The sequence below is a fragment of the Galendromus occidentalis genome, unplaced genomic scaffold (genome assembly GCF_000255335.2).
Source record: "Galendromus occidentalis unplaced genomic scaffold, Mocc_1.1 scf7180000076694, whole genome shotgun sequence".
NCBI lineage: Eukaryota > Metazoa > Arthropoda > Arachnida > Mesostigmata > Phytoseiidae > Galendromus > Galendromus occidentalis.
The window spans coordinates 48,433-115,146 of record NW_003804683.1 but is presented as its reverse complement, the minus strand read 5'-3'; the positions used below and the strand labels follow the sequence as shown (position 1 = coordinate 115,146).

General features: G+C 51.3%; 10 protein-coding genes across 11 annotated transcripts in view; 5 read left to right on the top strand and 5 right to left on the bottom strand.

The window, feature by feature from the left end:
- Gclc (glutamate--cysteine ligase) overlaps position 1 on the top strand; it is a 6,802-nt gene extending 6,801 nt beyond the window's left edge. Inside the window, exon 8 of the mRNA XM_003739984.2 lies at position 1. This exon is cut by the window's left edge and continues 769 nt beyond it. The gene's annotated coding sequence lies outside the window, so the exon portion shown is untranslated.
- Positions 2–3,500: 3,499 nt separating this feature from the next.
- Positions 3,501–4,826, top strand: LOC114828003 (uncharacterized). The gene is made up of 4 exons (XM_029110526.1): positions 3,501–3,704; positions 4,101–4,142; positions 4,468–4,584; positions 4,779–4,826. Exons 1-4 carry the CDS (start codon positions 3,501–3,503, stop codon positions 4,824–4,826), a joined length of 411 nt encoding a protein of 136 aa, XP_028966359.1.
- A 3,394-nt stretch (positions 4,827–8,220) lies between these two features.
- LOC100906340 (adult-specific rigid cuticular protein 15.7-like) lies at positions 8,221–9,328 on the top strand. The gene is made up of 4 exons (XM_003740005.1): positions 8,221–8,226; positions 8,448–8,537; positions 8,694–8,894; positions 9,050–9,328. The coding sequence occupies exons 1-4, from the start codon at positions 8,221–8,223 to the stop codon at positions 9,326–9,328; spliced, it is 576 nt and encodes a 191-aa protein (XP_003740053.1).
- An 868-nt stretch (positions 9,329–10,196) lies between these two features.
- LOC100906194 (rab-like protein 6) lies at positions 10,197–13,797 on the top strand. Its single transcript, XM_018638176.1, has 10 exons — positions 10,197–10,315; positions 11,014–11,202; positions 11,324–11,478; positions 11,790–11,924; positions 12,061–12,197; positions 12,292–12,433; positions 12,560–12,725; positions 12,806–13,288; positions 13,383–13,552; positions 13,645–13,797. The coding sequence occupies exons 2-10, from the start codon at positions 11,055–11,057 to the stop codon at positions 13,795–13,797; spliced, it is 1,689 nt and encodes a 562-aa protein (XP_018493692.1). The 5' UTR covers positions 10,197–10,315; positions 11,014–11,054.
- A 1,029-nt stretch (positions 13,798–14,826) lies between these two features.
- On the bottom strand, positions 14,827–17,792 carry LOC108863701 (putative aminopeptidase W07G4.4). Of its 2 annotated transcripts, none has more exons than XM_018638188.1 (2): positions 17,736–17,792; positions 14,827–16,724 (listed from the first exon to the last, which is right to left on the bottom strand). In XM_018638188.1, the coding sequence occupies exon 2, from the start codon at positions 16,715–16,717 to the stop codon at positions 15,152–15,154; it is 1,566 nt and encodes a 521-aa protein (XP_018493704.1). In that variant the 5' UTR covers positions 16,718–16,724; positions 17,736–17,792; the 3' UTR covers positions 14,827–15,151. The 2 variants fall into 2 exon arrangements, with proteins under 2 accessions (XP_018493704.1, XP_018493705.1); XM_018638189.1 differs by lacking the exon at positions 17,736–17,792 and adding an exon at positions 17,061–17,092.
- A 395-nt stretch (positions 17,793–18,187) lies between these two features.
- On the bottom strand, positions 18,188–20,238 carry LOC100903066 (putative aminopeptidase W07G4.4). The gene is made up of 2 exons (XM_003739983.2): positions 19,997–20,238; positions 18,188–19,850 (listed from the first exon to the last, which is right to left on the bottom strand). The coding sequence occupies exons 1-2, from the start codon at positions 20,209–20,211 to the stop codon at positions 18,284–18,286; spliced, it is 1,782 nt and encodes a 593-aa protein (XP_003740031.1). The 5' UTR covers positions 20,212–20,238; the 3' UTR covers positions 18,188–18,283.
- Positions 20,239–21,531: 1,293 nt separating this feature from the next.
- On the bottom strand, positions 21,532–24,170 carry LOC100906049 (UPF3 regulator of nonsense mediated mRNA decay). The gene is made up of 9 exons (XM_003740003.1): positions 24,069–24,170; positions 23,846–23,952; positions 23,529–23,734; positions 23,026–23,315; positions 22,797–22,841; positions 22,439–22,608; positions 22,019–22,324; positions 21,734–21,914; positions 21,532–21,618 (listed from the first exon to the last, which is right to left on the bottom strand). Exons 1-9 carry the CDS (start codon positions 24,168–24,170, stop codon positions 21,532–21,534), a joined length of 1,494 nt encoding a protein of 497 aa, XP_003740051.1.
- A 12,767-nt stretch (positions 24,171–36,937) lies between these two features.
- On the bottom strand, positions 36,938–42,886 carry LOC100902772 (glycerol kinase). The gene is made up of 10 exons (XM_018638187.1): positions 42,720–42,886; positions 40,846–41,004; positions 40,428–40,501; positions 40,131–40,315; positions 39,294–39,783; positions 39,121–39,163; positions 38,746–38,808; positions 38,147–38,479; positions 37,754–38,025; positions 36,938–37,630 (listed from the first exon to the last, which is right to left on the bottom strand). The coding sequence occupies exons 2-10, from the start codon at positions 40,951–40,953 to the stop codon at positions 37,435–37,437; spliced, it is 1,764 nt and encodes a 587-aa protein (XP_018493703.1). The 5' UTR covers positions 40,954–41,004; positions 42,720–42,886; the 3' UTR covers positions 36,938–37,434.
- A 1,170-nt stretch (positions 42,887–44,056) lies between these two features.
- Positions 44,057–47,369, top strand: LOC100902627 (ATPase WRNIP1). Its single transcript, XM_003739980.2, has 10 exons — positions 44,057–44,447; positions 44,560–44,774; positions 45,081–45,272; positions 45,371–45,470; positions 45,708–45,824; positions 45,943–46,125; positions 46,276–46,409; positions 46,532–46,633; positions 46,770–46,903; positions 47,015–47,369. Exons 2-10 carry the CDS (start codon positions 44,571–44,573, stop codon positions 47,136–47,138), a joined length of 1,290 nt encoding a protein of 429 aa, XP_003740028.1. The 5' UTR covers positions 44,057–44,447; positions 44,560–44,570; the 3' UTR covers positions 47,139–47,369.
- Positions 47,370–49,384: 2,015 nt separating this feature from the next.
- On the bottom strand, positions 49,385–51,746 carry LOC100905759 (cyclic AMP-responsive element-binding protein 3-like protein 2). Its single transcript, XM_003740001.3, has 6 exons — positions 51,638–51,746; positions 51,384–51,506; positions 51,078–51,242; positions 50,314–50,500; positions 49,777–50,159; positions 49,385–49,585 (listed from the first exon to the last, which is right to left on the bottom strand). The coding sequence occupies exons 1-6, from the start codon at positions 51,726–51,728 to the stop codon at positions 49,572–49,574; spliced, it is 963 nt and encodes a 320-aa protein (XP_003740049.2). The 5' UTR covers positions 51,729–51,746; the 3' UTR covers positions 49,385–49,571.
- Between the last annotated feature and the right edge of the window lie 14,968 nt (positions 51,747–66,714).

Genomic DNA, 66,714 nt, shown 5'->3' with positions numbered 1-66,714 from the left:
TGAATTCTCAAACCAAGCGCCGGCAAGATTACCGTGACATTGTACTTCCTGACGAGTCTGCTGTCCTCTGATTTTTTTCTCCCGAGTTTATCCTTCTGCGCTCCATCCCGCCTAGCCGGGATGGCTGAACATTCATCTATTAGATCCTAGTGGATTGGTAGGAATTCGAGTTAATTCCTTTAGAGAGCGATTGACTTTCGACTACGGTAGGCGAGCCCAATTGATGATATTCCCCACTGATCCGGAGAACGAATCGATTTGCTTTGCTGCGGTCATGGCTCCAAATTCTTTCTGATGCCGTCGAACACAAGAACTATCTAAAGGTGCTTGTTAACGCGCTGACAGAAGAAGACGAAGGAGAAAACCGAAAAAGAGAGGGGCCCCGCGCCTTATAAGTCCAACCCTGCGGAAGAATTCGAGCAATAAGACTCAGGATCGAAGTGACTCGCAGTTCCGATGCTCGTGGCTGGCTACATCGGCTCACTGACGGAACGCACATCAATGAATCTCGACCAAGTCGTGGGCTGTGATCGACTAATGTAGTCCTTACAGCTCGAGGTAGACAGCGTCATGGCCCCACTTTACGAGTCGTGCGGGAAGTCTTCGAGAATCGCTCGGTCCGCAAACAAGCTACGCACGAAGGGAAAGACTGAAAAGAAAGAGGCGATTCTCCCTAGGTTTTCGAAATTTGTTCAGCTGCCAAGGCTCACCATTCGGGACTGATATCCGAGTGTGTCGTTCCCGTTTCGTTCTCGGAGTTTTCTTCGCGAGGCCGACCCAGCTCGGCAAGCGCAATGATCGGTGATCGCGATCGACGGGCAATGTCATAATTCCCTCCCCATATCGGGGAGCCAGTTGGAAACTCTCTTAGGCCAACCCCTCAGAATGATGATTTGGAGCGGGTATCCGCTCCAGGTCGATTGAGGGCTATTTGTGTGCATGGTTTCTGCACCTGATTCCGCTTATCCTCTCCTTTGTCAAGTTTCACGAAAACGAAAGACGAGAAGCTCTCCAGGTCCACACGTGTGGACCTTCAAGCAAGCGTTTCCATTCATGAACTTCACTTCGGGAAACTCACTCGAAGAAGCGACGGCGCTCTAGCGGAAGATGGCCCTTTACGGAATCGAGTTCCTCAATCGTATATGATGAGATGATCTGCTCGGTCGGCTTTAGCGCTATATCGGGGTAAAGAGCCTATCCTCGATGTAGGCCTCAAGCGAAATTCAGTTTCAAACCCTTGCCCCATCGTACGGCGAATGGGGGAAATTCTAGGACATGCCGACGACTCTCGTCCGAATCGTCTCTGAATTTCTGAGCTGCTCAGCGACCGGATTCAATCGTACGATCTTCGAGGATCTCTCAGTCTTCGAGGAACTGTATTGGACCCTCATTCCAAGACCCTGGAATATGTCATATCACCCGTATTGTATGCCTGTCAGAACAGCATACTCCCCGCTTGTTTTGTGTCGCTTCTGCTGAACTCGATTCAAAGATTTTACCAAGCGAGCTCGAGCGCATCTCTGAGAGCGTCGAAATATTCGGTCCGACTCTCTTTTTGCCCGCTCGAGGATCCTTTTTCTCGTCTTTTGTGCTTCCCTATTGTTTGCCCTCAGAATTCAGACGCGTCGCTGAAGATTAGAGATCGTTTTTCTCGCTCCAGTTTAGCCGTTGTCCGATGCTCTTTTCGCGTCATTGGAAGCTGTTCACTCGAGCGTTCTTCGAGGAAGGCTTGCGCCCCACAGCGTCTCATTCAGACCACGCCACCGACCACTATTCCTCCGATTGCAAAGCAGGTTGCGGAGAGGAGCCGCGGATTGAATTCTGGGTCCGTATACGGTTATGAATATTGTCTTATTCGGACTCCGCCGGGGACGATAAATGACAGCTAGGTCCTCAGAATTCGGGCTCCCGCGGGGAACATTCTCGATCAGAAAACCTCAACTTCGTCGCGCCGAACGCTTCGTCACTTCAACGTACAATACATGCGCTGGCTAAGGCCAAGCGAAGTGAGTGCTTAGGACACCCCTGTGAAAACCCAGCTCGGGTGGTCTCGCCAAGCCGTGAGCTCGTGTTTGATTTCGGTGGAGCGAGGGGCTCTTTAGTCCGCGAAACTGTCAAAACTGAGCTTAGAAAAAAGGATCGCCGAACTCAAACAGAATAGATTCCTCTCTATGCAAGCATCAACAATCGCTCGATTGCTACAACGCTCCAGCTCCGAGATTCCCTTGAACGTTTGATGGATGGCTAGATGACGTTTCGAGCAGCGATCGACATAATTTTGTAATCTATGCAGGGGCTCCATTACTTCATTCCGTCGTAGAGAATATGATGCAAGAGTTCTGCTCTGATTTTGCTTCCGATATGGACGCTGTCCGAGAACAAAATCGAGAGGTGACGGATTGGTTGGTTGGACGTATAGATACATTCATACCGATGACTTCCTAGAAACTCTGAGCGGAGATTGGGGAGAGCTGTCCACCGACGTGAATAACGGATCGTGCATCTCTGCTCAAGTTGAAAATTTCGAAATTTCCGGTCTTCGTTCAGCATAGACGTTTTCCCGAGATTTGAGCTCCATTAGGGGCGTGTGAGATGTGTGAGAAGATCTCAATGCAGTGGATTCATCCGCACTCGGAGATGTATTTCTGTATCCGAACTCGTGTCCGAAACGTATCCACATACAGGAGCGTATAGGTATGCGTTCGGCGCGGCATTCGACTCGCTCGGAGCCCGAGCTGACATCGCTATTCTTTTCGAAGGAGGGCGAGGGATCTCGGCGACGAGCCTCCGTTCCGCGTCTCTTCTCGGTTGCAGAATTCGCGTGTCGAATACACCGACCCACAACAAAATAACACGCGGCGCTGTGTACTTTGCTCTCCGCATGGAGGTTCTCAGGTCTTTTGTTACGATTCTGACTCTGCTCTCCATTGTAGTCGACCCTCGCTCTACCCCTCCACCGGAATGCCATTCGTGAATATTCTTCTAGGATATTCCCCGAGCCCGTGACTTCGCGATGAAGGCGACTTCCCCGAGACGCTCAATAGAGAGGCGAGAGCGCTTGAGTTTCATTGACATGCAATGGCATTCGAAGTTTCGACACTTGCCGAAAGTCTCCGCTCTGGGGACCATTGTATGTAGACCCAAATTCGCGGGGGCTACGCCGATGGTCCGGAGCCCTGGCCGCAATCGCTAATAAGTTTCCAGGACTTCGGGTCATCATTGAGTAATGCTCCGAAATTCGGCCTCACCCTGGAGATTTCGGCATCGCGAAAGGGCAAATCAACCCTTTCCCTATATGGAAAAATGACGCTTCTTTCATCGCGAGCGACCCTGACTGATCCGATCGGGACGATGGAATATATTCCGGATTCGCGTGCGGTTCGCTCGTGACACACCCAGACACGGACTCTCACAGAAGCGCGACACACAGACCCACTCTCCGTGGGAAACGTTCCGCGAAACGGAACAGCATTCTCGAAATTGAGCTTCTGGAATCGGACATGGGTGGCTTCGTGATTCGTTACGTTTTGTTGTCGGTGTCGATAGTTGCCGAAGTCGTGAGTGGCACAGGTGAAATTCATTCCAACGAAGGCGGGAAATTCGCGGAGTTTAAAAATCAGACTGAATACGCCGAAATGGAATTGCGGAGAGATCTCACCTTGACGGCAGCAGATGAGGTCCATCTGTCGAACATCGCTCTTCAGGTACTGCTGGAAACTTTTTTCAACACAACGATGATTCCAAGTATGATTTTATTTATTCCTCCTCTGAGCGCTCAGAGACAGAGCAGAAGCCGACACCTCATCGGAAAGCCTCCAAAAACGCACAAGAATTATGAGGTCCACAATTTCGAATCCGAAGCACTTGCGATACATTTCCGCGAGGGTCCCGCACAGGCAGGAATTCATTCCGAAGGCTTATTCGGGAATTCCATGAAAACGGCGATGGAGTCGGCTTCCTCCACGGAACGTTCTCCGGATTTGTGTAGTTCCAATGTATTCGACCCTTCCGCGCTCATAGAAGTGCTTGGCGACCGGAAACAGGGAGGCTCGTCCGCTGAACAGTTCGTATTTCTCTGAGCGGATCAATATCCATTCCAGATAAAAGATGGCCACATATTCAACGTAACATTCCAAGTTAAAGTGAGTTCAGTGCGCGGTTCCCTCATACTCTTGTGTCTGAATTCAATCCTGCTCATATCAAGCGCCTCCAACAATGTTTGGACACCTGGGCTGTCCACGCCACTCGGGATCGGCGAACGCGCACTGAGATTCGACCGTCAGACTTCGATGCCGAGCAGTCTCAGCCCAGTTCAGCCAACAGAGAGATCTGATCGGCTTAAGGGCCGGTAAACACAGATATGGTGGATCGTTGATTGCGCGGAGCCGCACTGCGCGAGGAGGATGAACACCCCCCCTCTCGAATGGAGAGCCATGCAGAGATCTAAATATCTTATCGAATTTTCAGAGGAATCTGGTGTGCTCGATCGTTGTTCACGAACGAGACGACGATAGACCGATGGAAGTTTTGAAATCGAACGACAAGCTTTCCAACTGCATAGAGCAGCCGGCATCAACCACCGAAGTCAGTACTTAATAAAATCACCCTGGTTCAATTGAACACTCTCCAGTACAACACTCCTACATCAGCTGTTCATTCCACAGCTTCTGATCATGATTTACTTCCTTTAGTTCCCTAAGGTTCACTCAGTCTTAGATTTCTCGTCCCCGAACTGATTCGAATCGCTAATCGATTAGATCAAATTACGTGAATTGCAGGCAGACCAGAGCATGGAAATCGATTCTCTAAATCCAAGCCTCGTCTGATAATGATTCTCCAAGCGTGTCCCACGCGAGCGATACCTTCCAAAAAAGTACCAACTGTACAAGATCCTTGCGGACTCGCGTTAGGAGTCACAAAAAGTCTATGACAGGGAACCCACCCGCCGGGCTTCAGCGACCTCTCTCATTCAGCACCGGGAGCTGTTTCGCCGAGGCTTTGCTCCGATCAATGAACATCCAGAGTAGCTGAAATTCCCATGATTCAGAAGTCTTGCGCCACCGGCCTTCATGATACCCGTGCAGTCATAAAACATGCCGCGTCCGATGCACCTGCCTGCCACGATGCTGTTCGGGAATGCGCCCGTGTCCTGTCCCAACCAATTTGTTACCCTTATCGAAAGGAATTGCCGATCCCGATAAAATTGTCTCCATCGGGAAAAGTGTCGACCCAGACAGCGTAATGGATGTAGGTAATTTCCAGAAACGAAGCCCTAACTTATGGGGATCAGGGCTCCTTACCGAGCTGAGAAAGAATAAAGGAGCAAGTTCTAGACCGAAGCGCGTCCGTGGTTTCATTCAAACAGGATATAGTTTATATTAATATTATCGTGATCGCTGGCGATGACATGAGCCTGCCACTGCGTCTCGCCTGATGAGCTGTGAAGTGTTGCAGAGAACCCTAATGCGGACGTCCATTCTCAGCACGCCGGCAAATTAGTTTTCACCTCGCGTCCATCGCGCCGCTCCGACGTTTCCGGAGGAGAAAAGGACCGAGCTGGTTCCGGCTCGCATTCATTAAATGACGTTCGTGATGATCTGCTCATGACGATACTGAGCTCACGCTATGATCCGCAACCCGAAAGTCGCATCTGATCGAGAATTCGTCGATAGGAATCACGTGGCCGTACCCGTTGGGTTATCTAATCCGGAGCTACTCGACATCTTCATATTTTCCATGAATGTCACACATGATTGATGCCGACGTCTATCCGTGAATGGGAGTAGCAACACCGTCATTCAGGAAATCGTAGCCACTGTTTGACTGATCGCCCCGCATTCGGTCTCTGATTCGCGAACATTGCCTGGGATGGACGCTCACCCGAGTCTTCCTGATCGTTTCTACATCCTCCGATCGACGAGACCGACGCGAGTTCTCCCTTCCCTTGCTCGTGGCTTGTTGGATACACGATGCCGCTTCTAGCCCTCCCAGGACCCCTTGGAACTTGAGCGCGAAGAGGTCTGTCAAACCGAAAGCAATTCCCAACGGAAGAGAACATGTCGACTTCGGAGGAGCGCTCTCCTTCGATTAAGGAGTCTTGCTGAGGTCTCGATCCTGCTTGCGGCTATAAGTCAAAGAGTTCCTCCCCACGAATTCTGGTTTTGGGCTCCTCCCGAAGTCTCTCAAAGACGGAACGGGTGCTGGAGAACGATATAGTTTTATTCACGAATTTTTAGCGTCGAAATCATGCATTCGGATGCTTCTACACCGCGCTCCATTCAACAAATTGCTTCTAGAAGTGAGAAAGGAGGCAAGTCGGAATAACGGATTGGTGCATTCCATTACTTGAGATCTGAGATCGACAAGCAACAGAATGGGACTTCGTACAAGTTTTCCATTTTGGAACTCTTTGCCGATATGAAGAAGCTGTGTAAGTGACTGATTGTGAGACACAGACGAATAAGAAGCTCGCTGATCACGATGAGGAGTCTGGCGATTAGTCTCAGCAGAGTCGTCTCCGGAAGAAGGGAAGAACCCCACCAGCTCGAGAATGTGGTACTGTCGATCGGACGGATCGGGACGGAGCTCTAGGGAACAGATGAGAAAAATTCCTCGATTTTGTCGGCGGCCTGGGCTCCCAATCTTCGTTCCTCCTTATTGATTACTCCATGATCTCGGATAACTGCTCCAATTGACAGCTGGGACACAAGATCAGCCCGAAATGCAAATGTGGCATCCCCGCGGAAAATAAACTCGGAAGAGGCGACGGCAACACAGAACTCTCCTAAACGGGACTCTTTTCGTCCGTGTCGTGCTCGATGGAATCGGAGTCGAGATGAGGTTCCCTCCCGTGAGAGTATCATCGAGCTCTCCTACTTGCGTTGGAGCGATCTCAGGGACCCGAATGGCTTCCTTATGCGCCGCGGTGGGATTCATCTTCTGGAACGATATCAACGCGAAGTCGCAGTATCTCCTGCTGATTCGCTGTGAAAACGCATCGGTATCAGTGACGCCGTTGTCTCTCAGTCAGGAACTCATTCACGGTATTCTCGACGGAATCCCTGCGTAGGAGTCTCCGAGAGGTCCGAAAGCCCAGACCCGAAGAATTCCGGTGCTGTGTTGGCGTCGGAGGGGATTGGATCGACGGGACTCTATCGGAAGCTTACTCAATACCTGTCAATATTCACCTGTTGTTCCTGACCCGCTTGCCATTTGCTCGACTCGATTTTGATGCGACATGGGCAGATCTTGTCCTTGTCTAGGATGCAGCACTCCTCGCGCCAAGTGAGCCCTTCTACTCAAAAGAATCTCTACGTCATTTAAACTTTCAGAGGTCGAGCCTCCTTCTCTACTCAGTTCCAGGAGACGTCGCCGAATGGAGAAGAATGATTTCTCTCGGTGAAACTTCTAGTTCAAGAAAAGCGCTCTCACCAGCCCAGGACGACGACAGCACAGCGGCGTAGAGAACGATTACGTCATATCTCACTGTCATATCTCACCGCTCTCGACTTCTACAGATCGTTTGCCGAATAGACAGGGTCTACAGATGATTTTATCGGTGGATTGCTCGGAGGTGAGAGGCCGGTCGGGAGCCCGGCTCTCACCGAAATCATGCATATTCAGTTGCGCTGTCGGATTGCGTAGCAGATTGAATTCGGAATCTAGGCTCGATAACCACCTAGCTTCTCATCGCAGTAACAACACCCCGTTCGAATGCGACGATATCTGGCCAAATCGCAGTGAATTGCTCCGACCGTCTTTTCCGCAAAATTATTCGAGTCACACTTTCGGAATACCAGCAATTTTCCTCGGGGAATTCGGAATATTCCAGACGATCAATTTTCTGCTCGCGAAGTTTCTGAGAAATCCCTCGACATAGGGAGGGAATTCGGCTCCCACGGGTGGCTTTTCCCAATTTCAACAAGGTGATCCCGTCTCGCGATGCATTTTTGTTTTGCTCGAATCTTGTTCAGTGAATTCCCCGACGATGTTGATTTTGTGCACCGGGACAAAAATGCCCGGGAGGTCTAGTTGTGGACAACTTGCTCTATTACAACGATTTTCACGTAAGTCGCCACAAGTGCCCAGAAGGCGAGTGTGGCGGAGAAGCTAAAAACCCCGCATTCCCACGTTGGAAGGCTTTCTTCTGCGCTGTATATGAAGCACGGGAATCGCCAGTCAGAATCCACTTCGACCGCGACACCGAACCAGAGCAGCAAGATGAAGGTAAATCACCTCGGGTTTCTTGTAAGCCTGTCTCGGGTAGACTCCGAGCGCAGGATTCGGACCAATCGAGAGATGTTTGCTCTTGAGCCTCGTTGCTCTCTCCGATTCGCCAGTATCTGAGGTCGCATGTGATCCTAGATCCTGAGAGATGGAGCTGCGAGTTCCATTCCGCTCCGGCGGCCGTATTCGAGAGCAGGGAATAATTTTTTATAATCCCGCAGACTCTAGTTTTCTCATCACTCGTTGTGTCAGCCGTGTTCGTTCGATGCCAGGCGAGTTTCGGTCACTCCACTTCCTTCAGGAAGCAAGACGTGAGTTCTGTTCACCTACCTTTTCTGACCAAGCTGTCAGAATAATCTCCTCTTCTTGATCTTGAACCTTTCTACTCGAAAAGAGCCTCCGAGGGTCAGCTTAAGCGGTTTTCTCTCTGAGACTCCTAACTTTGAACTTTGGCTCGGTTTTCAAAGGACCACGGGAACTATGCTTTCGCCTACGACATCAAAAATGGTCACGGAGCAGCGAACGGCCGGAAGGAGTCGGGAGGACCGCACGGTGTTGTGGGTTCGTACTATATCGGTGACATCGACGGTCGTCACCGGACTGTGCACTACGTCGCTGATAAAGCCGGTTTCCGCGCTCAGATCAAAACCAACGAACCCGGAACCAAGGTGAGGAATTCTTCCGCATGGCGACGTGATTCGGAGTCGGCAAGCTTCATAGAAGAAAAGACTTTTCATTAGGGGGAGCTTGTTGGAAATGTTCGGGCATGAACCCCTGAACTGATTGTATTCAACTCGAGTAACGATCCCGCCTACTTGTACAGACGTCCTATGCGGCTGCTGCCGCTTATCACAGTGCCAACGGTCCCACAGCGCCTTCTGGGAGCCACCACGGATTCCATGGTTTGCACGGCGCCGCCCACTTCGCAGCTCCGATTTACGCGAAGCCACCACCATATGGTCATGGGCTGGTGGGTCATGCTCATGGTCCCCATTTGTATGGAATCGGTCACTACGGAGGACACTACGGGGCAGCTCCCGTAGCTCACTTCGCCGCTGTGGATCACTTCGTAGGTCCTCATGGAGGTCCCTTCTATGGCTGATCTGCGATTCGCCGGAGAAGATTTCAGATGTAGCAGAGGCGGTCGAGCTCGCAAGAAACTCGATCCAAGCATGCTGTTGGCAGAAACGTACTCAATCGAGCGGGACTTTGGAGTCCTTATGCCGTATAGTCGAAGTTCTTGCTTCGTCTGCTCCCTTCACCCACGAAAATCGTCTCTTCCATGCTCCTACCTTCATGCTTTACTGAGAAATTTCAGCGCTGAATACGCCCCTCTCTCCTGTGCCAATCCTCTTGCTGTACATTTCATGATCGAGGAAGTCTAACAATGGAGTTGTAAATTTTCGCTCGTCGGTGTTCAAAATGTAGAGAATTAAACTCAAGTCGATAAACCCCCTGCGACTCTGTCAACCGGTCGCGATACCCGCAATAAACATACCCAGTGACATGCCCATCGAAGTGCTTCTATTCCTCAACCTCTGAGAAACCTCGATCAGTTTAGTATATTCAGGTTCCACTCGGAGGGATCGAACCGGAAAAATATGCAGGTACTCGGCCTTGATCCTCCTGGGTACATTTGCTCTATGGATCCGTCCTCGGAAGCAATGTGAATAACAGTACCCGGGACGTTGAACCTTGGCTGTGTGGATCAGCCCGAAAAAGTTTAGGTTCCACTCGGAGCATCGGGAGAATACGAAAGCAGTTCCGCGCGGGTCTGCCTCCTTTGAATGGATCCGCGCTTCCCAGCAGCCGACACGATTCCTCGGCGGACCATGGATTCACTTAAACGACGGAACGATGAAAGATCAAGCCCACAGCTGTTTGGCGAGATGAGAGGGGGCTGGATCCCTGTAATCCGTCGATGTTTATCATGAGGATTTGGGTTCCGGAATACAGTTCCGATAATCCAGAGGCTCCCTAAGTGTACAAATAGTTCGGAATATTTTTTTTTAAGAGTCGAAGTTAGTGCGGCTTCGTTTTGCGTTTCTTGGGAGTCGGATTCATGTGGATGCTCCTCCGATGACAGCAGGTGAGCCCCTTCGGACAAATACTGACCAGTGATGCCTCGTAAGGGAGAAAAAAAGATCAGACACTGGGAGCTTCCAAACTCAGCGCTTTCCACCGGATTACGAATGTGCGGATCCATGCTTGGGACTAGGAAAGCGGAGGGGAACGGTCGCACCAATCCGTTGGCCCGACTCCGTTGGCTTCTAACGGGACTTTCGTAATCGGCTCGGCGGTTCAGCTTTTGGGTGCTGTTCGCCTGTGAATTTGAGGGTCCTCGGCCACTGAGACCTGGTTGCCTTTGCTAGATTCCCCCCGGGGTGAGGGCGTGATATCGAAAAGATAGAACTAGCGGGGGCTCAAGAGGTAAACGATGACATTTCCAACTCTGGCTGCCAGCTGCGGTCTGAGATCGAGAACCCGCTTTTACTTCAGGTCTGGCCCTTCCTGTAAGGGTTTCAGACCAGTTCCGAAGTCTTCCGCTCTAGATTCACTTTTCGCGCCATTCTCTCGACCATGTGAAATTATCACGCATGCCACTGCGAAATTTATCGCGGGATTGTATCCTGTCGAGGGTGTGAGTCACTTCCGGATATAGCGGTTGTCGAGGTTGGGGAACGGAGCTGGATGGAGAGCATCCAATGTATGGTCCTCCGGAGTTCCAAAATGTCATCCATTCGGAAAGAGGGCGGTCAACGTTCCCTAACGATCTCAATGATTCAGATTGAAACAGCGGAAGGGGACAAATCGACCGTCTCGTGAAGATGTTCACTGCCCTCAAGAAACTCGTGAGCACCAACGATGCCGCTGGGGGAGACGGAGCGAGTCCGAAAACCGCATCTCGACCGGGTCAACCCTTGGCAATCGACAGGAACCTCCAGAAAATGTTTTCCAAGGGGGTACATTACAACAGTGAGTAATAGAAGGAGAAGTCTCCACCAAGCGATTATCAAGATGCTCGACGGCATATAGATGAATTTTTAGCGGAGCTCCAGGGATGTCACTCTCTAAAAGAGCATCTCTGCATTTCCAGTGAAAATCGTTATAAAGGGGGATCGAAACGTTGGAAAAACCTGCCTCTGGCGACGGCTGCAAGGCTCCAAATTCGAGTCGGAGTACACCCCGACGGAAGAAATTCAAGTGTGCCACATTCAATGGAGTTATAAAGCCACCGACGATATCGTTAAGGTGAGTTGTGGGATAATTAGAGCGATAGGAACCGACATCCATTCTATTGAAAGTGGCTGGGTTCCGGGAGGGATCGGCATCGAAAAGGTGTCGCGTCAACTCGTCTCTAGGTGCCAGACGTGGGTAGCGCTTCGACGTCGGCAGATAGTCGTTCACGAAAATCTGATCCCGCCGGCATCAAGGCGGACAATCTAGACTAGACGCAGCTCATCACACGGAGAGGGAGGATGACATAGGGAGTCCTGGCTCGGGGAGGAGCATATTCATCTCGGAGACCCAAAAACACACGCTTTTGATTTCCCTCCGGACAGGTCGAGATTTGGGACGTTGTCGATAAAGGCCGGAAACGAAGACCCTTAGATGGATTGAAGTTGAACGGTTCCACCGCCACAGTCGTGCCTGAAGTAGAGACCGCTCTGGACGCTGAATTCATCGATGTTTACAAGGTTAGTCGGATTAGGACTCCTTGCTCCGAACGGGGCTCGCCACCAGCTTCCCTTCCCTTCTCTCGGGTCCATGATAATCCGAAGGTCAGCTCTTACCATCCTCCGGAGCCGAGAAATAATTTGTGATCTACTCCAGGGTACGAACGGGGTGATAATGATGTTAGACATGACAAAACAGTGGACCTTCGATTATATTCAACGTGAACTCCGCAAAGTTCCCGAACACATTCCGGTGCTCGTATTGGCTAATCATCTGGACATGAAGCATCACAGGTCGGTCATGATCCGCTCGGACGCTCGGCAGAAAATCTGATCCTCGAATGTGAGAAATCCGGAAGTAATCTGAGTGAGAAATCTAAATGCGCAGGGCCGTGAGTGAGGATCAAGTCAAGTTTTTCATCGAGAGTCTTGGCCGTTCTGGCGCTCCAGTTCGCTACGCAGAATCATCAATGAGCAATGGGTTCGGATTGAGATTTTTGCACAAATTTTTCAACGTTCCGTTCCTACAGGTAGGTGGGACCTCGAAAGGATCGGTGGTAGACGAAAGATGGAATGCTTTTGAGATGGTCGCTGACAGAATTACTCCCGAAATTCCGAGTTCCATATCGATTATAGTTAAGCTCAATTTCCTGCAGCTACAACGAGAAGCTCTGCTTGGTCAGCTGGAGCGTAATCGGCGCGAGATCGAGGCCACCTGTGAGGAATTGGACTTGTTGCTTGAATCTGACGAAGCCAATTATGATTTATTCGTCGACCGCCTTGGCCAGAAGAGACGTCAGGCTGCCGAAAGTTGTGCCAACAGTAAGTTGTGGTCCCCATCGAATCCCCATTGACCGAATACCTCGAAGACAATTTTGTGTCACAGCTCGTTCTCGTCGTAGTTGCAGCGGTGCCCGGTGCATCGGCAGGAAAAATCACAGGACAGGGTGTCTTACCGTCGAAGCTGCCGAAAAATGTCACCTTGCCCCCGGAAATCGCCAACACGATCCTCAATAAAGGTCAACATCCACAAGCGAAAAAGTCATTGCCTTCAAAGAGTGCTAGAAACGGCGACGATCAGGCGATCGAGGCCATTGAGGTCGTAGGCAGTGGGGGCCCTGGAGGGGATCTGAACGCGTTCCTCGAGGGAACGGACGACGACAGCCCGTCGAAGGAAACCCAGGCTGAAAGCGACAGCGACGATGAGGGGAGGATCGGCAATCCTCTCGTATGCGGTTTCCAGGATGACTTGGATCCCGAAGATTTGTTGCCGACAAACTTGCCTCGTCGAATGGATGTCAAGCAAGAGGCTATTGAAACGAACAGCAGGGCGAGTCCGGAGTTGCAAGAAGAGATCCACAAGCTGGAGAGGGAGGAACCTGATGGTAAGATCCTATGCATTTCTACAGACGATGTGAAAGCCCTTAGAATTCTCGGTTTCCATGCGTTGAGCTCCAATGAACCCGTGGATTCCGGCAGGTACGAGCTCTCCAGCCGAATGGCAACCTCACGATCTGGATGAGTTAGAAAAGAAAGCTTTCGAGAACATACCACCGAATCGTGATCCGGAAGCGGAAGCCGTGATATCAATCGAAGACGAAGACAAATCAAAGAAGCATCAGAGGAGATCATCGAAAAAATCGAAGAAGGTAACTCGATCATCATACGAACCACCTCAATCAACGGAGAAGTCGGATGGGTTTGCGGGGGCCTAACAATTTGATACCTCGTTTCGTTCCAGGAGAAGGACAAGCAGTCCGATGTGGGCGAAAAATCAGATAAATCGAAAACGAAGAAGAAGTCCAAGAAGAGGAGAGATCCTGGGGCGTCTCTAGTGGAAGAAGATCCTCTTGAAGCATTCTTGAACGATCGTTCTCAGTACGAGACGCTTTAGATCTTCGAGAGAGCGTGGGAGTGCAGTTTTCGATGCAAGGAATAGGCCGTCCCTGGGCTCTCCAGAAAGAAACTCGGACAGCGGAGGTTGTCCATTCCGAATCTGAGATTCTACGCGGAATAATTGGGAGTCGATCGAAAGTTTCAGCTTCCTTCATGAAGTGCTGCCCGCAAAAAAGAGACTCAAGGGTGACTTGTGTGTTCGTGACATATCGTTCGTCAACCGTATTGTTCGTTCAACTGTTCGACCGTTTCATTTCCCGACAGATCTTCGTGAATCAAATCTTCAGGGTCACGGCAACAAACGGAATGCTCGACTCCCTCGATCTCTTCCGACTATCGCAGGAAAGCTCGAGAAAAGAGCTCGATTGCATCGCTCTGTTATACATATATGTTCATGAATGTTTCTGTGTATGCGGCAGAATCGCTGGTGATTGCGAAAACTAATTGTAAGATTATTATAGATATTTTGAACAAGTCCATGCAATTTTCTCAAGCTTCGATTTTCTGAATCGTTAGCGCTCGCATTGGATATTCAATGTCAGAAGAGTGCCTGATGCTCCATGATGGAACATCCCCGAACGAATCGGATGTGAGCTCCAAGTGTGGAAGGAAAGCTAGTCTACTTAATTGATCTGCAATATTCGATAATCAAGATGTTCATGACGTATCGTCCCTCGATAGCAATTTTTTCACACCTCGTCGACTGTTCTCTTCGGAACATTTCTGAGTTGACCGCTTCCGCCTCATAGTTGAACCAACGAACGTCTCCAATAAAGTGAAAGTTTTGTTGTCCATTTGCGAACTCGACTTATGACCCCAATGAGCACAGAACCTCCACATATCGGTCTAAGCATCCTTGGAGCCACGCCGAGGTTTCTCATTGCTCTGCAACGAAAACATTAGAAATCTCAAGCCCATAATGACCAATAACCATTATCCTATTCGAGCGAAGATGTCAGCGTGAGAGGAATCAGGGTTCGTCCCGAAGGAAGGGTCTCGGGGGCTAACGAGCTCCGCGAGAAGTCCATGAAAATATATTATCGTCTTTATTCGGATGCGTCGATTCGACTTCTGAACAGAGCTCACTTGCTGAAGTTTCTCCGAGATATGAAACAGTAGCATCTGTTCGAATAAATCATAGAGAAGCAAACACATCGTCGACATCCCTCATCATCTGCGGCGAGATCAGCGAGAGCCCGTCGAGACTGGGAGAATTCCTCGACTGGAGAGTCCGCGGAAGATTCTCTGTTCTTCAAATTGTCTTTCGGGCTCCAGAGGCTCAGCGGGACTCGGACCTGGATGCAGATATCAACCTCCGACTATTCAGCCGGAGAGTTCGAGAATCCGCCTATTCAGATGCGTGGCAGGATGTATTTCTGAGCGAGAGCCGCCACCGGCGCGCCGGATGGAACGCCAGGATAAGGCCCAGACGACGCGGCGATGTCCAAATGAGAGTAGGCCAGAGGTTTAGAGCTGTCTTTGCCGTGCTTGTCGAGCCCACTGACTCGGATGAGGAACGCGGCAGGGAACTGATGCCCGCGGGGCGTGCATGAGGAGGCAGCGTTGTTGCATTGGAGGATGTCTTCGTACTCGGATTTACCGACGATGAAATCGTAGTCCTCCTTACGCAGCGTGGAAATCTCGAAGAGATCACCGATCTGGTCGCCGGCAGCTTGGAGCTTCTGGGATGCTTGAACGCTCCGGGCAGGTCCGTTGTCTAGCGTGATACTGAAAGGCTCCCCGACGGCGATGCAGGCGTGACCCGTCAGCGTTGCGATAGTGAACAAATGCGCTTTTTCCTGGAGTCCTTCGGTGACGATTCGTTCCTTCATCTCGGCCAAGGCGTCGACCATCGCCATGCGACCCTCGGCATCGGTGTTCCCGACCCGGATTCGAACACCGGCTCTCGACGTGATGAGTTCGTCGGAAACGTACGCGTCAGAACCCACGGAGTTCCTGACCATGCACATTGCGCCGATAACTTTGATGTTTTTCGGCTTCGTCACCGCAAGGGTTTGGAAGATTCCGGCGACGGCGGCAGACCCGCATTTGTCCCTGTGCATTCCGGCCATGTGGCCTCCGGCCTTGATGTCGGCGCCTCCGGTGTCGTAAGTGACCCCCTTGCCAACGAATGCGAGGCATTGCTCGGGAGTACCTTCGGAGTACTCGAGTAGAATCATTCGGGCGCTGTGTCGCTTCACGTGGCTCGCGCACCTGTCCACGGCAGCGAAGCATGGGTAATTTGCCTCGAGCTGTTCTCGGTTGGAGACGACTTTCACACTCACGGGGGAATTGGCGAAAAGTTCCTGAACGTACTCTTCGACTCTTGGAGGAGCCATGCGCTCGGGATCGGAACCGCCGATGTCCCGGCAAGCGATGCGTCCCGACTCCAAGTTGAGGAGATATTGGAACCGTTTTCCGTCGCCGTGGAAGTTGACGAAACCGAGCCGGTCGACTTTCCTTTTCTTGTCCGGAACGTCCTCGCGGATTTCCAAAGGCACATAGATAGCTTCCAGAGCACCCAGTACGACAGCGGCATCAACGTTGAAGTCCGTGAAGGGTTCGAACGCTTTCGGTAGGGCGACGAGGGGCTTCTTGGCTCCGGCGGAGAGCGCTCTTTTCACACCGCTGATCGCTGCGCTCGAGAACGCTCGGATATCGTCCTGATCTCGGTTGATGGGTCCGGTGGGCGAGTATACGACTCTGGTGTCGTTCACTGTGATCACTGTGCGTTGCTCGTCGAAAGACTTGTCATTTTTCTTGGCGGCTTCGAGACTGGCTGCGAAAGCTTCGGCTTTACCCAGAGACTTCGGTGATAGAGAAGTTCCGACTATGACGAGGCAGTCGTAATCGCTCGTGATCACCTCCTCTACTCGGACATTCGCCGTCAGAAAATTCAGCGTTTCTTTCGCTGCCATGCTGGATCTATGGAGGAGAAGGATCGAGTTAGGAGGTTCGATAAGAGAAACGCTGTTGCTTTGGAAGAACATCTACGCGGGTACTCTGAGCATGAATCGTGCCACCGGATTCAAGAGTGAGATTGCTGTGAATCGGGACTTCGGCACATCCCACCGGGTGGTTCCGTCAAGCCCCCGGAAATGTTTGGAGGAGCTGTCGGGTAGCATAGAGATTCACGGAGGATCCCTCCCTTCCACTTCGAAACTCCGATGACGAAGGAATTTATTGGGGGAGCCTTCCTGAGGGACAGGAAGACTCCTCCATGTTCCATCCCTCAGTTTCAATATCATGGAGAGAACCTACCGGCTGTTTGAGACGACAACGCTCGGACTCCAAGTGACAATACTAGACTACTTGAGCTGTATTTTAAAGCCGGCCGGGAGGAGCTCACCGGCAAGCTTAGCGTCGGCTCACGCTCAGCCGAACTATCGGTGATTCACGGAGTGTCTATCCAGCACAATCAGCGGAAGATATAGCCCCCTGTCTCAACGGGGATTTATCGGTCAAAGTTTGGCATCTCCCAGACATCGATAATAATTCTGGCGGATCCATGGTCCTCAATAAGCCCTGCCAGAATCAATCGATTCTACACTGCGGGGAATTCGGACTCATTCCCCTCAGCAAACATTGACAGGCTCCGATACTCGAGCAATCGAGTGATAACAAGCGATGACTCATTCCTTTTTGACAAATCCGACTCTCACTTCATGGACGTTTCTTCTCGCGGTTTTTGACCGTGCAGACTTCGGTTTGAGCTCGGTAATGGTGGATTGCTTATCCTATCGTTTATTGTGCTCCTGCTAGAAAGAATTGACCGAACATTCCGTATGCTGCTTATTCGAACTGAGAGGAGCGTCAGAATCAGGTGTCTGAGAACTCTCCCGCTAACACCGGATGCCCCATGCTAGGCGGAGACAGCACCGCTCCGTAGTCCAGAACGAGGTCCAGCCTGAATGAATACATTGCCGACCCACTCACCGCGGTGGCCTGTTGGTGTTCTCAGTTGAGTCGTTTCACGCGCCGGTGTCTTGCGTTGTTGTTGTCGTCTGTCGTCGACACAATTATTGTGCGGAGCGATGAACGCATTTGCCTCGACAACCGGGCTGCGAAGGAGCTCGAAAAATGGACAGCAGTGGAACGAGATCGTGGCTCCTCTGACGATGAGACTTCTTCGGGGAGTCGAGCGCTCCATATTCGGTAGTTCTCTGAAGTTTCTCAGATCATAATCCCATGGGGGAATATCCACTTCCCAGAAATTGCAGACCTCGAGCGTGGGATAGAGTGATGGGCACCTTCATGCTCTCCGTTGACAAGCTGCCTCCTCCGAAACAAGTTCGGAGATTTCGGCGAATATGAGCTCCATTACTAAGCCGGAGCGACCACCGGCTAGAGAGCATGCTGGACGAGGAATGAATCTGAATCTAATTCAGAGGTAGTGATAGGATGCTTTATTTATTCGGGTCGGCTCATGGTACAACAATGTGCGGTCACCGATCGGCATTGAGTTCAGAAACGCCTCGATCGCGTCAAATTCTCGGATATATGAATCTCTGGACGAGAGCAGCAATGGGGGATCCCGTCGGAGTGCCCGGGAACTCTCCCGTCGCTGCGGCAATGTCCAGGTGAGTGTAAGCTAAGGGCTTCGAGCTGTCCTTGCCGTGCTTGTCTAATCCCGAGACTCGAATCAAGAAAGCGGCCGCCAGTTGATGTCCCCGGGGAGCGCCCTTTTTCCGAACAAATTGGAGCAAGTCCTCGTACTCGGAGGTGCTGTTCGCGGCATCGTAATCCTCTCTTCGGACCGTGGATATTTCCAAAAGGTCACCGATCTCATCGCCTGCGGCCCGCAACTTCCGGGACGCTTCCTGGCGACAGGCGGGCCCGTTGTCCAAGCTTATGGAGAAAGGTGGGCCCACAGCAGAGCGCGCGTGTCCGGTCAGAGTCGCGATAGTGAACAGATGGGCTTTGCCTTCGAGTCCGTCGGCGATGACGCGTTCCTTCATCTCCGCCAGAGCGTCAGCCATTGCCAGTCGGCCTTCGGCGTCGGTGTTCACCACACGGAGTCGGAGTCCAGCTCTCGAGGTGATGATCTCGTCGGCTACGTACGCGTCCGATCCCACTGAGTTCCTGACCATGCACATCGCGCCAATAACTTTGATATTCCTCGGTTTTGTGAGAGCCAGGGTCTGGAATATTCCAGCGACGGCAGCAGCTCCACATTTGTCTCTGTGCATGCCGGCCATGATACCCCCGACTTTGATGTCAGCGCCTCCGGTATCGTAAGTGACTCCCTTGCCCACGAATGCGAGACACTGCTCCGGAGTACCTTCGGAGTACTCGAGAAAAATCATACGGGCTCCATGTCTATCCACGTGTCTCGCGCATCTGTCTACGGCGGCGAGACACGGGTAGTTCGCCTCGAGTTGCTCCCGGTCGGAAATAACTCGCACCGTCACGGGAGAATCGGCGAAAAGTTCCTTTACGTATTCCTCGACTTTCGGGGCGGCCATGCGTTCGGGGTCGGAACCCCCGATGTCTCGGCACGCGAGACGTCCGCTTTCTAGACTCAGGAGATACTGGAAACGTTTAGCGTCGCCGCCGAAGTTGAGGAAACCAAGGCGTTCGACTTTCCTCTTCTTTTCAGGGACGTCCTCGCGGATTTCCAGAGGAACATAGATCGCTTCCAGAGCTCCCAGAACCACGGCGGCGTCAACATTGAAATCCGTGAAGGGCTCGATAGTTTTCGGGAGAACGACTAGGGGTTTCTTCGCGCCGGCAGACAAGGCTCTCTTCACGCCCTTGATCGCCGCGTCAGAGAAAACTCGGATGTCGTCTTGATCTCTGTTGAGAGGTCCGGTGGGGGAATACACGACGCGGGCTCCATCGACGTGGATGAAGGTCAGTGTTTTTTCGAACGACTCGTCAGTCTTCTCGATCGCTCCAAGAGCAGCGGCGTAGATTTCAGCCTTGCCCAACGATTTCGGGCACAAAGAGGTACCGACAATCACTACACAGTCGTAGTCGGCGCTGAGACCATCCTCGATCCGAACGTTGGTCTTGAGGAAACTGAGAGTTTCTGCTGTAGCCATCTGTCCCCTGCAAGAAAAACGCCGCTTGGTTCCTGCACCGAACTACAGACCGGTCCCTCAACGGTCCAAGAGTGTTTATTTCACAGTCAGGCACCCGAGATTTTTTTAAAAGACCGTCTCGAAGAATTCTCCCAGTCAGTTTGAGCCACGAACCTTTCCGTGGAATAAAACCGGCAGGACTGGGTTGGTCGACGGACTACTTGAACTCGACTGATCCTTCGCTGTGATTCTAATTCCCCGTTGCTTCTCTCACTGAGATAACGAGCGAAACTAATGCTGGCCCTGCTTAATGCCACGTGATTCTGCGTCGAGCTGAGGAATCGCGGGGTGAACGCTGCTGCAGTCAACCTCGTTGTGGACCTCAGCATGGTACGCCCCTTCCTTCTTCACTCGCCGATTCGCTGTAGCGACGGACTTTAGGCGCTACACACCGTGTGCGTGTGCGAACAATCCTTCGGAAGCGTCGTCTGCTTCGAACTGAACGGAAGACCATGATGGTTACAAGTCGCCAACCTTCCCTAAAGCCGGCGAAATCGACACTAGGCGTTTCGAAAATATTATGATAATAATCATTTTCCGAAAAACAATTTCGTCCGATGCTTTGGAGCCTTCTTATCCCAATCACTGCACCGAAGCTCTAATCCGGTCCAGGGAACCGGTAGGATACAGATGTGTTGTTGTGGCGGCTTCGCGTCGATCTTATCTTACCATTTTGACGTGAAACGTCTTTAAAAAGGTTGGCCTAGTATTTCACAAAAAATGTGACGAAACTTGTCCATTTTCGAATTTCCAGAGCGCGCGTAACGGCCCAATGGCTAGCAACGCAATTCCGCATCCACCTCTTTCGAAACTCAGAAGAAGATATTTTCCCAACTTCGGTGAAGATTTCGACTTCACCAGTGATAATGAGACCTAAAAGTACGAGCTGATGAGTTTAAAGAGATAATGACGATGCTCGAGTCCTACGAATGGCCATTCCGAAGGCGTTTCACGTCCTCTTCACGGTAGTGGCTCTGCTGCTACCTCTGAATTTTTACCGATGCCGATGAGAAGCTGACGAAAGCTGAGCGCACCAATACCCCAATATCCCTCCGGGAGGCTTCCTGAGGATCCACTGCCCATTTTCCCCGGAAGGGGCGGAACCTGTATCGAAGGGTCGCGGTCGTTGAGTCTTTTAAATTGTTTGCGCCCGCCGCCTGTGGGCTATGCGGTAATGGAATCAGCTTTCTGATGGACGGGCATGTCTCTCATCCTCGAAACCTTCCTTATGGTTGCGCGCTCCTTTCCCCGGTCAACCCGGGCTGTTCGAGATCTCCCGGAAGCCTTCCACATCTCTGCACTCCGACGTAGCCTGCAGCGGCAGTGGTACAGCCTATAGAGTTCTGAGGGGCCCAATATTTGATTTTATCCCTCTGATCCCCTTCAAACAGTTGACCGAAACCTGAGATGCAGATCATTCCCATCTCTCGCATAGAGAGCTGCCCTCATAGTTTACTGCGGTGTTGATATGGGGTTTGAAGTATTGTCGCGGCAGTCGGTTGTCGGGATTTTTTTCCAGCTTGGATGTGGGTATTCAATTCGGAGAAACTGATTGATCTGAAATATTTTCCCTTGATAGCCTCCGCCCGACAAAGCACGACAGGAACAGGCGGAAATGCTCTTTGAAAATGTAACGATCAACAATTTGTTTATTCAGCATCAGGCGCGCTCCGGTCCTCGGAGCTGTCCTGTTTTTTCCGCTGGCCGGGGCGGTAGATCTCCAGGGCTGGTCGGTCCTTGAGAGAAATTGAAATATGAATGCGTGATCGGAAGAACATCGATCAGTCCTACTTCTGCGAAAATTCTCGAAGCTAGCTCCACATATATCCGAAGAGATGGGACTTCACTCACCCTATTCCGCACTTTGGAACTCCGTTGGTCCTGCCGATGATTCCGGGCCTTGGATGGAACCAAGTTCAGAGATTTCTCACCCTCAGACTGATGTGAAGAGTCCTTGCTCTCATCCGAAGCCTGGTGCTGTCTTTCTTGCGCGCCGGGTCGGATGTCCGAGTATCGCTTGGACTGGGCTTTCCTATCGAAGAGGGGAATGAGGTTCTCAGAGACGCAACGAATAACACAGAAAAATTCACACCTTCTGACATGTACAATCTCCTGGCCATTCACTCCATGGCTTACGGTTGCTGCGTTTCCTTCTTTGGCTGCTGCCTCTCGTCTTTTCGAGCCGGTCGAGGTTTCTTCTCTGCCGGCCGCTCCTTCCTGCTCTGCTTGTCCTTGCGCTCCGATCGTTCTGCCTTGCTAGCAACCGCGTCCGAAGGTCTCGACTCGGGGGCCTCGTGCGAAGAGCTGGCAAGTTCTTTCGACGAAGATTCCGAGAACGAATTGCTATTTTTGTGTCTTTCAGCGTTTCTCGGCCCCCTTCTCTCGCGTCGGCTTGAAGGTCCTGGCCTGTCTTCCTCGAAGACGTCCCCGGATTCATGAGCTCTGGGAGAGAGAGTTCAATATTCATTCGGGACTCTGACTTCTCGAAGCGAGTAGTTCCGAGAATTCCTACAATTTAGCGCGTGGTTTTCGATCAGGAGAGGACCCTGAACTCACCTAGCGGACTTCCTCGGAGCTCTCGGCTCTTCTTCTGAATATTTTGCAGATCGGATATTGTCTTCCCTTTCTTGAGACAATCGACCAGGTCTCTGTCTGCCCGAGAAACCCGGCTCCTCCTCAAGGGTCCTGATGAGAGCGAATGATAGAAGTTTCGACTGCTCGTAATACTGAGAAGTGCTTCCGTCAAATATCCGTATACTTCAAGAAAGAATAAATTATTCGGGGATGGATCCTAGATTGGTTTTTCTCACCTTTCGCGATTTTGCTTGTTCTTCGAAGCCTTCGGTAGAGCTTTCGGTGCCCTGGGCTTGCTTTTCTTCAAGCTTTCCGAGCGAGATTCTTCCTCCGACAGAACTGTCTCCTCTTCGGATTCCTCGCGGATGACCCCATCTTTGTTTATCTAAAAAAGTGGTAGAACATTCTAGCAGGATCATCATACGCATCGAGAGACGGATTATACATAAGAACCCCCTAGAAGGCAGTATATTCTATCATCCGAGCGTTTCGATCGAGTCTTCAAAATTCCCCATTCCTTGCATGCATCGAAAGGTTTCCCCGCCATGAGAAGAATGAGGAAAAGGTACCTTGGCTGCCGTGAAAACCCTCTTCGGCCTACGTTTCTCGTCTCGGGATTTCTTCCTTTCCATCTCTCTTTTTCGCTTTTTCTCTTCCCTCTTCTCCTCTCGCAGTCGGAGCTTCTCCATTTTCTTAGCGAGTACGAATTCAATTAGAGGTGTGAGAACGTTAGGAACTCCATTGTTCGCTCTCAGCTCACGGTCTCGTCTCTCAAGTTCCTCTACTGTGGTTTCCATGGAGGGCAATTCGATTCCCTCTTCGAGGTCCATGGTTTCGAGGAATTCAAGGTATTCAGGATCTTTGAAAAGAAACCCCGAAAAGTCAGGGAGGGGATATACAAACTCTCAAAAAGACGTCAAGCATAGCACCTGGACTGATAATCTCATTACACATTGGAGTCTCCATATCCATGAGATCTTAGAATGACCCTGATTCCTTTGACGAAGCGTATCCCGCTAGGAGGAAAGAGCGATTCGCTGAGTTAGATTCAAACCCGTGGCCTGGACCGTACCATTCTCGAGGGTGCCGCATTTGCTGTCAGCCTTCTTCGGTTTCTTGCGCGGCATCTTCTGGAACGGTGCGAACTCGACGACTAGCGGGTACTCCTGACCCCTCTCGTCCAGACAGACATAATCGTCCCACTTGTCCCTGAATTCTAGAACGTCTTGGTGCGAGCGGAGCGCGATGTAGGCACGGGAGAAACTATTTCCACCCATGCTGGAACAAAGCGTGAGACTCCTCAGCACTTCTTCCTCCAAGTATTCGCTTGCTCGCCATCGAACCCCTGCTTGCGATGCATCTAAGAAGATTATTCCAAAGTCTACCAACCTGCCGTCGGCATCAGCGAAATAGTAAGAGTCATGTTCAGGTAATGGAGAGAACTGGTTCAGAAAATCAGTCTCAGTCATGGACGGGGGCATCCGTCGAACGACGATCTGTGCGAAAAGAAGCGGATCATCAGTTTTGACGACGAAAATTGTCATCCATCCTCTGTGAGGTCGGAGTCGAGACAATGTATCATCAGGTAGATCTGCGGAACTCAAATACTTGCCTTGAATGCACTCCCGCGCCGCGCTTTCTCCGGGTTTTTCGCCTGGACATCGTTTTTCGTCTCCTTGACAACATCTGCCTCTTCCTTGTTCTCCTGTGCCATTCTATCCGAGAGCGAACGCTGCAAATATATTTTCTTTCAGAGAGCGCATTCGGGACCGACACCGAGTGTTCCAATGTTTTCCTGATGCGCTTTCACCGCAGGTCCAGGAGCTCTCTAGAGTCGTCAATCGTCAACACCGTAGTGACACAGCAGACGACACAGCTGTACCAGTCTGGCGCTAACTTTTGAGTCGGAAGATCCGAGCTCCGCTTTGGTCGGCGACTTTTCTGCGGGATAGACTAACGATCAGTATTCGACGTCGTGTTTCTAGCCGCCGGTCTAGAAAATCCCATTCTGTCGATCTCTTCGTCGGCCGGAGTGAAATGCTCATGGAGCGGCCCATACGGGATCGGAGGGATGTTTGACATATCAGCCAGCGCGACGATAGGACTGTCAATGTATGACAGCTCGAGACTTCTGCGAGAGACTGAAGACAAGCTGTCCAGCATCCGATGACGAATCCGTCCATCTAGGCTTGTATCTCGTCCAAGAAACGGGAGGGCATCCTCGATCTCGAGCTTTCGAAGAAATGATATCGAGGTCCCCAGCCCAGTCTCCTCTCATGGGCAGCCGCCGTGAGCCGTTGCCCTTAGCGCGATGAGTCAGGATCGAGGTGTGAGTCGCCGGCAGAGTTATCTGGATCGTGCTCATTTCCCACGGCTATCTCCATCCCTGAGAACTCTGCTGTTTTGACGGTGATACAAGAAAGGATGGGTGCTGGCTCCGCATTGAACCTCCCCGAGGGCGGATGGCGAAGCCTCGCCAGCGCTGAAGTTTTATAGAGAATATCAACACTTTTAACGATGTCTGTGAACGGTATGGATTACATCGATCGAATTTCTCGGGATGGGTGCAATCGTCTCGATCGAGTTTTTTTGCAGTTGCGATAATGTTGGTGGCTTTGGATCGTCTTTTCTATGTCTAACTTTTCTAATCAGCTCAATCGAGATGCGAGTGACATCTTCGGGGCATATGCGATGGCGGAGCGAAGATAAAGAACCTCGTTGCGACATCACATCCCAATCGGATGATGCTCGTGAATCAGAGGCACCTAGACTCCCTGTTCTCTAGCTTGGCTCAGAGCATCTCCAACCTGTCCCTGGAACGAGACCGCTTTCGATGATCGGGAACGTCGATCGGGACCATATCGAGACTGACATGGGCGAATCAATGAAGTTTTCCGTTAGAAGCTCGGAAGGAATACCGTTTTGCCTGAACCGCCTCATATGGGAAGCTTCTCCCGTGCTGAGAGCTCGATCCCCGGACGGACCCCCGCTCCTGACAGTGAGAGCGCCCATCGAAAGCTTGAGCTCGTTCCTCCATGCGCACATGTGCCAGTTCTATCCTAAAGACCCACGTGAACTCCTACAGCTCATCTCGGTCGCGGAACAGCTAGGCTTGGAGGAAGACAGCGAAAAATACTTTGTTGAGCTGTTCCGCGGAAGAGACACCTGCTCGGAGCTCTTCCCCCCTGGATGCCCAATCGATGCTGCTTTATTCGTGTTCACCCGGCTAGTGAGAAGCCCGCTGCGGAAAGCGAGTATCTACGACGACCTTCTACATCGCCTCTCAAGACTGTGTTGGAGAGATGAAGCGATTGAAGCGAAAGCGATCGGCTTAATTACGGAAACCCGGCGGCGATTCGAGAGTCTAGGGCTCGAACCCCTACCGATATCGTTCGATTCGCAATCCGTCCCGGCAGCCGTGATAAATCGTGGAGAGAGTATCTACACGGCGGTTTTCCATCACAACACTTGGGAGAAGGTGGATATTTTCGGCAAGTATTTCGACCTCAAGAGAACGAAAGTAAACGATTTCTACCTCCGGTACGGGTCCTACTTGCTGTTCAAGATGTGGAACAGCGTTTGTAGGAAACATCTCGATCGTGATGGAGACACCGAAGTGATCCTCGAAAAATGCACAAGCTTTGTCGCCAGAGCACATTCCGTCTTCGCTGTCGTAACCGAGCGATCCCCCCTGAGGAGTACGATCATGATGTGGGTGGACGACGAAAGATTCGTCCCGATTCATACTGTCGAGCACTCAGAGATATCCTTCATAGATTTCAACCCTGAGTATAAACGGCTGGTGTGGCGGCAAGGATCCCAAGCATTCTTCGTGTCGAAACTCAATGGAGTAGTCCTCGGTATCCCGGAGATATTCAGAGTGGACAATCTCGTTTGTGCTGTGACCCATGGACACACACTGACGATCTTCTACAAGATCGACCAGGGGTTGTCACAGAGCCTGGTCCGCAGAAGGTGTTTCGACTTGAGGTCGGACGATTTGGAAGAATATCAAGCGAGCTTTGAATACGCGAGTTTTTTCAAGAATTGCTCTTCGATGAGATCACGAGGAGGAGAAATATTCCTACTCTCAGATGATGGCATATCAGTCGCGCAGGCAGATATCTACTTGCAAACGCTCAATCCGGGTGAGTGCAGGGCTCTAGGTGAGCTTTGCATGAGAATCTAAATGCCGTCCGCTGAGAGCGCTGTACTCAGCACCGTTTTTCGCGGAGGAGCATGTTTCCTTGACGAGGACAGGAGAGAGCACACGACAGGAATAAAACCAATAGTGATTTACTATTCGGCCTCGTCTTTACACACCATGTTGACCCAAAATCCTCTATTGGGCTATCGGCGGAGGTAGAAATACCGACTATGTTGCTTTCTCTAGCTGAGATTTTGATTGTAGGGATAAAAGGATTTTGGCCCTCGGGAGGCTCGTTCACCGGCCAGGAGCAGGAACTCCTTCAAATGCGAAGGCGGCAAAGGCGGGAAGTGGAGCGGATCCGTGACATAATTATGTCACGCATGTTAGGATACATATTCAGGGGCGGTTTATCTGGAACTACAGGAACTCGGAGTCGATTCATCGATGGGGGTCCGCATATATTCGTTTCAATCTCTCATCAGACTAGAGGGAGGAACTTCGATTCGGGGATAACTTCCCAGAATTCACTTACGGACATGCACAGAGACATCGGATCAGGCTTCGCGAGCTCTATCTGAATGAGAGATACACAATCGATTCGTACTAATTACAATAGATCGATTAGTAGAACACAATCGAATCCAGAAAAGACACCGGAGACTGCTCATGGATCGTTGGAACTCGATCGATTGTACTCATAGGAAACGAACGATATCGATGCAACGTTCATAGAATGTAGTGTTTTGAACTTATTCGGGAAGCTCCTCCTCCGAGATCTGGACGCGGGAAATAGACTGAAGATTCGCTGCAGGAATTCCATGGGATTCGCCCGGGACCTCACAAATTTTGGTCATGTTTATTTAAATTATGTTCAGGGGGTGAATTCCCCTCATAGAGAGGTACATTGAAATTCAAAAAAGTTCACGTCACATACATAGTGCTTTTTCATTCATTCGGAGATGAAATAATCATAATGGATATCGGTTGAGTACAATCATCATTCAATGAGCAGATCATGCGCGGTCCTTGCTCCTCTTCGAACAAGCTTCACAAATTCTCTTAGTGGAGGAAATTTTTGCAAGGGAGAAAGCTAGCGAGGCATAGATATTGATTGTTTGGGAACTCTACCCCGCAGGATATGGTAGGGAATCATGATAAAGATCCACGGAGTACAATCACGATTCCATCAGCAGGTCGTCTTCTGCTGAAACATTTCTTCAACGCGTTCCAATCTGTCCGATTCCTAAAGGCACAGTTCTGCTAGGACCTCCGAATGCTCCGGAACGCTTGAGCCAAACGTCTTCCGGAGAAGGGAGTTCCGCCTGTTGAGCCCACTCCTCCGATCGTCTCGATGCATGCCTCGATTTTTTGAGGAATCGAGACTGGGCCGGGCAGCAGGTATAGTTCGGACAGGGAAATACAGTTAGTTGCAAGACAAACACTCAGACGTTCCGCGCCTACAGGGAGAGGGATTTCTTTGCATCCAGTTTCGAAAAGCGTCCCGGAGCAGACTTTCCGACGCATTCCATCCAGCGAGTATTTCGTTTTCCTCTTATCGTAGACTTCTTTCGCTACCTCTTCGTCAGAGATGGCGTCGACGTTCATCGAATAGGTAGATCGTATATAATTGTTGTCTTCCGCTCTCCAAAGGTTGAGCTTGCCGTCTAGGAAATACATGCTCTGTATCGCTCCATCGACTTCAACGTGCGAGATCAGGCCACATTGGAGTCCGTCCACTTTCATCAACGAGAAGCTGTGAGAGTTCCTCTGGAAGCACAGCACTTTACTCTTGCAATCGTAGTCGTAGATTTCTCCTTTCAATTTTCCGGCATACACCGTATGGAACACGAAGTTTAACCAAACGCGTATTTTCCGCGTGCCACCCTCTTCGTTGAGCACGAACACGTTGTCCTCCTTGGACAGGAGCTGAAACGCGTTCCTATGCACGACTGCCCGACTTCGTTTAGAGGTTAAGGCGATAAAAACGATCTCGTTGGCGCTTGCCGAGTGATAAAGTAAATAGCTACCGTGAGAGAGGTAGAAGCTCTTCATGTCGTCCCAATCGATCTTGAGCTTTCCGAATACGTTGACTGGCTGCCATAGGTTATCGTAGTAGACGAATGATTTAATTTCCTCCGCCTCTCTGAAGAGGCCGACCGGTACCGATCGAGCTGTCAAGCTCACCGGGAGAGGTTCAATTTCCAGGTCGATAGCACTCTGCTGAACTGCTTCGAAATGTTTGAGGACATTTTCCGGCTTACTCCGATCTTCGCCGCAGTGGTGCAGAAAGTTCTCGAAGTGCTCCTCATAGACTTCGTAGGTCCGCAGAGGCAACTCCAGAATAGCCTTCATGAACTGCTCACATGGGTGCTCGGAACAACAGACTGGCAGCGCCTGGCCTAACAATGGTCTTCCATTTTGAGGTTCCATGAAAAGTTCAACACACTCCTTGACGACACGGTCGATCCCGAGTTTAAACGCGAGGGATAAGAGCTCAATAATTTGCGCGAAATCTTTCGGATACGGCTCACCCCGACTGACTCCGATCAAACGGAGGATCACGGTCTCAGTAGACCCCGTTTCGAATGGAACGCCTTCCGATGCATCCCACTCGCTGAGAGCAGAGCACTGATCCCTCAAACTTTTATCCAACAGAATCTGGTGTCCATCGAGTGTCTGGATTAGGATCTTCGAGGAGCTTTCATCGAATCGCTCTTCGACGAGTGCCCGGATTCGCGCGACCGGGTCAAGTTTCTGTGGGCTTACTGTAGGATCCGCCATCGTGGAGGTCACCGTCTAGTTTCGTCTTGACGCTCTTCTCACTTGGGGCTCTTGCCTGCACGCATCAGACCGACGCAACACGCTTGCGCACTGGTTGGGAATGGAGTCCGGAGGCCATGGTGAGGACATGTCAGGGAAGACTTGCGCAAGCACTGACGTCGCCACATAAATAAAACGTGCCCTACAGATGATGTCATGGTTTCAGGAGACAAATACCTTTCTCGGGTGTAGGATGCACCGCATTTCTATTCACAAGCCCTACCCTCACGATCGTAGCCCAGTCGCCGTGGCTGATTGTGAACCAATGCCAACCAGACAGCCTATTAGCCGTCGCGCTCATCCTGATGGAACGTTTACGAGCTGAACATTCCCCTTCCAGAATATTATTTTCTCGTATTATTGGAAACTCAATTTGTCGACGTTTGTCAGGGAACGATGCATCCTAGCAACACCACATTTGAATCGTGGAACGTCAGATCAGCTAGCATCGCCGCTGGACTGTTCCAGGAGTTCTTTGACTCCTCGGCGTGCTTCGGACCTCGTTCGAATCGGCCGCTTTCCAACAGTTTTGCCGGGAGGAGAACAGAACTCCGGCGGGTCGCTCTCATATGCCAATTTCTCATCTTCGTAGGTCTCATGATCCCGACTCGCACGATCATGACTCTAATCAGTTCGAAACAGACGAGCGTAAACGTTCGTTCTGCCATTGGAGAGGATATATCCGATGAGCTTGTCCCGTGAAAGGCATTCTTCGAGGAGCGGCTTGAATGAAAAACCGACCTCGTGATCTTCGCCAAAGTGGTCCTGTAAGTTTCCGGTGCTCCACATGGACCTTGTAGGTTGGCGAAGGCGGCTCCAGACTAGCCTCCATGAGCTCCAACATGCCCCTAGTTCGCGGCAGCTTATACCCGAATCCGACTCTCCGTCCCTCGATCCTCGAATTTTCGGACGTCTCTCAGGACTGGATTTCGGGGCGGGAATCGAGCAGAGAGGCCGGGAGCTCACTCAGATTCTCGACATGGAGCGACGTGATTGATATGATGAGTTGGGAACCACGAACCGTATCTTTCCCCTCACGGCTGAGTCGGACCTACAATTGGAAGCCCTCCGTGATTATCTTCTAACCGCCACTGTTTTCTTTGAAGGACCGTCTCTAGCGGACAAGTAATGATTCGAAGGACAGGTCTTCGTCGGAAACTGCGAACCTTCCCGGAGCAACACCACCCTGTTCATCCGCCGAGAAGCAAATGGGAGTAACTGCCATATAGCCTAACTGGAACGGACACGCTGGCGCCGGCAAAGATGGTTCATCAGAATGGATGTTCGTTTCAGCGAGCTCGTTCGTCATTCAGGCCGCAGCACCTTGGCCCTCTGTGGAAGGGAATGAGGAAACGTCTTGAAGCGTCACAAAGTCGAATCCTATTTATTTAGTCATGTCATAATTTATGGAGGTCAACCTCATCAGGACACACATGGAACCTTCGAGTCCCAGGAATCCTTGTTACGTGGATAGCCTCGCGCGGCTCAATCATAATAGCTGGATGTACTCAAAAATATGTACGGTAGAATCATCATTTCATGAGCAGATACTTTCCTACTCATACGTCTCGCTCGGAATGAGCCACGGAATCATTCCGTAGGATCCAAATGTAAGGGATGAGCGGGTTTCACGAAAACCAGCTCCTGATTCCCCTCGACTCTCGGTGGGTATTCGGCTCTATCGGGGAGGAGGGGGAGTTCAGACAAGGCTCGAAATTTTGAGTCGAGACAAACACTGAGACGCTTCGCGCCTTTGGGTAAAGGGAGGGCATTGTTACCGATTTCAAACAGAGTGCCCGCACAGACTCTACGGTGCATTCCGAGCAACGTGGATTTATCTTTCTCCTTATCGTAGACCTCACTGATCACGTGATCCGTCAAGTTCCCGCCATCCGCCAATCTATAAGTCGAGCATAGATATGAGCTCTTGTTCGTTCTCCAGATGTGAAGTCTCCCGTCCAGGAAATACAAGCTACTTATTTTGTCTCCGACGTCGATCCGCGCGACAATGCCAGCTCGATCCCCCTCCACTTTCATCAACGAGAAGCCTCGAGAGCTGTGCTGGAAGCACAAGATTCTGTTCTTGACATCGAAATCTAGAAATTCGCCCTCGATGGGGCCGAAGCACAGTGTTCTGAATTTCATTTTGTGCCAGACGCGAATTTTGCGGTATGGAGGGCAATGTCGGTACTGGGGGCATTGACTGATCACGAACACATTGTCCTCTCTGGCGAAGAGCTGTAAAGCGTCTCGCTCCACGACGGCCCTCTCAGCGAAGACTCCGATGTATCTTCTGCCCATATTGACGAACGAGATCTCCTTCGTCGTAGCATCCTGGTACAGCATGTAGCGTCCGTAAGAGATGTAGAAATTTCTCACATCAGCTGTTTTTTCCATCCGATCCCCGAATAGGTTCACCGGGAGCCACGAATTGTTGTGATAGACGAAGGTCTTGAAATCATCATTTTCTTTGTACACTGCGACGGGGACAGACCGAGTCGAGAAGTCGACTGGGAGAGCTTCGATCCCCATTTGGATGAGTGACCGCTTCCGCTGTTCCAGATGCGTCAATACTCTCGCTTGTGAGCCCATATCATTTCCGGTGCGGAGGGCGAGATCGTCGAAGAACTTCAGATACGATTCGGGGAGTCTCAGGGGCAGGTCACAAATTATTTTGAGGAAGCATTCACACGTGAACGTCGAACAACTGCTTGGTAATGGCTGGTCTATGAGCGATCCCCCTTCCCGGATTTCTGTGAGAAGATCCAAACAGTTTCTCTTGATTTTCCAATTTCCGAGCTCGTACGCGGCGGCTAACAAATCCAAGATCTTGTCATGCCTGGTCGGATATCGTCCGGTCCGATCAGCTGTCAGCAAATCCAGAAGCGTATCCTCACGACTTGAAACTACGAAGGCACGTCCGAAATTCCTTCTACTTTTCGTGCTTGCGCACTCATTCCAGAGACGATAGTCGAACCTTACCTTTGCGCCCGTTGACGAAACGCATGGAGCTGTTCTATATGTCTCGCCGAGGAACCGGTCTCTGAGGATTTGCTGGAGACCGAAAACGGCGCGACAGGGGAAACTCTCCTGATTTGCTGTCTCACCGTCTATCATTGACAGGTCAAACCGTTCTCCCATCGCGGAGCTGAGTAGAAGTTCTAGTTTAAAATAGTGCCCGCACTGGTCCCTGGGCTCATTCGACAGATGATCGAATGAAGAGCTGTGGCGGAACTTTCAGCTCGTCGTGGACGCGTATTGCGGGAAGACGCGTCGTCACAAGCGAAGCGACACATCAATCGTGCCGACGTGCCATCCCGTCGACATCATAGTTCTTGGATGAGGTGACCGGTCTAATTGTGAGACTCGAGGGTTCGATCCTGGGCCAGTCTTCGCGCTTCTGACCCTGGGAAATGTGCCTCCCTTTTTCGGGGTAATACAGATACGTCCCCCCCCCTCAGAACGGTTTATCATTTCCGTATTCCCGGTCCTGGGAGTCTTCTGCATTTTGAGCTCACCATTGCCTCCCGCACCGCAGGTTGCGGTGACACAAGCCAAGCGATAATCTCGATGAGCTTCTGTCATCACTCATCGCTCAATTTCCCCATTGTACGATTTCGTTAGTTAGTGATTTGGAGTCGCACCGTCTAGAAAACTCCCGCATGGTCTTAGCGAAGGGTCCTGGAAAGGTTAGGTCCCAGTAAGCCGAAACCTTCACGCCGAAACTCAGAAAGCCGAAACCCATCACGCCGAAAGTCAAGAAAGCCGAAACCCAGTACGCCGAAAATCAAAAGAGCCGAAACCCAGTACGCCGAAACCCAGTACGCCGAAAATTAAAAGCGTCGATATCCAGGACACCGGAAGTCGTCGATCGAATCGACCCTGATTCCGCTGAGTGTTCTTCCTCTTCGAAAGAATCGGCAAACCCAGCTCGAAGATTTCAAACTCTATTTCATAAACACGTGGATGGAAAATGAGACCGTCTTCCCGCGCCGAATGTGGAACCACTACCACAATTCTGGAGCGCGCACAACAAACCGTCTCGAAGTATGGCATCAAGCTCTAAATAGAATAATCAAGAAGAGCCATGTCAATCTTTATGAGATGATCAAACATCTCCAAGGACAGGAGGAGAAGTTCAGGCTGGACATGATGCGATTACGAATGGGACGACGCCCCCTCCACTCACCAAGCAATATCGAGTGCTGAACGATAGGCTTATAAGACTGACGGCGGAATTCGAGTCGGAGGAGATATCTCTTATCGACTACATACATGAAGTTGCACAGAGCTTCCCGCAATTGTAGGGAGACCTTTTCGAGGAGGAGTTTTGAGGAGGTAATTGTACGAGGAAGGTTTTTCATTTGTCGGAACCTTCCGCAGTTGTGAAGATAAGATTAAAGGAATGCCTAGTCGAAGAGGACATTGTGAAAAGAAGGTAGTCGTATCCTCCGGAACCTCTCGCGATCACGGAGATGAGTTTGGAAAGAGAACTGAATCTCGAAGAAAAAGCTTTTTGTATTCCTTCGGAACGTGTGATCGGTATTTCCGCCAGAAGGAATTTTCGGCGTACTGGGTTTCGGCTACCTCAACTTTCGGCGTACTGGGTTTCGGGTGGACGAATTTCGGCGTTCTGGGTTTCTGCGTTCCAGGTTTCGGCTTTCTGGGTTTCGGCGTGAAGGTTTCGGCTTACTGGGTCTATACCCCTGGAAAGTCTACCTGGGCGATCTCGGGAACATGAACAAACGTGCGTGGAGGCCCGGATCACATACGCGACCGGTGGCGCTGTCCCTGATCTCAGAGTTCGGGCGATCTTCTCTGCCTTATGATACACCGTTTCTCCAAGGATACCAAATCCTGGGGTGTCTGACGCAGTCTAGCAACGACAATCCTTCATCAAGCGTTGCTCTCCAGATCCGACCGGGGGGATTTTCCAGAGATTCGCCGCAGATTCCTGGAGTTCCTCGCCATACAGGATCGATCCAGTCCCTAGTTCAGACGGCCAGGCTCCCGCTAAGTTCCGTATTGTGCCGTTCTGACCCAGTCAAAATCCCGTATCGCCATCCAAAAAAGCATCGTGGGGCAGAATCATCGCGAAAGAGTTGCTAAGAGCTCTTTCCCAGGAAGACCCCTGGCGAGGCAGGGATATTCTCCAGCTCATTTCGCCGTTCAATACCCGAGATCGTCGATACAGGCCTTTGCCTTTGGAAGGAGGGATATCTTCCCCAGAGGCAATGATTTAGCTCCAAGAAAAAGCCGCTAGCAAGGTTTGGGGGGATCAGGGAAAAAGGGAGCGTCTGAGTGGAGGAACGAGTGGATGGACCTCCGAACGGGGTTTGATCGCCCGCCTCTGGTAGTTTTTTGCGGTCGAGGCCATTCATCATCAAGGGTTTCTCCTCCTTAGTCCAGAGTCTCAGTAGCTTTTGAAAGTTCTGTCATTTTTAATTCATAATTCGAGTGCCGGACCTTCCGGAAGGAACTTGTTGGACCCGTGAAGAACATCACAGAGAACGGATCCCAAGCATCAGGTACATGAAAGTTTTCCAGAAGCGTTTGCAAAATATCCTCAAAGAAATATATACACAATGGAATTGCACGGGTGGATAATCTTCTGCTCGGAAGATTATCTTAAGATTAACTCTTATTCTTTCCACAGCTCATCGTTGATTGGAGCTCCTCATTGAAGATCCTTCATGTCCTTGGGAACTTTACCTATCCTTGTCCAAATGTCAGAAGGGACTGCGACCGGCTCGGACAAGAGATACATCTCGGACATGCATCTTGCGGTCGCATCGGTATGTAGACTGAGACGATCCGCGCCCATCGGGAGAGGAATGGTCTTCGCTCCGCGACCCGTCTCGAAGAGTATGCCGCCGAAGACCTCGCGGTTCGTTCGGTCCAGCGAAGCCCCGTGTGTCTTCTTCTCGTAGACTTCTCTCAGAACGTGGTCCTCCTCAATCATGTCGGCGGCTAGTTTGTAAGTCGAGCATATATACCGGTCTTCTTGCTCGAGCCAAATATGGAACTTCCCGTCAAGAGTGTAAACGCTTCGTATAGATCCATCGACTCGAATGTTGGCGAGCAGGCTGCCTTGATTTTTTCCTATTTTCATCAGCGAGAGAACATGGGGATTCCTCTGGAAGCACAGCACCCTGCTCCTGCAATCGAAGTCATGAATATCGCCGTCCATTCTCGCATGGTACAGTCTGTGAAATTCGAAGTCGTACCAAATGCTGATGACTCGTTCATCCTTAAGCCCAGTCAACAAGAACACATTGTCCTCTCTCGAATAAAGCTGCAATGCATCCTCCTCCAGAACGACGTTGATCTCTTTTTCAGCCAGGTCGACCAGTCTGACTTCTTTGGTCGTCGCAGAGAGATACAGGACATAGCTACCATGACAGACATAGAAATTCTTCACATTGTCGAGAGCGTTGAAACCTGAACCGAAAACATTGACTTCGTACCACAAGTTATTATAGAAGACGAAGCTCTTCAGTTCAGGTCCACGAGTCGACTCGAAAATGGCCACAGGGACAGACCGAACCGCTAGATCCACCGGAAGAGCGTCGAATTCCGACTCCATCTCGATAGGGATGTGGCGTTTTCCGACAAAATCGATCAAGTGATGGATCATTCTTATTTTTTCCTCCGCTGACACTCTCCTTGCCAATTTCTCGAATGGCGGTAGATAGAAGTCGGGGGTCCGCAGAGGCAACTCACAGAGCGCCTCGTAGAAGCGCTCGATTGTTTCTACAGGTAAGCCCATAGGCAGCTCTTTGTGTAGAAGTGGTGCTTCGTCGCCCGGCTCCATGAGCAGCTCGAAGCACTTCCTGACGACCTCAGGAATACCGAGAGTGTACGCGAGGGCCAACAAGTCCAAGATCTCACCGTGCTCCTCCGGATATTGCTTCCCTCGACCGATTCCCATCAGTCTGGCGACCGTGGAGCCCGCAGAGCCTACGTGGATGTGAGCGGACTCCGGGGAACCAGATCCGTTCAGTTTAGAACATACGAGCCGAAGGGGGGCGTCGAGCCGCACGTCCTTCCCATTATCTGAGATGACGAGCACTGATCCGCTTGGAGGCCCTCTTCGTCGGCACAGGTCCCTGAGGCGAGACACGGTTTCTGCGGCGAGGTTCGGATGGCCATCTTCATTGAGCATTTTCGGGGGGGAGTACAAAGATTCGGGACCGCGGCGGACACAGAATTGCCGTTGCAAACGCCCTGCGCAACGATTTGTTTACAAGCGATCGCGTGCCGAGGAAAAATGGAACGCGCAGTCACAATAAGGTGTGGCACATCTGACGTGCCCTTGGGATGACGTCAGAGCCTCGAGATTCTTTGAGATTTCCGTACGAGAGACAGGCTCATACAGACACTAGGTCCGCCGTCTCTGATCGATCCAAACCGAACGAGTTCGCGAAATACTTCCCTTCAGCAGAAGAACTAAGATCAAACGCCAGTCTCTTTCTGGGACGAGTAAGCTTATTTTATTTTTGTCGCCGAAGAATTTAGCGTAAACTTCCATACCTATGCTTCTAAAACGGTGAACCGTTCGACTCGAACTCCTCTGACACTGATCCATTCAGAACTAGAATCCTATGTGAGTAGTTCCCAACAATCCCGAAAAGTCGAGCAACATTGAAGAAGGCCTCAGGTCGAATAGAACGCCGCACCGCCACTTCCATTCCGGCGACAACCAGACGTATCGTGTTCCTCTGAATCACATACTTCTCTCACCAGCTAAAAAATAATTTCGCAACGATCGCTCAAGTCTACCAACAAGTGACCCTTCAAGCACTCCTGGAGTCCTGTTCCCGTCTCCCGTCATATATACAGAGCATCGGAGTTCGCGTGCGGCAAACAGTACGAAAATCCAAAAAAGATTTGCGCGTTCCCGCTCGGAAGATCTCGCGACCCCATTCTCCCTAAATTTCTAGCTCCTTCCGAGTTTACTCCAGTCTTCCGTGGGCTACTTAGTACTACATACTGAACAACGTTGAGATTAGGGCGATCGGGAATGCGCCAAGATGACCATTGCGAAGGCCCCCATGACGAAGAGACCAAACGGCAGAGAGGACACCCGATACCAATGATCACCGAGAAGTCTTTTCCGTTGTGCGGTAACGGTGCAATCTTCCCAGAAGAGACTCCGTTCGATAGCCTGTTTCCATCGGGAGAATTTTCTCTCGCGCTCTTGCCTGGAATGAACACTCTTCTCAGAGGAAGATTCCTCGATCGCGACCGTTTTCGAATCGACTCTGACGAGCATGGATTTCGCCTGGCTCGCTTTCAACGACAAGGCTAAGGAAGCGGCGACTCACTTGACGATTTGCGGCTCGAATGTATCGCTGACGGCCGCAGCGCCCTTGAGAATTTGTGGAAGCGACCAGACTTCTACGCCCTTCGCTAAGCCAGCTGCAATGGCCGCACCTAAGGCCGTCGTCTCCAACATTTGAGGCCTCACCACGTTAACGCCAAGAATGTTGGATTGGAGCTGCATCAAGGCATCGTTCTTCGCCATACCCCCGTCCACTAGCAGTTGCGTCAATTCGAGTCCCATGTCTTTGTACGTGCAATCCAGGATCTCTCTCACCTGCAACGAACATCGATAGTGAATAGCTATTACGATCCATCGAAGATCCGAATTTCCGGGAGTACTCGCAGAGGAATAGACAGATACATGATAGGGAATGAAGGGACCAGAGGAAAGTTACCTGATAGCATACGCTCTCGAGCGTCGCTCTGACGATGTGCTCCTTGGTCGTGAACTGGGTCAGACCGCATATGACCCCCCTCGCTGAGCTCTCCCAATAAGGAGCGTACAGACCACTGAAGGCCGGTACAAAGTAGACACCATGGGTGGATTTGACGCTCATTGCGAGTCGTTGAACCTCTTCCGTGCTTGAAATTATTCCTAGGTTGTCCCGAAGCCAGCGAACAGCAGAGCCGGCGACAGCCACTGACCCTTCAAGGGCGTAGATCAGCGGGGCGTCCGGTCCTAGTTTGTATGCAATGGTCGTCAAGAGACCGTGGGTGGATTTCACCTTCTGAAAAAAAGTCAATTTAGTCTCAGGAGGATAGTTGCCATTCAAATCTATAGATTACTGAGTCCAGCGAAGCCGGATTCGACGGACACGAGCACACGAGGAAGCTCTACAGGACAGAAAACGATATGAAGAAGCGGAGGGAAGCCAATCTGGCGATAGTTTGGGCCGCTTTTCCTACACGAGTGATCTCACGATCGGGATTTCGGGTCAATGGATCATTATTGGGACCGAAGCAACACAGAGCATACCCTCACAGCCTTTTTTACCTGGCTCCCGAAGTGTAGATCCCAAGAGCGGAAATATTTCCGCTCCCGACCCCAGTCTGGACGCTAAACGCGCAAACGGTTTGTTATCGATGTGTTCATCGAGAGAAAGTTCATTATTAGTCCCTTATTAGTGCAGCGCTCTCCAAAGACGACGGCGCAGAATAGGATGCAAGAGTCAATGAATCCCTCATGGCATATGACCAAACGGAGAAATAATATTTCGAATTCCGGATTGTCCCGACTCAATGAAAAGATCCAAAAGCTCGATGTGAAACGCTCGATCAGAGAAGAAAAGAAAATGGCATGAAAAAGTCGAGGCTATAAAGTGGGAACTCAGCCATAGATTAAAGGATGCCGTATTCATACTGATCTCACCTCGGCTCCGGTGTTGCACAGGAGAAATCCACCTGTCCCGTATCTACAAAGAATTAGAGGAATTCGTGAATTCGATCACCTCCGGAACGGAGGGGCGCCCCGCTCCTCATACGATTTGATCATTAACCAGGCCGAAAGCATTCAATTGTTTCGGTGCAGGAACTCGCACTCACGTGCATTTAGTCTCTCCAATCTTGAAGCACATCTGGCCGACCAGCGCGGCGCTCTGATCACCGAGACATCCCGAGATGGGTATGCCTTGGAATGGCAGCGGCTCCTTTACGTAACCATATATCTCGCTGCTACTCTTGATGCTGGGCAGTATAGATTTTGGGATTCCGAAAAACTTCAATAAGTATTTGTCCCATTTGGTGGTCTCGATGTCCATCAACATGGTCCGAGCAGCGTTCGTTACGTCCGTCACATGAGCTCCTCCTGTCAAGTTCCATAGCAGCCAAGAATCCACGGTTCCGAAAAGCAGATCGCCTCTCTCAGCGGCTTCTCGAACGCCAGGCACGTTCTCGAATAGCCAAACCAGCTTGACCGCCGAAAAATACGTCGACAGTGGCAGCCCACACTTCGGCCGTAGGTAGTCGACATCGTGTTGAGGTACTTTGCTCAAAAGCTTCTCCACTGTCTGTACCGTCCGGTTGTCGCACCAAACTGAAACACAAAAGGAAAAGGTTCATTGAATCAAGATCGATCCCCAACGGATTCTGAACGGCCGTCCACGCGAGATCCAGCGTTGCGTCACCGCGGCTGAGAATTGATCGTGACGGCATCTCCCCCCTTTCTGCTCGTGTCCCGTCAATTATCGAACCCTTTGACAAGTAGGCGATTCCAAGGACGAATCCTTTGTAGTGAGTCGATACGAGCGTATATACTGTGAGAGTATCTGTGACTGAAAAACACCGCTCTGCCAGTGAACGACGGGATCAATGTCCACCGCAGGAAGATCTCCAGCCGATAGCACCTGAGCCCACGTCTTCCTGGAAAAACCCGACACTTACGAATGGCGTTGTGGTATGGGACTCCGGTGTTCTTATCCCATACTATGGTGGACTCGCGTTGATTTGTGAGGCCAATCGCAACAACATCATTCGGGTCAATGTGCATGGTTTTTAATTTCTCCCAGACTTGACCCAGGCAATGCTGGACAGTCTCGAGTAGATGCGTAGGATCCTCTTCGACCCATCTGTAGAGTAAGCGAGTTTAGGAGAGCACGCGACGTGGAATCTCGCGGAAAATTACTCAGAGCTGCACATCGTCTGATACTGTGAGAAATATCTCATGAGATATCAACTCGCCCTTCGTTCGGGTAGATCTGTTTGACTTCGATCTGGTGATAGGTGATCAATTCGAAAGTTTCGGATGAGAATATCTGGAAATCGAAATGCGCATAAGTCTCCATGATCTCGGGGTAGCTCGAAGGAGAACTATTCAGGACACCCTTACGGAATGAGCGTCAATGGGGGATTCTTGGTTCTTGACGACAAAACTCTTTCCGGAGTCAGTCGTTGCGTCCTCTCATCCAACGTTCCAGATAATTAAACGAATCATGATTCTTTCAGACTAGCACTGTTCCGGCCCGGACCCATGAGGAATCCTGGTCGAGGGAACGCGAAAGAGCTTACGCGGAATCGATCGATGTCCCATTAAAGCGTTCCGGGACAAGATTTTCCTCCCAACGAATTATCCCTTTGTATCAGTAGTAGTAATACTCACCAGCACCCTAGAGCTGGATGTGCCTTGATCGATCGCAGCTATGAGTGGTCCATATTTGCCTGTCTTCCGTTGATGATGCGGGGGATTCGTGGTGATTCGGGGCGGCATTCCCAAGCCTTTCTCTGGCTGACGATTAGGATGAATTAGCTCGGGGACTCACTGGAAGATTATCGAACATTTCTCGAACTTCCTGGGTGTATTTTGTTGGGACATGAATATTCCTGCATGTCGAAAGTTATCTACGGATCATTGAATTGCGTGAGCAAGAATCGGGGGCTCAGAAGCCAGAATGACGAATCGATGCAATCCTTGGAGTTGTTCTGACTGAGAGCGACCGGTGAATACATCCAGTGTCAAGGCGTCGGTAAGGGCTACTTGAGCGACCTTCAGTGACTCTTTGAGAGTTTGACTTAAGATCGCATTCGAGAACGAATTCACGTTCCCCGTGTGAATTACGAGCAATGGAGACATTTCCGCTCAACCGCGCTACTTTCGTCTCAAAAAGACGGTTCAATCATGAGGCTGGGTGGATAATTTGCCGAATCGGAATACGGAATCTGCGGGATGGACCTGTGCTATTCGCTCGGAGGAGGGACAAATATCCGTGGAACAAGGTCGGATAGACCACCTGTGTACGGAGCGATCGTACCACAGACCGATTGCTCATACGCGGGCACCTCTATTCAACATCGGAGGGATCTTGAGTGAATCCCTTCAGTCTCTTGAAAAAGAAGTACGATGCTCATCAATGAAACACGCCCTCTGTGAGATCTCTCGGTGCTAATCTAGAGTATCTTGTCAACGAACATCGTCATAAGGCTCAAGGACCATCCAGCACGCGCAGCTCGACTTCAAGATATGCGATCAATGCGACATCAGTGGCACAGTATCATCATGCTTACTAGCGATGCGTAGCATAAAAGCGATACTACTTAAATCGATAGCTCTCGCGGTAGTGTAACTAAATATCAAATATGTGGATCATTTTGGAGCTCGAGGTTCTGGGCATCCAATAGTTAATTTGTATTGGATGCGGATCAAAGTAAGTCTGCCCAAGGGATGCGGACCGGAATTGCATGGCGGTGGCCGGAAGAACCGCTCCGCATGGAAGCTCTACGCCAATTCGGTACTGAGGTTCGTCGATGATCCGCACGGGACTGAATGAGAGCACAGGGGAAACAGATATGAGGCTCACCAGCGTACAAGGATGGCAGAGGTGAATGGAAATTCCCGCGCCGGAATTTCGCTCGGCAACATTTTACGCCCTATATCGAGCTGCGCGGGTAGCTCGCGGGGAAGTTCGATTTGCCCGACTCGCCCGAATCGCCGGGTGTCCGCCCGATTGGGTCCTCCGAGGCCTGAATTACGCGACTGCTTCATAAGGAGCTCAACTCTTCGGAACTAACTTCGAAGCGTTGCAAGCTGCGGGCACCGGCTCGCGCTTCATGTTCCTCCGCGGAACATCTCCGCACGGAAAGACTGGCTGACCGCGCGCAACGCGCTCTCTAGCGAATCAAATCAAATCGGCGCGAGCCCCGACGAGCACGAGTTCTTGAGTTTCAATCTTGAGGGACACGATCGAGAGCGGCTACTCCTCTGAGCATCGGTCGTAGACATCTCCAGACTTTTCGTTAATAAAGTCGTGAGCGGGTCACATGTTTGACTTGGATTCGAATACCCGAATTGTCCCGTCTCGTGACTCGATGAATTTCAATTCTAGACGATGCTCCTTGATTTTTCCGACTTATTAGTTTGTGACATCTCTGAATTCGCCGGAGCCGCGCTCGACAATCGAACGTCACGCTTAGGATGCGAGCCGCGCGTGGATCAAGGTCATCACGAGTTCACAACGGAATAGCTTCTCGGACACGAACCTTTTATCCGAAATTTTTCGCTGTTGGACGACAGTCCGCTTTTCGCTTCCACTAAGCTTCGTCCGAATCGCGTCGCTCGTAGTTGACGTCTCTCCGAACCAGACGCGTTTCAACGCTGAGTTTCTGTGTGTGTTCGTTCGATGCTGAGAGGAGCCCGTCCTCTCACCCTGCCACCGTGGAGAGGGCCCCTCTGCTGCTGCCGAGTGCCCAATGTTGTCATCTAGTGAGGACGAGAGCGAGAGCGATCGAGGGGCAGCAGCCACCACGGCGACATGCGGGAAACGGCACGACGCGCCAAATTCAAAAGCACGCGCCGTTCGAGGAACAGCTGTGTTTCAGGATTGAATTTCTTCGAAGTGTCGGCGCGGCGCAGCTTCAGGTGGATTCTCGGGCCGTTGAAATCGTAAGATTTGGCGTATTGGTGCGGAGCTATAGGGATAGGAGGTTTGTGGGAGGCCCCAGCCTCTTGCTGTTGAAAAAACATGCGATCATCATTTGCTTCTGAAATGACGAATCAACAAATGGGAGTGAAATCAATGATCGAATCTCTGCCACTGCACAGAATACTCCGTGCGAGCTCTAGGTAGAAGGTGATTTGCACTGTGTCTCCTTTGTTCTGTCGGCTCTACAGCATCTCGCTCGATCGGAAATTGATTGATGATCATCCCTTTCAAGGAACCGAAGTACGATATGTCTTCGAAGCTCAAGTCTGTCGATTGCCCCTCTTGTGGAAAGCCGATCGTAGAAGAACTCATTAACCAGCACTTAGATCGTTGCGCGAGACATGGCGATTTCAGTCCGTCACCGCCGTCCAAGAAACCTAGAATCGCGTCAGCCACCCAGGTGCGTTCAGAATTTCTCCACAATATCTTCATACATATGTAGCATCGTCTTCCAGCGTCGCTCACTCATTAATGCAGTATTCGACTTCTCCAAGTGGTCTCCTCAACAAAATACCTACAGCACCGGATATCTCGAAGTTTTCTCGTCTCGAATCCTCTCCTGCGTTCATTTCGTGATGATCAGTCGATAATTCGCGCAGGTCACGCTTGAATCTTCGAAAAGATGATCGAGGCGGGACAGAGGCTCCTCAAGAGGTCGATGATCGAAGATCAACAATCGATATGCTTTCACGAATCCTGAGCCCGTACCCCCCGTTTCGACGGAGGGTGCCGTAGTATGTTCATCAGGGTGTTTGGAGTTCGCTCGTGCACCGAGTGTTGTCTTTGTTAGGTTTCGAATCCTCGAAAACCGCACTCGACCGAGGCTTATCCGAACACTACCCTCAGTACGCTTCTCTTTCGGACTGACCGAGCGACTCGTCTTTCTCGCATCGGAACCTTCTGATGAGGCAAACCTGCGGCGAAAACGGACCAGTCCGAGAAAAAAAACATCGCGAGGGTGCCTCCGAAGAGAAGATACGCTGCACCGATTCGCTTCAGGACGTACCGACTGTTTTCACACAAAACATCGACTTTCGAAAGTCTGAGCCTGAACTACGCAAGCGTGTGACTTCTTTTTGAAGCTGAGTCTTCCTGCAGGCCGCCCACCCTTTCTTTCAACCTCGATCCCAAAAAAACGCGCCGAATCCGGCCGAGTCGACCTCTTCGAGCTCCGAACCGTCCACCTCTTCTGCGACCAAGAAGAGTGAGTCTTCGGACGATCAAGACATCGCGGTTGTTGAAGAGGGCTCACCAGACTTCGATGTCAGCGACTCTGCGTTCCCGGGTGAGTGTTGAGCGGCTCTCTGCTCCACTGACTCCCCGGGGAGCGGGCGGATAAACTGAATTCATTAGGTCTTGACGGGAGCACTGAGTGAGATTTTATATTTTTTCTGCAGTTTTCTCAACAATGCTAGTGGACGGCAAGGTTGTGCCCAAAACGGTGAAAAAAGACGAACCCTTCAAACCCCTTGCTGAAGCAATGCGACCGAATACGCTGCAGGAATACGTTGGTCAAGAAGAAGCTGTCGGCGAGAAGACACTCCTCAGACGACTCTTAGACGGACCGAACGTGCCTTCACTGATTCTGTGGGGACCACCGGGCTGTGGAAAGGTGAATTTTTCGGGGTCAAATTCTTCCCATGCATGAGACTGTCTGTCCTCTCGGCTCCATCGATGATCATGATAAGGGCTCGACTTTCATAGCGGCTCTTTAGCCGGAAATTCGCGGCATTTTCAGGCTCCCATCGACTTTCTATGGGGAAACGCCCCGCAATGCAACGAAAAACTGCGGTCACGGACCGCGACGGAAGTCGAACCCTGATCATGATCAAACGTGATGCTTATAATAAGATAATAATCAATAATCAATCGATGATTATAAGCGATCGTCTCGATTGTTTCCCGGAATGGCTGACAGACGACACTGGCTCACATTATCGCGAAGAAGACTCAAGCAACGGGACATCGTTTTGTGACATTGTCAGCCGTAGCAGCGAACACCAAAGACGTAAAGGACGTAGTTTCGAGAGCGCAAACAGACCAAAAAATGTTCAAGATCAAGACAATCTTGTTTTTAGATGAGATCCACAGATTCAACAAGGCTCAACAGGTGGGTTCGGTTTCTTCGATCCCTCGCGAGCGGTACATATCAACGGACATCAGACTCGCTATTCACTGGGCTTCACATGCTTCGCTCGACTTCCGCAGGACGTATTCCTGCCACATATCGAGAAGGGCACCATCACGTTGATCGGAGCCACGACTGAGAATCCGTCATTCTCCCTGAATTCTGCTCTTCTTTCGAGATGTACGCCTCAGGCTGGGTATAACTGAATTCCATTCGAGACTCAGGATTCCTCCCGCGACATCAGCCACGATTGAGCATCCTCTGTGGAGCGGCTGACATTCAACTATTGGACATCAGACTTTTCGCTATTGGTTCCCGGCACGGATTCTGTGCGGGACGATCTCCATTTCTACAGTTGAGCAGGCCCAATACCCATTTATAACGGATGCGGCTGATAATGACCGCTTGAATCTGCAGGTAAAGTCATCGTGCTGGAAAAACTGTCATCAGAGAATATACGCACGATCCTCTCACGAGCAGCATCCAGCCTGGAAGTCCAGATACTTCCGGACGATTCGCCGGAACAAGCTACCGGTGAGGAGCAAGGGAGGCGAGCGAAGTGAAGGATACATGAGACGAAGCATCAGATGTTCCTCTATTCGCAACCTGTGGTAGAAATTTCCGAGAATCGTACTGACAAGTTTTTCCACAGGACTCGCGATAACCGACTCTGCTCTGAGCTTCTTGGTGGGGATCTCCGATGGGGATTCTCGCACAGCCTTGAACTCCCTCCAAACGGCCGTCGAAGGCTTCAAACAGCTCGAAAAACATGTGATCACGAAAGACGACATAAGAGACAGTCTCAAAAAAACACATTTCCTCTACGATCGTAAAGGTGAGAGTAAAGCTGAGAAACAATTCTACGGTCTCCTCATCATATCATCCTTTTTTCTCCTGATGGGTCTCCGGGGCGGTCGATGGAGCTCCATCCGAGCCATGCCGACGTCAGACGGGACAGCAGCGCCTAATATTTCGAGTATTCTAGGTGACCAACATTATGACACGATATCGGCGTTCCATAAATCTATGCGCTTCGGTAAAGATACTGCAGCGTTGTACTACCTCGCGAGGATGCTCAGTGGAGGCGAAGATCCGCGTTTCATCGCGAGAAGACTCATTGTGAGTAGAAGGTGACCCTCAGCTCTATGTGACGAATCTTCACGGATGTTCCCGCTCCGAGAGCTACGCCACGGGAATCCTGTGTCGATAAGAGGACTCACAGAAGTTTCATCCTCTGCAAGGTATTCGCATCAGAAGACATAGGATTGGCCGATCCGTCAATGCTGAGCTTAGCTATGGCGACACATCAAGCGTGCGAGAAGATCGGCATGCCGGAGTGCAGGGTAAGCGAGTCGAGTGGATAGTCTTTCGAGCCATGCCTGTCTTTCGCACGGGCTCATCTTAGGGCGATGTTCATGTTCTGGAATCGCTTTATAACATTAGAGAAAAATTCCTAACATGCGTCCTGGATTCGATTAGATAATGCTGTCCCATTGCACGGTGCAATTCGCCCGCTCACCGAAATCTCGAGAAACCTACAATGCCTACGGCCGAGCAGAGATGTTTATCCGAGATTTCGAAGGTCCTCACCCGCCGGTTCCCTTAGCCATAAGGTTAGAAAATTCGGGGAAATCTGGACTGCCGGATGCCGATCTCGCGCTCCTTGAACCGCTGTCCCGCGTCTGTGTTTCGCCGGCAAGCACTGATCACCTAAAACATTTCAGAAATGCCCCCACCAAACTCATGAAGGAGCTGGGTTATGCTCAAGGGGAGTACGGGACGTGTTTACCGGAGTCTTTGGGGGATCTCGACTTTTTCAGAGGCGCACCGCCACCGCATTTGAAATGATAGTCTCAGTCGCTTCCCCGTTTTTAATTCCTCTCGATCGCGTTCGAAAATGACAATGAGATCCGTCTCAAGGAAATGTTCAAGGAAAAAATGTGCGACAAACTGTGATTCCCATAAAAAATCTATATGCTCTCCGACCCATGATCGATGAGGTTGGAGTTTCCCCGGTAGGCAAGAACGAAATCGTGTCAGAATTCGCTTCATGAAGAATGAAAGAAGTGCAGTGAATGAGCTCAATCCAGTTGATGTTTTATTTCATGCTTTGACATGTTTCGTTTCTTCCTTACGCCACGCCCTTCTCTTTCGTTTATTTTTTGGTTCGAATTCTTCGCAGCTGTGTAGTTTTTTCTCTCGGTAGTTGTTTCGGGTTTTCATTTTTTGACGCCGTAGTTTTTTACATCATTTACAAAGTACTCCGTATTTTCCGCCTCTCGACAAACTCGTTTTTGGTCTTTGATTGATCAACACAAAAGAACGACAGCCATCAATAACATTCCGATCAAGATTGTTTTCCAGATTACCGTAGCGAGCGGAGACTCAGCCTCAATGAGGCCCCGAGTCTCCGACTGATGAAAGTATCATACGCGTGCGTAGACAAACCGAGCGACAATTCTGATACGATCGATGATCTTCTGAGCAAGGCTAGAAATTAGAACTAAACCCAATACCAAACGGATTGACCGTAATCATTGAGAGCTTCGGACCTTACCATGCCCGCTGTTAGGTGCACCATTCCGAACCCTTGTATTTCCTCATGACTACTTCCCGCTTAGGTGCTCGTTGCACCCATGCATCGTTTTGCGCGCGGTCCCGTCGAAGGTTTCTTCAAACCCGTGTGTAATCTGAATTCATTGAACTCAGTCAAAAAATTGATCGCAGAATTCTGATTCACAACCTGCGGTCGACGCAAACAAACTTCGATCCGCGATTTGGGCATGCAACCGCATTATTTGGAGGAACTCCGTGCGCGATTCATGTAGAACAGACTGAACGTGGACGATTGGGACGGCTGTCGCCACTCTCAGGCAGGTCAAAGAACCACGGAGTAGACACGATCCGTAGGGGAGCGCGAAGTTGTGCCGCGATCCGTGAACCAGTCCGAGGTCAGTGAGCCAAGCTCAGAGAGCGGAGCGAAAACCGCCGATAAGGGCTCGAATCGAAGGTTCCTCCAGGAAGCCACAATCTACAAACGATCGTTCCACGGAACCCCCAGTCGGCATGGCCCAATCAGTCGCTCGTCTGTCTGCCCGCAAGCCTACACCCATGTCCCAGCGTGTAGTATGACCGATGCGGCATGAAGTTTCGGATTGATCAGGTCGGAATAATGCGATTAGTGTTGCTGTTCCCTACGTTAAAATCCGGCCCTGAATCTCCGCTAGAAAAATACTCCATTTTCGACTTGGAACGATCTATCGACACCTTCGTCGATTGATTATTATTTTTTGATTAGTTGGTTCGTTTGATTAGATCCATTAAATTAGAGGAATAGACTTATCCTCGTGGTCCGGATGCTCGGTACCGGAGACACCGTCGTGTCTCAATCGTCCAGCAGGACGTCACTGATGCGAACAGCTCGCATCGAAAATATCCCTCTCCAGCAGGAGAGCATTCCCTCATCTGCGCGATTCCCGTTTACCTAAACGGGATATAATCGGCTTCTCACGTTTACCTAGATGGACTGTTTCAGACGATTGCACAAGTTCAACTTCTCAAGTTCGCTCTCCATTCTTTCTATGAAAATTTTCGACTAGCACCGTGGACTCTTGAACTACGTTTGCGTGCTCGACCGCCCGAGAATCACCTTCTCATAACTACCGTCTGGTAGTGTTTTACTAGGTTATTGCTTGGAGTTATGAAATTCGGCTATTTCCTTCAGTATCCCTCGAACTATTTGAGCCTTAACTTTCTCACGGTTTATATTTTTCGGTGGGCGTTTGTCAGGACGACGTGGATGGGGTCGTGCGTAAAACTCGAGCGGGAGCATTGCGACTACCACCGGGTCGCGAGGAGATCAACGAAAACGGACGTCGACCCAGGAGCGTGAAGCAGCGTATTTTCGCCTACTTTCCCGCAAAAACTGCCGTGTTTTCGGCTGTTGCTAAACTTTTCATGCTTCCGCCCGCGCGAGTTCCGACATACTAGACTCCGGGAGCAATTCCGTCGTCCAGGGAGTCACTGCCAGCGTCAGGGCATCGGGACTCGGAAGTCTTCAGCAATGGCTCGACGATCCGAAAAACATTCGGTGGAGAAACTGAAGTATCGCTTCAGATTTTCTTATCTATCTTCGATTCTGATTCTCTCGTTCAACAATCACAAACAAAGCTTCGACTCTCGGAACACTTTGATGTACCGGACGTTCTCTCAGAAGTTTCTTGCAGCATGGATGCGGTGAGCGTTAACAGAGGAGTAGAGCACAACCAGTTTGCCCGGGATTCAGGCAGAAACATCTGTGAAGATCAACGGGCGTTATGACAAGCATTATTCGCAACGTTTGAATGAGGACCACCTTCAAGGAGAAACGCTAGCGCATTGACATTGACATCGGGGCGGTTATTATCATCTCGGAAAAATTTCCGTATCCCCTCGACCCCACTCGAATCTCTGATGACGCGGTTACAGTCCATTTGCCGAACCTCACCTTCTACTACGTCGGTGATATTTATAATTTCATCGACGTTTTCCTCAACAGGTACTCCGCCGTCGAGGCTGGACTGTACCAGCCGCAACTGTTCGACGAGAGCGACGTTCTTCTGTAGAAGCCGATCATATCGAATTTTCAACTCTCGATTGTCAGCTGTGAGATTCTCCACTTTCTTCTCTAGAGCGTCCATGTACTCCTTCTTCTTGCGACGACTTTCTTGTGCTGAGATTTTATTCTTGATCTTTCTCCGAATTTTCTTGAGTGACCGTTCCTCAGCTTTCGACAGAGGGAGTTTCGTGGGAACGGGATAGCCCTCAGCAATTAGAGTCCGTTTCTCTTCGTCCGTTAGAGAGAGGACTCCCGAACGCGAATTGCTTTGGCTGCAGGGAACAATATACGATTAGGAGTCGAACGCGAGACTAGCGAGGAGATCAACGCGGCCCACACGCCCGGCGTCATCTTGAACACCGAACGGGCACTGCTTGAGAGAGAAATTAGAAAATAGCTTTCCAATATGTTGCGGAGGACGCTGACCGTGAGATGAGTTGTGATGTGAGTTGAGCGGAAGGCGCCGATATCATTCTGCACTTGGCTGAAGAGGTAGGAGCCGACGTAGGAACGGGACAGCTCATCTGAGAGGGGTGAATCGGCGATATTGATCCATCGCTCTCAGAGTCATTCGAAACCGAGGAAGGTGGCGATAGCGGTAAACAGTTGAGACCTGAAAAGCGAGCGATCCGACTGAATAAAATCGTACAACGAACAGCCGCCCGGCTCCATAGAAACTGAACGAGGAAGGGAGATCGGGAGCCTCCCGACTTCCGACGAGGAAAGCGTCGGCATACAGCGACGCGGTGGAGGAAAGGCTTTTTCGGAGCTGACCGAAGCCGAACTGTTACAATCGTGACTAGCTCAGTAAATTGTGCTCGGCGCTCCAGCGTACAGGCCGATGCGGAAGTGGGAGCTATCGCCGCTCCTTTATCCTTATATTCCGCGTGTTTAGTTCCGGCACGTATTTCCTCGTCCACATGCTCGTTCGACCATACGTCTCTGTCAGAGCTTCTTTCGGTCCCAGTTCGCCTACGATAGTACCGGGCGGCGGAATCCAGGATATTCTTAGAAAATGTCTCCTGAAGGCATTGGCAGACGGGGGCGATGGAACGCCCGATGCTCGAACGGTAAACTCGAGGGCTCCAAAAATATTCGTGAATCGGCCAAAATTCCGAGCGGAAAACGAGCAGAAATTGATCAGTTATTCTGACCGATCGAATCAAGCCAAGACAAATCGCAGGTCTTACCTGGTTCCACCTTGACCCTGACGGGCTCAATCGTCAAGGCTGTGCTGCTCAGGGCAGGCTGCGGAACCCGCAGCAAAGAGGACCCCGGTGCTGTGCCCGTCGCGATTGAGGATGCGGAGCTCGATCGGCATTTGCGTTTCACGGAGGATGCGCTCATTATGCGGCCTGGAATATCGCATGTCGTGAATGACACAGGAGGAAACTGCATGACCAAGCGCACTTCCGTCTCATGGGAATGCACCTTTTCGTTATTTTTTTCTGCGACGAGAGAATACCGAGCTACGAGTTCGGAATCGTGACTCTTACCGACTGGCGATACGATTGGTGACTGTGGCGGAGAGGTGACCTCCTCTTTGATTTGTACAATGTCCTGCTGTCCTGTAGCAGTTGAAACTGGTACCGCTGAGAAGATTTCGGAATCCATGTCTTCTGCAAGATTCGATAATTTAGTCAGATGATCAGCCTCTTCCCGAGGGAGGGTTGAACGGACGAGGGATATTTCGTATAATTTCATTTTGACTATCACACTCTCTTCATGAATCAGAGAATTTGAGTCTGACCTTCTTCCATTTTTATATCCGGTAGCACCATGTGAACTTGTTGCTGAGCGCTTGAATATGAGTGTTCGCCGGTGACTGTATCAGACATCATTCGATCCTCAAACAAGATGGGATTGGCATCGAGGAGCCATTCTTCGGCGGGCATGTCACTCTGTGAGAAGAAAAGAAAACGGTGACTTCTCAAGGTCTTCTGTTCCATCCCGTTCGAGAAAACTATGAATAGAACTACAATCTCCCAGAGATAGCGATGCGGATGTTGTAGGCCCTTGTGGATCTTCAACCGTCAGGAAAGAATGATCCAGCGCTAAGGCGAGTCCGGTTACCTAGTTCTGAGGTCACCGACCGACCCAATCTGTATTAACTCGAAAACTCCTCGGCGGAGATGGCGTTTTTCTTTGCCCAAACCGGAAAGAGCTTCTCATCAGAAACTCTCCCTGCCGACTACCGACTTTGAAGCGAGAATCGAAAGAGCGGGATCGATTCTTGAAAAACAGTGTGACGGTCTATTCACAAGTTTTTCCCGTGCCGTCCCGTGACTTGTCAACGGCGCCGTCCGCTGAACGCCATATAAATTGCCTTAGCAAATACCTGCCCTCCTCTACAGCTCTGAAATTTCATGCTGGCTGCTCATCTGGCTGGTTTCTGACGGTCTCGTCGTCGACCACAGTCACCATCATCGAAAATGGCAACCGCAGAACCAGCACCGTCGTGGATGGCGGCGGTGACAGCGAACGACATGCGCGCTACGGACACAGGTGGTGTTTACGGCCGTAACAGCGGCAGCAAGAGGTAGCTGGCTCAACTCGATGGTAACATGGCAATCCGCGTGTCCAGGTTGCCTCTGCTCGTGCCGCCGGCTGCTCCCAGCGCGCTATGGCGAACTCGACCCAGCGCGATGGAGCCATACGGTCTGCGACCGATCCAGCCGGTGACTCGCTGGAAGTTTTCGGATGCAGGCGATGGATAGAGAAGTTTCCAACTTACAGTCTCTATGGGCAGAATGAGCTCGTAGTCGTCTCCGCACATCATTTTAGCCGATTCGATTTTCCCGCTCCAACGAATCGCTGCTACCTGGTGCGCTTATCGCCACCTCTGATGTCTCGGTCGCCGATCCGCTCGCGCTTCTCGGGGAGCGATCGATTCCCAAGCAACAATTGAATCGATGGGAGCAAAAGCGGCTAATAACGTTTCTGCCGTTACGTCGTTCTTGCTCTTGTTGTTCTTGTTGTTGCTGCCGCTGTTGGCAACGCCGGCAGTCGAACAACGGAGGGACGGATACGGTGTCGGTCGGTCGGACGGGCCGGGGTACCTCGCGCGCAGCGAAGTTCCAGGTAGATAACACCACCGCGACCACCGTCTACAGCCGTGAAGCCAATGGGAGCACAACGAGCACGGCAAGAGATTCGTAGAGTAGGTAGACGACGGCGACAACAACAGCCCGCCGGGCATGCCCGCTCGTCAGTTCGCAATGGCGCTCCAGTAGAGGCTTCAAGTGTGCCACGCGGCGCTGACGTGGAAGTCGTCCGAACGAGTGAGCGACCGAATGAGCGAGCGAGTGAGCACATGAACGAATGAGCGAGGATGGATGAACGATCAGTACGTGGAGAAACCCGAGGGAAAATAAAGGAGGAAGCGCCTGCCTCCACGGTTACAGCAGAATCGAAAGAGAATCTATGGAAAACGGATTACTTTCCCGTACAGCGAGAGTCGCTCTCCGCATGGATGAAACACGCGGTCGGCACAGACCCGCATGAGCTCGATGATGACTCGAGAAGGGTCTTATGCAATCTCTTTCACTGATTCGAGGAGGAGTCTGTTTGCAAATGAATGCATCAGATTTTGATGAACGCGGAGAGTCCGCGCCCACGACACAGCCAGCTCGGGGGGACTCTGAACGAGACCAAAGCCCCGCTCCCAGAGAATCTCTGCCAATTCCCCAAAGGTTCTCTCAGAGGATCCTCGTGATCCTCGTGCCTCCGCCCCGCTGCTTCAGTGCCTCCAAAATGCACTCGAGAGTCGAGTGAAGCCCAGCGTGTTTTGCCCGTCCCGGCAGTCTGAACTCGTGTACCATGGCACTCGCACTCTCAACCCTCATATTGGCACGATAGGTCCTGCTATTCTCTCTCCGATTAGAAAGGGCGGAAATTCGAAATTCTAGGCGCTTTATTGATTCGTTATTGCCTCGATGTTCACCCACGCGTATCGATAGCTCACGGTGGTTTCGCAGCCCGAATTAATTGGGAGCCACCTGTTGGTCGATCGATGGCTATCCGGTCCTCCTGATTCTTGAGCGTTCCGAACTGAATTATTTTCTAGTGAGCACTCGTTCGCGAGTCCCGCGATCCGCGACCCCCATCCGGAAGCTCTCAATTAGGGGACGCCGCGGCGATTCCTATCTTTCTCCTCATTATTATCGGCGTTTCGTCCATCGGACTCATATCAGCGACGCACAACGTCTCTAGAGCTAGGGAAAACTCGTCGCTTGAATGAGCCCCTCCCGGAAGATCGGGTGGCATTCAGTGTTCTGGGAACGCCCCTTGCCCATGATTTCCCGTGGGGTCCGATCTCTATCTAGGTCTGACCATCCTTCCCCCTTCGTTCATCAGCGACTCTCAGCCGGTCGGATCGCTCATTGTTCGTTTCTTTCTAGCTTATCACTCGAGAGCTTACAATTTGCTCTTTTCCCCGAGTTCCCCCGCAGGAAACGACATCGTATTCATTTGATGGAATGCCTCGAAGGCGACCAACAATTTAATGCCATCGTTCCATGGTCCCGGGTTCCTTCGAGAGGGACTTCTTTTCAGAACCGGGAGGAACAAGCGCGACTCGATGAGCTGTACGTCCCTATGACGTGCGCGAGCAGAGTCTCACACGGAGGTCAGGGTTCTGACGTCAGGGGATGGAGATCGAGTTGCGTGGGAGGCGGAACTGAGCCGGAGGCAACTCGACTTCTGCCCTATTCGAACGTCGACCCCTCCGATGAGCGCGAGAGTTCCCCGTCGGCGTATTCTTGTTTTCGAGTTTTTTCTCAATAGAGCCATTGTTCTGCTCGCAAATCGGGATACATGCTGATTTTTCTGATGTGTTATTCTCCAAGTTCTCGGACTAGAATGGCACGGATTCGATGGTAGGATCGGACCTGGACTAGCGATTTTCCATCACTCGGATCTGACCCTTCTAATCGACCGAATATAAGAGCCCGAGCTCCTCCGAATGGAATTCATGTCTTGAATCTTGATGAAACCGGAATGCGACCGCGACCAGGGCTAGCGTTTTTTTCTCGCGAAGGGTTCCGAAGGGGCAGTTGGACGCGGTCAAGTCTATCGATGCGTCATCTACGTGCACCGGGCTCATTTAATGCAGGTAGATGATCATCATCGCTGTTGTTGTTGTAATCGTCGTCGTCGTCGTCATCATCCCACTGACCCCGAGTCCGCAGTTGTCACGGCTCATAGGAGTGGCTCCCATCCAGCAGCCGCTACGGGTCTATGAGCACATTCTATCATGATGCCGCCGCCGTCAGTGGAGCACAGCTTTGTTTCACTAGTGGCAACTTGTCCATCCGGAGGGTCCAGAATAGTATTCGAAGCTGTTCAAACTGTCTGTCGAGAGAGCGGTGTCAAGGAAACACACGCTGACCGAGTAGCTTACTGACCGGCTACGTCAAGAGCGCTTCCTCTTTCCCGGGTACGTATCGCGTTTCGACTACTGGACAAACTCTTTTCGGTCGGTAGGCGCTCCGATACCTCGAGCGAAAAATTGACGGAGAAGCCGTTTGTCATTCGGGGCAAGCGGTCCGCTTGGAGCGTGGGGAAGGCGCGTACGATATACAGCGGGGCCTAGGTTTTCCGCTTGGCCGACGGCGGGCACTCTCGATCGGATTGATACTCATCGCTGTTCGTACATGTGTACAGTCTGGACTCTGGACCCAGTGTAGGAACCTCATTATTGGCGATATAATATCAACAGCTGAGCTGTTGGCCTTCGGCACAACAGGGAGCGTTTTCGGCACGGTTCGATTCCGCTTCGAACGTCCGATAATCGAGGAACTCCGGAACGGTTAGAATTTCTACTATTCGGGTCTGGGATCTGGAGAGCTCGGAGAAAGTATTCTATAAATCGGTATTTGACTCGTCTCCGGAAAAGGGGGTGAGGGGGTAGGAGCATTCGACGCCAGGGAGCTCGAGTTCTAGCTCGGAGACTCGAAGCTTCCGGAACGTTGAATATTACAGTGACCTTGTTGAGACGAATAATGAGGCTGACGGGAGCCGGAAGAAATCGCGAGGCGGCGCGAGTTAACGTCAGAGGCCATGATGGCAGTCGAGCGAGGTGGCGAGCGTTGTCTCCGCAGATGTCGAAAGACGCCACTGTAGGCTATTTTCGGACTTCGGACACTCTAAAGCGGCCGAGTCCGATGCAGTCGAATAATCCTCTCTTGCTTCGACACCGAGGATTACCCCGACGGAAAACTCGGAACTCAGTTAGTCGGTCGATCGGTCAGTCAGCCAGACGAGCAGCTTGCATCCTGACCTTGCTTTCATCGAATGGCCATGCATAGCGCTCCGTGGCTTCTCGTTCGCACAATACGACCCTGTTGGTCATGCGTGCTGTCGTAGAGAGCCAGTCGCGTAGTCGAGGGGTTTTTGCGGTGACCGAGCCGGCAAACCCCGTGGAATCCCCCGGATGGCGTGTGAAGCCACAGGTTGTTGCACAGTGCTGCGTAGCAAGAGATTGGTCTAATTATAGCATGTAATAGATGCCCCGAGTTCCGCAAGGTTAAGAGAGCACGGTCAAGGACGCACATCGAGTGTGAAGCATGTTCCTGCACGCAAAGCAGATCACCAAATATGGGACATACGATCCGAAGCTCTCGCGCAAATTGATGGATGCCGCACGCCATGGAAGTAGGGACGCGCTTCGATTGGGCCGAGTACATGTATGTCGCCATGTAGATTTTTTTCGCTCCCGTCCGGATTTCGCTAGCGATTAATTTCTTCATCGTATGCTTTTGCGCCGGCGTTAGCGAGTTTGCGCAGACGATGAGAATAGACGTAAAATGGGGACAGGCGCTGAACGGAAGCGCGGATGGTGGATTTAAGGTTAACCTTAGAAAAAACAGGTGAGCGATGACGCCTGCCGACGGTGCAGCGGGCGCTCTCTCAGGTAGATGTAGCTTGGACGTAATCTCAGCCGCGAAAGATGAATATTTGATGACTCTTCAGCGTTCAAGGATAGGGAGCCTCCGCCGATAGTCTGGTATATTCTAATGGTGGCCGGTAGTACAGTTCTCGAAATTAATCACATACTGAAGGGCTCGGGGGCGATTCTACTTCAAGATTCTTTTTGAATCTTTTCCGTTCGCCGTAGACTCGACGGTCGAGTGAAATCTGACGACGCCCTTAACAACGAGCGAGCTAACCCGAGCGATTGGCGGGATTATTCCCGACGCTGGATACGAAGAGCAGCTGATTGCCCTCGCCGACCACGTTTCCCACTGCGCTCCCTTCGAATTTCAAATCATCGGCTCCGTCACACTCAGTCAGTGTTCTCCTTGCCCTCCAAGTCATCATCATAGAATAAACATACTTATCGGGAGCATTTCACGCTTCAAAGCCTCATTGATTGATTGCGGTCATGGATCGACTCGGCTTTTCATCGATGGCTGCCGAAACGCCAAAGACGGAATTACTGGACGGTGGAGTGATATTTTCAGGTTTCGTGTCAATGATCCACCGGAATGAAGCCCGATTCTATAGCGCATGTCCTGCGAGCAAAAGAAACACAAGTGATGCGAGTTCATTGTTATTGTTTCGGAATGCTTGCTTTCTGGTGTTTCTTCTCCCAATTAAGCTGATCTCGCCGGAAAAGATTCGCAGGCATCCATTTGACGGGCAACGAGTCGTAGATGATCAGAGGGGGAAGTTCCAGCGAGATGAAACTCAGATTCCTGTCAATTTCCGCTCCTTCTAAACTCGTTCAGTTCCCCGAAAAACGTCCCTCCCATTTCTGAGGGAATTGGCCGCCAAACGCGAGAACTTGATGGCGCGGACGTCGGTCAGAGGGCCAGACGGTATTCCGAGGACCTTTTCCCTACGCTTCGGGAACATATGCAACCTCGAAATATGATCAAGATACAGAAGAATTATTGGCCCCGACATTGTACAGCTAAACAAGTGTGGAGCGAGGCAGGGTCCTTCAAATTCTCTCATTCATGTATCAGGAGTCAGGAGGATGCAACGAATACTTGGTGGAACAAATACCGCCGGAGCGTCGGTCGTTCCATTACTATGATTGACGGTGAGATCGTTCTTTTGTTTTCAAATTCTGCGAGTTCATTAGCAGACATTCGACTGGTCGGATCAAGGTCCTGTCGAGATAGAACTCTCGTTATCGTAATATTCCCGTTAGGGAAGTGGAAACGCTCGCGTTTTTCCCGGAAGTCAAAATCCGAGCGAGTGTGTACCATGTCCACCGTTTCTTGAATTGTTTTTGTTGTGTTTGTCATGGATGCTCATCGACGTGCCTGCTCGTTTGTTTCTTCCGCCGTGCTCATTTTTATTGGCATATATATATATGTTTATCGTTCGTACATCGTGGGTGCACCAGAGCGGGACAAGCTCGTTGTATCAATTCGTTTGTGCGAGCGACCGTCCGTCCATCTTCGTTCTTACATCTGTTGCCTTTGAGTGAGCGCCCGATGAGCTGCTGTCGGATTTTATGGGCGTTGCGATTGTTTTCGTCAACGTCTGTTTGTAATCTGCGACCGAGACGGCATATTCAGAGGGAAACGCCCAGTCTTCTTCCATTTCAACGCTCCTCAAAGTGCATGCTTCCCTTCTCCGAGTTTTTTCCTGTTTTCTTCCAAGGAAACCTCGAAGAAATTCGACACTGACAGTCGGTCAGTAACTCGCTCGTTGCTAATCGCCGCCTGCTGATTCGACGTGAGGGAATTTTCGTTCTATCTGCTTGAACCACAAACGGAAGGCCTGCGCCAGCTCGGTTCGTTGGTCGATCGGTCGTTCGTTCATTCGGACGAAGGAAGGAACGAACGAACGGGCAGCGAGGCAGGTAAGCAGCCAGCCAGGCAGGAGTCGAGTACCTCTCGATTTTCTGTATGCCCTATCGAGCGAGCGGCAAGGCGTAAACGGGCGACGTTTTCTCTGCTCGGATCCATCGATCGTTTGGCCTCTGCTGGTTAGACATTTAGTAGCGCTGGTAAGATAGCGGTAACGTGGAGAAGCGACACTGCTGAACCGCGTACGCTGCTTCGATAAGCATGCCGAAAATCAGAGGTTTCAGTTTTCTGGTCTGCCAGAGGCAAGGAACAGTTGCCGCGCTCTCGGAGCCGGTTTCTAGCTGAGGTGAACACTCGGGTTTCTAGGGCTGCCCTTGAGGAGCTCCGAGAGCTCACGTATCCGATCACGAACATGGAGACGTCACCGAACCACGTGGTGCTACGATGGCACAGTTCATCCATCGCGAGCGACTGGCAACGGAGACTGTCGGTGGTACCGTCCGGGGAAACCTCGAGTTTGAGTTTCGAGGGTCGAGATCGCTCCGTTCATCGCCGGGGAAGCCCCATCGTAGCTCAGAACATGCATCAGAACACGAATCTGGGATTTTCAGAACAGGAATGCTTATCAATGACCCATCCCAAACACCCGATCTCTTGGCATGCCCACAGAACATCCGTGGTATTCGGAGGCGACACGGGACATCGGTCGGCACTGTCGGCACCGTGCGGAAGTTCTGCGAATTTCGTTTTCCTTCGAACTATGGCATTCGTCTTGGCTCTCACGTCCTGATTGCAGTTCAATAGAGGCGCTACCAGGCGACCGAGCCGTTTGTACTAGCAGCTTATCATCGAATAGCGGACTTACTACGCTTGGCTGTAGATAAGCCGCCACGAATGTATAAGGAAGGATGTTGGAAGACGAAACCTTTGGCACCGTCAGCTCGCCAAACGCTTTGCTCCATGCCGCTCGCTCAGACTTCCCCTCCGTGTCGTGAGACGCTCGGCACAACTTGAACTCGATTACAAATTCGACATAATCCGACTACAGACCCATCCCGCATTCCAAGCAATTTATGATCCCATCTGACTTTTAGAGGAATGAGAGCTGTCTCGATCCCCGGGGTTCCCCTCAGTCTCGACCGGGCACTCATTCCGTTTTTCTCGGGATTCAGCGAGAATGGAAACTCCCAGGATCGTCACGGACTCTTCCGGACGACTGACACGAGCGAATAATTCTCGATTTCCCTTCGTCCATTTCCTCCCCGTCATCCAGAAGCTGTGACGTTCAAGTCGGTCCCAGGATTACATGTACCTACTGACCGAAAAAATTTGTAGCTCACCAAAGCTGAACGCAACAGAGTCGAACCCTAACCTAGCCATCAGGACTCCATATGGATGTAAGCAGCTCTTTCCAAATGACGTCAATGTTGTTTTACAGTGGCCTGGAACGCGAGAGAGGGCCTGCCGGCGACCAGGCCCGTCAACCAGCCATTTCCCGCGATCGGCATTCTCCCCACTCTGACGATCCACTGAATTTCCACCGCACGCTCGATGGAATACCCTCATGTCTCATTCATTATATTCAGTGGACGGAAAAGAGCAACGAGTTGGCTCGAATCCGCAGCGCTCCGAGTCGATGAATGAGCTCGAATCTCTTGGTCAGGGTGGACGTGGGAGGTCAGTCATCCGAACCGCTAGGTCTTCCTTCCCGGCATCAAGAATACCCGTCGATCTGGTTCTGTAGGATGACACCGCGGGGAGAAAATCGATGGAAAATGTTGAAGAAAATCCCTGTTCGTTCAAAATCGTCGCTCGCCGCCAACGAGTCGTTGATACTGTGCGGTCGGCCGGAGAAGATCATTTGCGCGAGGGAATTTTTCGGGTTTTCGACAGAAATCCGCTTTCAGGAGGGGATAGGAAAATAGGATTCCCGCAACTTTTCCATTTTGTTCACAAAACTCGTCTTGGTATCGTATGAGGAGAACAGCTTGAAAATTCTCAAACCCATGGAGCCTCTAACTCTTTCAAGGCGACCGCCGTCAGTGCTGCACCCTGACGAATTCCGCCGTTGCCGCCGAACATCGCAGGCCAACGACACAGCGTTTGGAAATTCGGCCGCACACAGAATCAGGGAGTTAAATATTCGCCCAACTGTTTGTCAAAAAGGTCGTTGGTCCCCATGTGAATGTGCGAAGTATATCTACGGACATGGAGAACATCGAAAGAGGGAGGGCTTAGCCGCCTACGTCCATATGCTTCTACCACATCGCAGTGGTGTTACGCTTGTCACCGACTACCTGTACCGTTCGAAGCTGTCGGTCACGATGAGGCTTCCCGGGAAAAAAATCCCATGGGACTCGCGAAGCCACTTCCCGGAGCGGGATTCCCCGGAACAAATTCCAAGGGGTAAACGAGCGACGATGTCTCAATCCAGGAGTATGAGCAAGCGGTAAATTCGCGAGCACGGTCTCTCGTGATCTGACGATCTTCATTTTGACACGAGTCTCGATCAAGTGCCTATCTCTAACGGACACGATTTCATTCTCAGCTCAGACGATCGTTAGATGAAGATTCCCGCCGACGAGCTTTCCCCGAAGCAGAAAACCTTCGGGCCGCTTCCCGGACTATTTCGAGCGCACACGTGGTTTCGAGGAATTCCCGGAGAAATTTCTGGCGTTTGTCTTGGGATGACTTCTTGCCATCTTTTCCGACGTCAATCGTGTCGCCACACACGGTCCGAACCCGCTCGCCGTCGGATCGAGGGAGCCGAAGCGGGCTGCAAAGAACTGCGCAGCGAGGAGAGAACTATGAATGGAATATGTGCACTTCCACTCCGGCCAGCGTTGCAACAATTGACGATGTCGTCGTCGCTGTTGTTGTTGTTGCTGCTGCCGGTGGTGGCAACGCGGAGTCTGACTGGATTTCTGGCCGAGCGACCGACCGGCCGAGCAAGCAAGCAGGCGGCCGAGCGGACGAGCAGCCGCGACTCAGCGTCAGAGTTCCGCCGCCACTACTCGTCGTCGTCGTCGTCAACAAAGTAGTGGCGGCGTTCGTTGCGGCAGCTGCTACGCAGAAGCATCGACGGGCGGAATGACGAGGTGAACGGACTGCAAGCAAAACACGGCGTTCCAGCGACTTCCAGCTCCGACTTCTGGGGGTCTACCCAATTGCTTGGTTGCTCCTTCCAATGGCTCACGGTCCGCGGGCACGGCGACCACTGCGACGGCAACAAAACGCGTCCAGATAAGCTTCCTCGCGGCAGCGGCGGCGGTCACCACCTACAACCACTACAGCAGCAAACAGGACCGCACTTCCTCAACAAAACAACCGATTCACTTCAGAGCCGCTCGTACGACCGCTCGGGCGCTCTATCAGGCTCCATTGGACACGAGAGAGGCACTCACACACATTGGTCTCAATTTTTCTTCCTTTCTAACCCTTTCGATGTTAACCCGTCGCCACAGCGTCTTCCACACGTTTTCTTTGTGTCCGACCACGCTTTGTTTGTCCCGAGCTCCCTGACGCTGTCCGCTCATCATTAGGGCGGCTCAAGCATCTGAAGACTTCGCGTGATGTTTTTTCGCACGCTCTCGTATTCAATGAGGATACGAACGAATAGGAGTTCATTCATCTCTCCATGTACGTTGCTTGCATGAAATCGGATTAGGAGCACTCCGTAAAGTTCAATATTTTCGACGGGGTTTTCTCGCCACTCCGGAAAATTTCGCTCAGCGAGTCGGCAGTCGTGCAATCGTCGGATGAAGTGTCTGTCGCGAGTATTTTCAGTCTTCGCAGTGGCGGAGAGGAGAAGAACTCAAGAATGTGGACTAATGCGGAGCGTTTTGCCCTAAAAGTGAAACACGTCAACAAGCGATACGCGGAGCTGTCATTTGCATTATGTTTACAGCGTCACTCAGATGAGGAGAAGCGCAAAAATTCCTCCTTCAATTCTGAGGTCTCATTTGCGGAGCCTGACTGCGATTTTTTATCGGGTTCCTCAGCGAGTTGTGTATCTTTTTTTAGCTTCATTCCCCTCGAGGCGAACGGTTCAGAATCGTTAACTCGTTTCTTGATCTGACTGTGAGTCTACCTTTCTGTTCACCTCAAACGTTCCACCTTGCACGCGGACTGTCTGTTTGACTTCCCGTTCTGCCTGGATCAATACTCTGGCTCGCACGTGACCTATGAACTTGGGTCGGTCGGTTGGTCGGACGGTCGCTCGGTAGCGAGCCGCCCGACGAGTTTGGCAAACAGCCACCCAGCAGCTAGTTGACGGGACGTCGAGCTAACCAAGCATCACCGCATCAACAATGAGGAGAAAAACTTAACTCCGGAATCCCTAGCGACCGTAAAGATTTTCTGACAATCCCGTATCGTTGTGCAAAGGTCGACGGGAGGAAGCCGAGTTCTCATGCTCCGGACTTCACACCGTTCTTTCACTCTTCATGCGAGAGGAAATTCAAATCATCCTCCCCACCAGCAAACAATCGCGATTGAGGATAAGAGCTCGACACTCGTATCCCCCGATACGAAATCAAATATCACACAACGATCGAGCCGCGTTGAACTAACGTAAAGAAGAAGAGGACCAGAAAGAGAAAAAATCGACCAAAACTCAGAAACCAGGTTATCCGACCAACGATGCTCGAAGCGTATATGTAAAACCATTCACCGGGATGGGAATCGATGAAAAATCGAAGAAATCACGTGAAGTTTCAGACTCCGCTGAAGTCGCGACCGCTTTTCGGAGCCATCGTTGGTAAACATGAAGATACCCTCGGGTTCAATGAATTGTAGTTAACCGACGGTTTCGGTGCTCTAGCTCCGTCGGTTTTGCATGAAACGCTGTTCGGTCCGCAGAGAATGCGATCCTTTGCAATTCATATATGCCGTACGTAAGCAGCGATCGCGTGCCCGCCGAGATATGGGGTGGCCGCAAGGAGCGCGCGCGCGGTCGCTCGACCACATGAATCGTGTTCGCGGGCATCGGCACGGCCACGCCGGTCGCCACCGCATCGCATGGATTTCATGCACAGAAAGGAGCGCGTTTCCAGAAGCGGTCGCCCACATGGTTTCCGGCGTTCCGGTCCCGCGGACCGCATTGAGATGTCGTTAACCCATCAGTATTGGCGTAACCAGCCGACGGCAACTACGGTCGAGAACAACGATTCTGGACGCTCGCTCACACGTGTAGGAGCGATGGCAGCTGCGGCGATGAAAGCAACTCGCAACAACAACAACCCCAACAACGGCGGCGGCATTAAACTTCGCTCCTGATATCGAGAGCGGATCACGTAACGCCGAGCGACTTCACCGGATCAAAATCAGCCACGCCTTCTACCTGCGACGCTGGTGAATCGCCGGGTGAGTCGCACGCGCGGTGCTCGAGCGGCGTACTCGTTTCGTTTATCCGGCTGCGGTTGATGAATTCCAAAAGTTCGGAATTTCCTCTGAGCCTTCCCCGACCCGTGAAAAAATTAGACCGGCTCAAAAACGAAGGGATGGTTCAAGGGACGGGTAGCGAAACGAAGAACGCTGCTGCTGCCCTTAAAACCAAGAAACGCTCGACCCGCAGACAAAAGGGTTCGTCTGTCTGTCTGTAGGTGCATCTTTTCTGTGTGTTGGTTTGACTTGTCAGTCGGTTCCTCGGTTTATCCGTCGAGAGGATGTCAATCATTGATGAACAAGTGCTGCTTGAGCCGCGCGATCGCGGCGTCATCGCTCCGCACGTTTTCTCTGTACGGCATCAGGTCCCACGCGACCAAGTCCGTCCGCTACTTCCAATGCCTGGACGGTCTCGAATTCCTTTTTTTCTAATTCGTTCTTATTCTTTTCTGCTATCTAAAATATCCTTAAGATCAGGAATCATGAATCATGAGCGACCAAGCTTGACCTAGGAAGTCCATCTTCTTCATGAGAGTACGTATCCGAGACCAATGATGAGGGGAGAAGTATTTCAATTTCGACGGGAAAATATGAGTACTCTTCCCGCTCCGTGGGCGCATCCTCACACGAGGTTCACCAGACTCGATGCGCAGGCTAGGCCAAGTGCGTGAGAATTCCGTTTCGGATTTTCGGATCGCCTCCTGGGCGGACACTGATCCTCATCGATATACATACGGAGAAACATACTCGTTCGCGTCGCAGTTACCGCAGGCCCTTCCCTGCGTAGATTTCCGAAGAGCGACTCCGATCCATCTCGTATAGATAGATGACGGGTTGTCGGCTTCCAGCAGTGAAGTTCAGGCTCGATCATTGCCCTACCTGGCGCATTCCACTCTTCCTGAGGCGAATGCCCCGTTCGTCTTCAGCAAACCGGCAAGCGAGCCGAGGATGGAAGCCAGCGAGCGAGCGACCAACCAACCGAGCAACCTGTTAGATTCTTCTCCATCTTCCTCTCTCCATTCTCTGTTCACCAACTCGTCTTCGGTGGTGGCAGCGGCGGCTGCTGCTGCTCCGTCGTCATCATGGTCGTCGTCGCTATGTAGTTGCGAGAGAGTCATGGACGTGACGTCACGGAGTCACCCCAACACTGCAGAACCCGTTGGCAAAGTGGCTATCGCTTTTACCGGGCTCCGCGCAGAATTCGTCCCGTCGCGCACTGCTTACGGCTGGTTCGGTGAAGGGCAGTCATTGGCCCTCGCTCGCTCGCTCGCTCGCGGTCGGCGAACTTTTGCCAATTGCACTCAACGCCGTCAGAAGCGGCATCACCGGCAGCGAAAAATGTGTTCCGCTGGTTCGAAGTTCCTTCCATTAATTCGGCATAATTTTCACGATCGGGCCTCCCGAAGGGCAGCGGAAGCTGACCACGGTCGCTGCCGCCGCCGTCGTCGCCGATCGTCTCGTTGATTCTGTTCCTGCCAATACGCGGCTGCTCATGGAAATAGTAATGGTAGTAACCCAGAAGGAGGAATTCCGCTCCCGTCAGCGATGATGATAACAATAAAACGCTGCCGCTACCGAATTCCTCCATTCGCGCCTCGAAATCATTCTCCAGGATAAGAAAGGCTGCTCGCCGACTCGCCAGCCGAACTGGAATCGGTAAAGGCAGATGGGCGTACCGAAATGTATTTACGGCAGAAACTACAACAACAACGACCGGAGCATCCCAAGACGATGTCTGCCTTTCTCCCGATGCGATTCTTTCGGGTACTTTGTAGCAAGAAAAAGATCTTCGAGGCGAAAGCTGCTTCCCTACAAACTCGTTATCATTGAGCCTTCGATGCGTCTGCACCGCAGATCGTGATTGAGAGCGCCGAGCAGCACAAGAGAGCGAGTCATCGGCTGCTCGTCCCGTGCTCCATAATCGTTGTGGAGTTGGCCGACATCTGCTCTATTCTCTACCTGCTCTGGATTCGGACTTTCTCGATTCTCTTCCAGTTCTGAATGAGCTACCGCTTCATTCAATTTTCGAGTCGTTAAGGATCTCTCGACTCGTTCGTGGCTCGTGGCTTGAGATCATTCCATCGAGCGCGGAGAATCTGAATGATGAAATCTCCCCAGTTGGAATACAAATGAAGCTCACTGGCCCAGTCGTGGTCACTGTGGGACATCGGGGATGGCCCGCCGGATGGATCTTCCATATGAATGTAGATCGTTCACCGTCCGATTCAATGATTCCGTTGAAACGGAGGGGATTAATCTTATTTGGGGCACACTCTGCTCCGCATTGCCGGAATAACGAGTGTCTTCCCATCGTGTAAGCCAAACTCTTAATTTCCAGGGTGTGTCCCGGGCTCCAGTCTCCCAGATCCTCCCTCTGCCCATCCTCATGATCTTCTCTTCGGATCTTCCTCGTGTCCGCGGCGGCATGACATCGCCACGAGCCGCATTGCGATGACCACTCGGACGTAATCATAATGCCGACAGAAGTGAGCGAAAGGCGGAAGGATCACTCGCTTCAACATGAAGGAATGCTCAAAAAGAAAGCGACCCTTCTGTCCATCGGTCCCACCAGATTCGTACCCGCCCGCTCGTTGCTCGTCACGAAATTCCTCAGCTGCTGGATCGCATGTGACAGCGCCGCCGTTCACTGCCGTCAAGATCGGTTTCTTCGTCGGAG

What these genes read in the sequence shown, in the direction of transcription:
- LOC114828003 (XM_029110526.1), top strand. Translation starts at nt 3,501, where the DNA reads ATGGGTGGCTTCGTGATTCGTTACGTTTTGTTGTCGGTGTCGATAGTT. An exon ending in ACGTAACATTCCAAGTTAAA is followed by an intron (nt 4,143 to 4,467) that starts GTGAGTTCAGTG and finishes TCGAATTTTCAG; the next exon opens with AGGAATCTGGTGTGCTCGAT. An exon ending in AGCCGGCATCAACCACCGAA is followed by an intron (nt 4,585 to 4,778) that starts GTCAGTACTTAA and finishes CGTGAATTGCAG; the next exon opens with GCAGACCAGAGCATGGAAAT.
- LOC100906340 (XM_003740005.1), top strand. An exon ending in CTTCCTTCAGGAAGCAAGAC is followed by an intron (nt 8,538 to 8,693) that starts GTGAGTTCTGTT and finishes CGGTTTTCAAAG; the next exon opens with GACCACGGGAACTATGCTTT. An exon ending in CCAACGAACCCGGAACCAAG is followed by an intron (nt 8,895 to 9,049) that starts GTGAGGAATTCT and finishes CTACTTGTACAG; the next exon opens with ACGTCCTATGCGGCTGCTGC.
- LOC100906194 (XM_018638176.1), top strand. Translation starts at nt 11,055, where the DNA reads ATGTTCACTGCCCTCAAGAAACTCGTGAGCACCAACGATGCCGCTGGG. An exon ending in AATTCATCGATGTTTACAAG is followed by an intron (nt 11,925 to 12,060) that starts GTTAGTCGGATT and finishes GATCTACTCCAG; the next exon opens with GGTACGAACGGGGTGATAAT. An exon ending in CATCGAAAAAATCGAAGAAG is followed by an intron (nt 13,553 to 13,644) that starts GTAACTCGATCA and finishes GTTTCGTTCCAG; the next exon opens with GAGAAGGACAAGCAGTCCGA.
- LOC108863701 (XM_018638188.1), bottom strand. Translation starts at nt 16,717, where the DNA reads ATGGCAGCGAAAGAAACGCTGAATTTTCTGACGGCGAATGTCCGAGTA.
- LOC100903066 (XM_003739983.2), bottom strand. Translation starts at nt 20,211, where the DNA reads ATGCTGAGGTCCACAACGAGGTTGACTGCAGCAGCGTTCACCCCGCGA. An exon ending in CGGTTTTATTCCACGGAAAG is followed by an intron (nt 19,851 to 19,996) that starts GTTCGTGGCTCA and finishes TTTTTCTTGCAG; the next exon opens with GGGACAGATGGCTACAGCAG.
- LOC100906049 (XM_003740003.1), bottom strand. Translation starts at nt 24,170, where the DNA reads ATGGCACAGGAGAACAAGGAAGAGGCAGATGTTGTCAAGGAGACGAAA. An exon ending in AGGAATCCGAAGAGGAGACA is followed by an intron (nt 22,609 to 22,796) that starts GTTCTGTCGGAG and finishes AGCACTTCTCAG; the next exon opens with TATTACGAGCAGTCGAAACT. An exon ending in AAGAAGGAAACGCAGCAACC is followed by an intron (nt 21,915 to 22,018) that starts GTAAGCCATGGA and finishes CCTCTTCGATAG; the next exon opens with GAAAGCCCAGTCCAAGCGAT.
- LOC100902772 (XM_018638187.1), bottom strand. Translation starts at nt 40,953, where the DNA reads ATGCCGCCCCGAATCACCACGAATCCCCCGCATCATCAACGGAAGACA. An exon ending in CCCATACCACAACGCCATTC is followed by an intron (nt 39,784 to 40,130) that starts GTAAGTGTCGGG and finishes TTTGTGTTTCAG; the next exon opens with TTTGGTGCGACAACCGGACG. An exon ending in TTCGAGCCGCAAATCGTCAA is followed by an intron (nt 37,631 to 37,753) that starts GTGAGTCGCCGC and finishes TGTTCATTCCAG; the next exon opens with GCAAGAGCGCGAGAGAAAAT.
- LOC100902627 (XM_003739980.2), top strand. Translation starts at nt 44,571, where the DNA reads ATGCTAGTGGACGGCAAGGTTGTGCCCAAAACGGTGAAAAAAGACGAA. An exon ending in GATTCAACAAGGCTCAACAG is followed by an intron (nt 45,273 to 45,370) that starts GTGGGTTCGGTT and finishes CGACTTCCGCAG; the next exon opens with GACGTATTCCTGCCACATAT. An exon ending in TTCGCCGGAACAAGCTACCG is followed by an intron (nt 45,825 to 45,942) that starts GTGAGGAGCAAG and finishes GTTTTTCCACAG; the next exon opens with GACTCGCGATAACCGACTCT.
- LOC100905759 (XM_003740001.3), bottom strand. Translation starts at nt 51,728, where the DNA reads ATGATGTCTGATACAGTCACCGGCGAACACTCATATTCAAGCGCTCAG. An exon ending in GGATATAAAAATGGAAGAAG is followed by an intron (nt 51,507 to 51,637) that starts GTCAGACTCAAA and finishes CGAATCTTGCAG; the next exon opens with AAGACATGGATTCCGAAATC. An exon ending in ACCAATCGTATCGCCAGTCG is followed by an intron (nt 51,243 to 51,383) that starts GTAAGAGTCACG and finishes GCGATATTCCAG; the next exon opens with GCCGCATAATGAGCGCATCC.